Here is a 72,089-nt window from a genome sequence, read left to right on the forward strand (position 1 = left end):
AAAAAGAATATCTTGAGTGAAAGAGTCCTTACACAAAAGAGTACATACCGTATGACTATGTTTATAGAAAGTTCTACAACAGGCTTTACTAATCTATGGTGGGAATAAATGGGGATAGTAGTTGCCTCTGGGGCAATGAACATGAATATTAACTGGGAAAGAACGCAAGGTTTCTGGTGCCACAGTAACGGTGTATATTTCCATAAGGTTTGAGTTGCACAGGTGGAAATATTTGTAGAATGTTAGCAATTTATGCATTTCATGTTAAGTAAATTTTCACCAAAATACAAAGAACCACCAAAAACTTGAAGCAATGATATACACACTGAATTAATTAGAATTACATATACTGGGGTCTGTAAATTAAGAAATACTTAAAAATCTGAAAGATTAGTGGATGGACATCTGAATAGGTAAGTGATAAAACAAGTTTGGTAATTTTTTTTTTTTTAAGATTTTATTGGGGAAGGGGAACAGGACTTTATATTGGGGAACAGTGTGCACCTCCAGGCCTTTTCCAAGTCAAGTTGTTGTCCTTTCAATCTTAGTTGTGGAGGGCACAGCTCAGCTCCAGGTCCAGTTGCCGTTTTCTAGTTGCAGGGGGCACAGCCCACCATCCCTTGCGGGAGTCGAATCGGCAACCTTGTGGTTAAGAGGACGTGCTCCAACCAACTGAGCCATCTGGGAGCTCAGCAGCGGCTCAGCTCAAGGTGCCGTGTTCAATTTTAGTTGCAGGAGGCGGAGCCCACCATCCCTTGCAGGACTCAAGGAATTGAACTGTCAATCTTGTTGTTGAGAGCCCACTGGCCCATGTGGGAATCGAACCGGCAGCCTTCGGAGTTAGGAGCATGGAGCTCCAACTGCCTGAGCCACCGGGCCGGCCCAAGTTTGGTAAAATTTTAATAGTAGAATTTATTTGTGGACATACAGGTGTTCACTGTAAAATTCTTCCAACTTTGTTGTATTTAAAATTAACATAATAAAATGTTGAGCAGGGGGAGTAAATGAGATAATCTCATGCCTTATTTAGAAACCTAAGAAAGATTCCCATCTCATTTGGAATAAAACTCAAACTCCGAATGCATGGCCTAGAAGGCCCTGTCCAATCAGGGCCCCACCTATCTCTCTGTTCTCATCAAATATCATGCCAGCACTCCATCATTCTACTCCAATGATCTTAACCTTCTGTCTGTTCTTCAAGTGTACACCAAGCTTATTTGTCCTCCTCTCCCAGATCTGCTTATCTCCCAGGTCTGCTCATTGCTGCTCTTTCTTCATTCAGCTGGAACCTCAGCAAGACCTTCCCTTACCAACCAGTCAATGCTAACTAACATACCAAACGTTCCTGCATTCACACTATCACATCCCCCTGATTTATCTTCTGCATACCAATTACCCTCACTAAATATTATTCATTTAGAACTACCTAAGGAGTCCTTCCCAATGTATGTTTCCAGATAGGTAGCTGATATCCCCAGGGAAATACTAGCTAACTGCCTACAAAACTAATCACATAGGGAATACAACCAGTATAAAAGAAAAAACCTCAAAATGAGAAGAATCTACCATATGAAGAAAAATTTAAAGCAAACATAATAAATTTTCTCAACAACATACAGGATAATATTAATAATATGAATGAGGAAAATGAGGTTGTAGAAGTTGAAAAAATATTATAATTGAACTAAGACACAATAAATCAGATTAATAGGATGGATATTACTAATGAATAAATCAATAAGCTGGGAGATACATTAAAGGAACCTTCTCCAATAAAGTATCAGAAAAGGGTAAAGGGAATGAAAACATAAAATAAAAACTAAGAGATATGAAGAACAGAAGTAGAAATGCCAACATCTTAAAGATAGGTTTACAAAAAGAAAGAAAATAGCAATTGCAGGTGAGAAATTATTTCCCTATGAAGAAATTTTTCAGACTTTATGAGACGTTTTTAAAGATCTGAATAAATGAAGCTATTGGTTGTTGGTTGAGACATGCTAGTATTGGATGAGACAACTCAGTTTTATAAAGTTGTCAATTCTCATCAAATTAATCTGTAATTTCAAAGTTATGCCAATGAAAAAGCCAACCAGATTTTATTAGAAACTCCATGAAGTAATTCTAAAATTGATATGGAAGAATAAATGCACTCGAATAAATAAAGCAACTTTGAAAAAAAGAGCAAAGGGGAGGATCTTCTTGCCAGATTTTAAAATGTATTATCATGGAAGAAAATATACTATTGTGCAGAAATAGAAAGTTTAACAATGTGTCAGAATAGACAACTGAATAATAGATCATTATATATATGGGAATTTAAGATATGATGAAGAAAACACCACAAATCAATGGAGACAAGAACTATTACAGTGGCTATCAGTGGAAAAGAGCATCATTGTATGGATAGAAGATGTAACACTATATGTAACATGGGATTACAAATGGATTTAAGGTCCAAAAATGAATGATAAAATAATATGCATTAGAGAAGCTGATGTAGGAGAGTATCTTTATGAACAAGAGAAAGAACTTCTTAAATAAATAGTACAAACCATAAGGTAAAATTTGTATAATCTGATTAAATCAAAAATAAAGATGTCTTTCCAACAAATGACAATGTCAATAAAGAAGCAAATGAGAGGCAGATTCAGAGAAATATGACATTTACAAGACTCTAACATCTAGAATAGACAAGTATTCTTTTAAAAACAAGTAGACAGGGCCGGCCCGGTGGCTCATGCGGTTAGAGCTCCGTGCTCCTAACTCCGAAGGCTGCCGGTTCGATTCCCACATGGGCCAGTGGGCTCTCAACCACAAGGTTGCCAGTTCAATTCCTCGAGTCCCGCAAGGGATGGTGGGCTCTGCCCCCTGCAACTAAGATTGAACACGGCACCTTGAGCTGAGCTGCTGCTGAGCTCCCGGATGGCTCAGTTGGTTGGAGCACGTCCTCTCAACCACAAGGTTGCCGGTTCGACTCCCGCAAGGGATGGTGGGCTGTGCCCCCTGCAACTAGCAACGGCAACTGGACCTGGAGCTGAGCTGCGCCCTCCACAACTAAGACTGAAAGAACAACAACTTGAAGCCGAACAGAACCCTCCACAACTAAGATTGAAAGGACAACAATTTGACCATTGTTCCCCAATAAAGTCCTGTTCCCCTTCCCCAATAAAATCTTTAAAAAAAAAAAAAAAAAAAAAAAACAAGTAGACAAATCTTAACTTTGAACAGGCAATTCACAGAAGAAACCAAATTCATTAGTAGATCAATTAAAATTAAAACAATGTTTGTCACTTTATATGCATTATATTGTCAAAAATTAGCATAATGCCAATTAGGATAATGCCAAGATTTGGCAGAGATGTAGTGATATAGGAACCCCGTGCACTGCTGGCAGGAGTGCAAATCAGTACAGTCTTTCTAGATAGAAATATGACAATCACACAGTCCATAGGGAACACATTCAAGGATGCTCATCACAGCATTGTTTGTCATTAAAGGTAATTAAAGACAATCTCACAGTCTTCCTCCAGGGGAACTGATAAGTATAATACAATGTGACAGACACACAGTAAAGAGTATAGCACAATATTTAGAAAGACCATGTTATTTACAATTCTGTGGATAGATCCTACATCAAGAAGCCAAGTTTAAAAAACAAAAAAAGAATGAGATGAAGTCTACAAGACAGTAGTATTTCTATATTTTTTCTTTAAAAATTCACATAAAACAACCACACATACTTAGTAAAACAAACAAATAAATGGTTCAAGTCCACATGTAACATTTGCAGGGCCTGGAATGGAATGCAGATCTGTATATATCTAAAGATTTTAAAGTTCTAAATCAGGCCAATAAGTTGTTAAAAATAAAATGTTTTATCCTTTTACTTTGACAAATATACCTTCTTAATGATAAATTTTAAAAACATGTAAATATACACGTATGGCAAAAAGTTGACAAAATACCAATGATAAAACAAAACTTCGTTATTATTGCATGTGGCTGGGTGTTTGGTTATGGGATAACAATGTCTGGTTAAGTAATTATTGAATCATAGACTACCCCTTGTCTGCCATGTGCAATTGTTACAAATAACACGCTGATACACAAACCCTTCTTGAACCACAACTTGAACACAAAAAGAAGAAATAAACACAAAGAGAAGTCAAGAAAAATATTTATCACTTAAAATGATACTTCATTTTGCCAAAATCATTTATGGCAAGGATTTGAAATTAATTTATCTTTTCTCATACCTAAGTGTTTGCACTGCTCAAATCCTCCCTGCACTGCAAACATTGTCTGCTCTGATGCTGTCAACAATACAATGCACAAACCTGTGGTGCATTTGTATACAAAGGATACAGGCAAAAGACACTGAGAATTTCTACCTTGGGAGCTGAATGGTGTTAGTGAGAAGGATGAACGTTGATGGTTACAAGTTGTGCTGTGCCAGTCCTGTGAACCAGATTCTGAGTGACAGAGGCTCCCAGGTGTTTTTTAATAAATTTCTTTTTGTGATATTCAGGTCCTTCTGAAGTGGGGTTTAGGTCAAAGGTCGTGGGTCAAAGAATAGCATCAATTGGACGTGAAATAAATGTGTTAACAGAGTTCCCATTGGAGAGAGCTGAACAGAATTAGGAAATAGCATTAGAATACATAGATGAAAGATAAATAGATAGATGAAAGATAGATAGATAGATAGATAGATAGATAGATAGATAGATAGATAGATAGAACAAGAGAGGGACATAATAGAGCAATAATGATGGTATGATATGAACCAAAAAGTATTATTAACTTAATCATCTCTACTTGTGGTCCACAAAAAAGGAGGAAAAACAAGTAAAGAATGAACCATGTATGTTTGGATATAGGGTGGTTTTTTGATAGTATTTTTCTGACAAAATTCCAAGAGATCTGTATATCACATCCTTCATATTTGTTCATGCAACATGATCTAAATCTTGTCATTTTTGTAGAAATATTTGTGTGCTTCATTAGTTTTCCTGAGTATATTTTTTTCACCCTTTGATATTTAAATCACTCTCTTTTGAAACACCGATTACTCTATTATGTGGGTAGATCTTTGTTGTCTTCTGTTGTCTGACTGGTTTAATTGTTCCCTACGTTCTTTTTGCAATAAAGGGTTGAACAGTTCTTCAATATTGTGCTCAACACTGCATGCAATCCTACTTTTTTGCAAGATTTGCAATTTCACTTTGCAATTGATTTGCATTTTATTTGCCAGTCAGTAAGGGGCAGAAAAAGAAGGCACACCATAGGCATCAAAATCTACCAGTGTTAAAGAGAAGGGAAGCATACTTGTAAGTGGAGATTAATTTTGTAAGTAGAAGTTCATTAGTAAACATTTTCATGCTACAAAGACTTTTGTTTCCCTATGCAAATTTGCAACTACTTTGGGGACTGTCTTAATGAAAAGTTGGAGAGCAAACAAGCACTCCCAACATGCTTAGCTCATCTCCTTAAATTGACCAGATGGCAGAATGTTGAAATGTGACTCTACTTGAGCAATAAAAGTATTTTAATACACACATATTTTATTATCAAATAATTGCAACTCTTCCAATATTGGTAGATCTAACAGGGAGAGACACTATGACGTTTTAAGTAAGACTGCTATAAGAAACACTAAGGGAAGAATTTCCAAGGATAACATACTCTAGAAAAGCAGTCACAAGTGAGAACAAGGCTGTCAGGGAAAGGGGTCGTATTGACTACGTTAAAAGGGAAAACTGTCACTTAACCTGCTCCACTGTGTGCTCATACACCCGGAAGACAGATTGGTAGCAGCATATTCACATGAAAATAAGACGAATATGTATTAACTCTGCAAAACTTTGCATAATCAGGCAAACACAAAAAATTCTAATTAGCACAGTTCTAGATACTTTAAAAATCTTTGAACTCATACAAGTTTTACGAAGGGTCAGCATAACTCTGCCTTCTCTTGGCCTTGTTCAACTCCATCCACTGTCCCATTTCACTTTACTCAGGGATTTGGAAATTTACTACAACCAAAGTCTCAATTATTAGCAGCTGACTATTTAAACAATTGGTTTTCTTGCGTTCCTTTTACCCTTCTTCTCTTTCTCCATATATTGGGCAAGTCTTTTCTGAAGTTCAGGAGGACACAAAGAAGCAGAAACATTAATCACTTAACTTTAGGAATTCTAGTAAAAGTTTTATGGGAAGAAAAGTGTATGCTATTGTATTAGTTTGGGTTCTCCAGAGAAATAGAATCAATAGGAGATTAGATAGATAGATAGATAGATAGATAGATAGATAGATAGATAGATGGATGGATGGATGGATGGATGGATGGATGGATGGATGGATGGATGATAGATAGATAGATAGATAGATAGATAGATAGATAGATAGATAGATAGATATAGTGATATAGTAATTGGATAAAGAAGATGTGGTACATACATACAAAGGAATATCACTCAGCCATAACAAAAGATGAAATACTGTCATTTGCAGCACCATGGATGGATCTTGAGATTATCGTGCTAAGTGAAGTCAGACAGAAAAAGTTGAGAACCATATGATTTCACTCATTTTTGGGATATAAAACTGAAAGCAACAAATGAACAAGACAAACAAACAAGCAAAAACTCATAGATACAGACAATGGTTTAGTGGTTACCAGAGGGTAAGGGAAGAGGGGGTGGTAGAAAAGGGAAAAGGGGATTAGATATATGGCGATACAAGAAGAACTGACCCTGAGTGGTGAACACACAATGCAATATATAGATAATGTATTATAGAATTGTACACTTAAAACTTATATAATTTTACTAACCAATGTCACCCCAATAACTTTAATAAAAATTTCAAAAAATGGGCAGAGGACATGAATAGACACTTTTGCAAGTAAGACATACAGATGAGCAACAGAGATATGAACAGGCTTAACATCACTAGTTATTAGGGAAATGCGAATCAAAATCACAACGAGATACTACCTCATATCTGTTAGAATGGTTATTATCAACAGACAAGAAATAATAAGTGTTGGAGAGGATGTAGAGAAAAGGAAACCCTGGTACACGGTTGTTGGCAATGTAAATTGGTGTAGTCACTATGGAAAACAGTATGGAGGTTTTTATCTTTGTTTTTGTTTTTTTAACTAAGAAAGGAACTAACATATAATCCAGCAATCCCTTTTCTGGGTATTTACCCAAAAATATGAAAATACATATTTGTAAAAATATATGTACCCCTATGTTCATTGCAGCATTATTTATAATAGCGAAGATATGGAAACAACCTGTGTCTATCGATGGATGATCGGATAATGAAGAAATGATATACATACAGAGGGTGCCAAAAAAATGTATACAGGGGCGGTCAGATGGCTCAGTTGGTTAGAGCGCAAGCTCTCAACAACAAGGTTGCTGGTTCATTTCCCGCATGGGATGGTGGGCTGTGCCCCATGCAACTGAAGATTGAAAACAACAACTGGACTTAGAGCTGAGCTGCGCCCTCCACAACTAGATTGAAGGACAACAACTTGGCGCTGATGGGCCCTAGAGAAACACACTGTTCCCCAATATTCCCCAATAAAAAAATTTTTAAAAGAAATGTATATACACTTTTAGAAAGGAAAAAACTGTATTAAAATTGTAGTACTCGATATATACTGATAACAAAAGATGAATACAAGTCAAGTTTGACTTCTGCAATTACAAGACGTGCTCACAGTGGTTACCATCAGAGTAATTTTAATACAATTTTTTCCTTTCTTAAAATGTGTACACATTTTTTTGGCACCCTCTGTATGTATATAATGAAATACCACTCAACCATAAAAAAGATGAAATATTGCCATTTGTGAAAACATAGATGAACCCGGAGCATATCGTGCTAAGTGAAATAAGTCAGATGAAAAAGAACAAAAACCATCTGATTTCATTCATATGCATAATATATGTAATAAAAAGTAACAAACACACTAACAAAGCAAACAAAAACAAACTCATATACACAGACAACAGAATGATGGTTACCAGAGGGAAAAGAGGATGGGGGAAGGAGAGGTGAGTAAAGAGGGTCAAATATATGGTAATGAAAGGGAACTAGACTTCTTGTAGGGAGCACGCAATTGGGTACCCGGATGTTGAATTATAATCTTGTACACCTGAAAATTATATAATGTTATTAACCAATGTTACCCCCAATAAATTTAATTTTTTAAAAAATGATGTGGCTTACCACTGAAGATATATTTTGTTAAATAATAATTTTCGTCACTTAGAAACTTCACATAGGTAAAATCAGGGTTATTTAATTAAGCAAAAGTGCTTGGTTTCTTCCAGATAGACCAGGCATTCAATAAATATTTCTCATTCCCTTCTCCAAAACATTAAGGAAGAACGCCTTGACATCAAATTAAAAGAAAATAAATTCAGTTCTGCTGTTACTGCTTCACAGTTTTAGAGATACAGATGTTAACTAGGAACATACTCATATTACTCTTTTGGTTTCAAGGAGCAGAAACCCAATTCAAATTGCTGAACAAACAAAAGAATTGATTGCATCCCACTACAGTGAGGTTTAGGGATGCAATATGGTTTCAAGCACAAATTGACGCAGGGCTGGAAGATGTCATCAGGAAGCTCTGCTCACCTCTTAACTATACTAACAGGCAGCTTCTTCCTAAAATGTAATCAAGTCCATCTTTGGGCTGTATTTGCCCACAGTAGTGCCAGGTTTACCTTCTACTAGTTTAACTGTCCCAGAAGAGAGAATCGCTTTCCTTATGGTTCCACAAATGCCCCCAGTGACTCGTTAGCCAGACCTGAGTCCACACTTATCCTGGAGCCAGAGAGTAGAACTAGCCCACACTTGGTGATGGCTGCGAGTGAGCTAACACTGGCAATGGGGCATCTCCCAAAAGGAAGGGATGGTATATATCTAGGAAGCCAAAACAGCAAATATCCACTATAACATGGGAATTACATTTGATATGTTAAAAAAAAAACACACCATTTTCTGATGCACCAGAATAACCCAGTGAAGACAGAACCTCCCTGGGACTCAGATATCTTGACTTCTTGTTCAGGCTATAGCTTCTAATTAGCTATGTAACCTACCTTTCTAAGTAATTTACCCTCTCCGGATATCGATTTCACATATTTCATATATGTTAAATGAGAGAATTTGACTAGAAACTATTTAACTTTTCCTTCAGGCCTCAATACAATGATTCCATAATAAAGGCTATAAAGCAATACGATCTATACTTGAGTTTCCAAAATGACAATGATTCTGTAAATGGAGTTTTTAAAATCTCCTTAACACTGAAAATTTTGCTTCACATTCCTTTCTTCTTTCCTTTTTTTTTTTTATTTCATTCATTCTTTGACGGCAGCCCAGAGGTGGCCAGGGTCCACATGTGGGTCCCAGAGGACAAGAAAGCAGCCTAGCAGAGGTTCAAGTCCATATAAGAAGGGTCAAGGCCCACACAAGGAGGGTGTCTAAATGCAACGGCAGCCTAGTGAGGTCAAGAGATTAAGGATATTTAGAGAGACTGAAAAAATGAGTAAATATGATAAGGACAATGGTAGCAATATTTCTCAATGTCAGAGAAGAAAGGTACAAATACAAAAAGGAGAAAAGCTAAAATACATCTATCTCGTTGTGCTGAACTGGAATGGGAGGCATGTATGTGAACTCAGATTTTTCCATATATACGCGTATAGATAGACATAGAAATATAGACACAAATGTGTCTGTACATATATGTTTTTTCTAATGCTGTCCACTGAAAGGGTGTGGGAACAACAATGTCTCAGTAGCAATAAGCGAATTGATTATACAGGTCTTTGGCTTTTAAAAATCACTCTCCACTAACTGGAACCAAGGTACTTGGAAAAAGTGGCTAATTCAAGAATTTGAACAAAGAAAGAACAAAATAACCCTAGCACATGTCCAACAAATGATAGGGACATATCAAACAGACTCAAGAAACCAGTTTGAAAGGGCTCTTACTGGCCAAATCTTGAACAATTTGAGCATCAAGATAAGTAATAATAGTAATCAATTATAACCTATTTATTAAAATTAGAATTCAAGGGACCATGGGTATAAATATATGAGTAAATAAATGGGAAAAAAGAAAATTCTTCCTTAGACTAAAGTGTCAACTAAAATACAGAATGAATGACGAAATTAGAAAATCACAATCTGGAAATCATCACAGCAGTATTTAATTTGCACAACTATTATCAATAGATGCTAAAACTGATGGGTGAAGGTGAGATAAGGAACAAAATTTTACCTGGTGTCAAGGTGTCTCCCCACAAATATTTATTAATTAGGATCAAAAGGCAACTTTGCAATAGGAAAACCAGGCAGACACATCTTAATAAAAGAGATCAATATTAACTCCACCAGTAATGGGACACATACCATAGTGTGTCCCTGATAGGATACAAGGGAAACAACACAGAATTACTTCTTTGATATTCTGCAAAAATGCAAAACCTGGCTCATCATGAGAATACAGTGGACAAATCCCGATCGAGACACATGCTACAAAATTATGTGCAAAAATATCAAGGTCTTGAAAGTGAAAGAAATATTGTGGAACTGTTCTAGATTGAAGTAGGCTGAAGAGGTTTGATGACTAAGTACGATATATGGTCCTGAATAGATCCTTTTGCTATGAAAGGCAACATACAATAACAGGAAACTTAAATGGAGAGTCTGGACAAAAGATATACAGGAGTTCCTTGGAATATTCTTGCAACTCTTCTGTAAATTTAAAATTATTTCAAAAAAAAAAATAGGTAGATTGATATTTCTTCAGACTATTTTACCTTGTTCATGCATGCAATCTTTCTGCACATGATTGGTATCAATTATATATTTGTCTACTTATCATTGAGTATTTTAGAGCTAAAAAGATTAAAAAAATAAGAGTGACACTTCATGTGAATTTTTCTTTTATAAAAATAATATATGGTTTTATAGAAAATACAGATAAGCATAAAGAAGAAAGTAAGAATCACCAACCTCCTCTCTCTTTCCCTCCCTCTCCCTCTCTCCTTCTCCTCTCTCTCTACCTTCTCTGTCTCTCTCTCTCTCTGTCTCTGTCTCTCTCTCTCCACTCCATGCACACACACCATAATATTAAATTGAGAGTTGCTATTAAAGGTCCACCATACAAAAGATAACAGATATAAAACTGAATTATGAGACAGGTCACCAAGATGCAAATTTCAAAGGAAATATTCAAGAATTACATATATAGCACTTGGCTCCCCTTTCTGGATCAGAAAGCATAGAGTTAGAGAGAAATCTGTGAGGAAGATTTTTTCAGAAAATACTCCTCACACAGAGGCCGAAATGAGCCCAGATGCAAGGTCAGGTGCTCAGAGCCCTGACCTGTATCACTCACTCTAGCTTCAAGCATTATGAAGGCCCACAAGTCATTATGCCCTGTAATTATAGCTCCAATACCAAATCCCTGGATTTAGTGCCTGCTTTAATTGGAGAGCATGTCTGGGCGAGACTGAAAAATGGTAACAGCCTCACAGTGACAGTTACTCAGACACTCTATTTCCTGAGTTCAACCTCTGTAATGTTGCATCCCCATGGAGGTAAATCACTGTCTGGTGTGGAATTTTGTTTTTGTTTGTTGTGTTTTATTTGTTTTGGTTTGGGTTTTTGTAGTGGTGGTGCAATGTGGGGAAGAGAGAAGCCTGGTCAACCAGACTTTTCTTTCCTTAATTTAACGGGGTTGACAGGCCATTGGCAAAACTCAGAGCTGGGTTCCATGCTAATGTGCTAGGTAGATGTGTTGTGATAGCTTGTACTTTACAAAACTCAGCCATCACTCTGGCTATCTGTGTCTGTTTGTGCACTATTTTTTCCATTTGGAAAAAAATGAGAATAGATGTAGTCTCCTGCAAGAAGCAAAGAAAGAAACGAAGAAAGAAGCAAAGAAGAATCTTTATTGAAGCTTCTCCAGGAAGGTTCCGATCCCAGTTCACATCCTGGTGTAAATTCTTGGCGTATATTTGCAATATATTTAACTATGCTACTGCCTAAAACGAGGGCTCATTACCTGCCTTGCTCTTCTTTGACTATTGATTTTTTTTTTCTAGTTTGAAACTATAGTTCAAAGTTCTTCTCTTCAAAGAGAATATCTGTCAACACACAACCTCAGAATTATAAGAGCTAGACTATTAGATGGACAGGGTCAAAAGCCCGTCAGAGATCAGATCCAGATCATCCTTATTGAATTCCTAAGTCACCCCACTGACCCTGAGGAATCTTGCCTTATTACCACTCTCCTGAAAAGTATGTCTTTTCATCATATCAAAAGTCTTGCTACACCATAAGATTCTGGCCTCAAGTTTACAGCCCTCAAGATGAAACTTTTATCGCACACCAGCCTGTTGAGCACATGCCTTGGAACACCACCGTATTCTAAACTCTGTGAAGAAACTTTTCACATTAGCCACTTTCTACTTCCTTGTGAACCCCCACTAAAGAGACCCTGGCATGCCTCCTTATATACTGGACATGGTGCAACTTTGCATGTTACATATGTATCTTCCCCTAACCCCACAGTTTTTAGACGTCCTCTTATATCTATGCCCAAAGTACAATAAAAAAAATAGAAACTTATTTTCCATTAAATGATCCAGAACCAAACATATCTTTATTGATTGATCATTGTGGTACTGCACTAACATGTGCATTTTATTACACACACTCACACACACACACACACACACAAACACACACACACAAACGTATATCTTGGAGAATGAAATAATTTTGATATGGGCAGAGTTTTGGCACTTAAAGTTCAAGGAAACTAACATTTGAAAAATGCCTACTATGTGCCAACTTTACAAATGGCATGCTCACTCTTCAGTGCTCACTGACAGCACGATGTGACAGCACTGTCACCGAGGCCTGTGGTGCAGTCGAGAAAGAACATGCTGTTGAGTCTAACAGGTCTGGCTTAGCCCCTCGCTTGTGATTTCAGGTGTATTATTTAATGGCTTTGTACACATTTCCTCCTTTATTAAATGAGAAAATCATTCTTAATTTATAAGGTTGTTTTGAAGAACGAAAATAACGAATGTGAAATGCCTGGCACATGGTCAGTAAGACGTAGCTATTATTATTGTCTTCATTTTTCACAGAAGAAAACTGAGACTTGAAAGAATGTACACCAAGGTTACAAGATTCCCTCATTTAAAATACAGTTATTCAATGTTCAGTCACCTTTTGATTGAGACCCTTGTGCTTGATTTGCTTCTTCAAGGAAGGTGTTCCAAGCAAGGTGTTCCAAGCAAGGTGTTTCAAGGGCAGGACAGGCCAACGGCCAGGAAAAATACTGTCTGGATTAGGAGGCAGTTGTCTTTGATACCTCCCATTTCTCAGCACTTTTTTCCATTCTCCTCTGTCTTGTAGCCAAAACACTCTTCGCAGATGCAAATCTTATAGCTCAATCATCACTACAATACTTTGCTCATAGCTACTTGTCAATTCTTTTCCCTGGAGTCTCTCCAGCCTTCTACATTTCCTGTTTTAAATCTGTCACTGGATGTAGATAAGGATAAACATTGTCCATTGAACAAAATACCACTCTAGTAAAAGAATGAATCTATACCTAACAGTAGGGTAGGTCAGGGGAGATCAAGCCTCTAAGTCACTACAGTGCATTTCAGATCGTCTTTGAACAAAAACAGCATTTACCGAAAGTCTTATGATAAAGCCTTTTCTGTTCTTTCATAAATTGATTCTTTCTTCTTGTTAGGTGTTTCCTCTTTTTTTTTTCCCCTCAGCCATCTCAGTTTTGAGAAATGTAATAGATGTTTACTGAAAAAGCCTGGACCATATTCAGAACTTGTGCAAGCTTCAAAATACATAGTTTATCCAAGATGTGGAGATTTCACTATTGCTTAATTTCCACACCCTTTTTAAATTCTTTAGAGACCTGCAAATCTGAAACCAATCAGAGATGGTTACTTTGTTTTGTTCAGTCCCAAAAGCCAAAAAATAAATTCTTTATTTTTCTTGGGAAATGCACCTCTTCTATACTCTAGGCCAGATCGACACGTAACCAACACCCCACACACACGTTTTATGGGCATCTATGCCCTGCCCACCTGCTTTACCAGCCATGACCCTGCTTCTTCCTCCAGCTCCAGGAAATCTGTGCATAAACTATGACATCTGCCTCCCCAAAACACTGTTTGGAAAAGATAACAGAAGCTTGATTTTACTTAGTGAGAAATTAACATAAAAAAATCCATAGATTTTTCAGATAGATCCCAATTTGGGGACAAATGTAGCAATAAAAACACAAAGAAGGCAGGAAGCTTTTCTAGGATGAAGAATAAAGAAAAGGGAAAAGAAACAGAAAATGAATATGGAACAAGGAAGAGAAAAATAGAACACAGATAAGAAACAAGGAAATAAGTGTACAGCCCAGCACTGGCTTGGCGTTTGGGGAGTGGTTGGCTGGGTATACTGTGTTTCTGGTCAAGCGGAGCATTTACAGGCACGTGAAAGTTATCTAAGTTTTGGTGTGCTGACTTGGCACGCTGGGCAGGAACAGCTCCATCTTGGGCCTAGAAATTTATTTCAACAATGAGGTCATAGGGTGGTATGCTCTAATCTGATAGGACTGATGTCCTTATAAGAAAAGAGAGAAACCCCAGGGATGTGTGGCACACAGAAAATGCCATAGGAAGCCACCGGAATTCAGACATCCACAAGCCAGGAAGAGCGCTCTCCCCAGAAACCAACCCTGAAAACCCTTTGATCTTGGACTGCCAGCCTCCAGAACTGTCAGAAAATAAATTTCTGTTGTTGAAGCCACCCAGTCAGTGGCTATTTTGTTACAGCTGCCCTAACAGACTAAGACACTCTCTACCAGTAACCAAAGCTAGCTTAGTATATGGAGCGTCAGATCAATTACAATTATATGATCCAAAGAGAAATCAGAGTACAAAACAGTGATTGCTGTTAGCCTTCCATTTAAGGTGTGGTACTATTCCTAGAGTTTATACCATAAGTATAGAAGGCAACTGGTGAGGAAAACTGAGCTCAGGTATTTAACTTGTATCTGTTGAACTTCCACAATGAGCTAAATGTGAGGAACACAGGGTATAATTGGATATGATGTACCTGTAAACAGAGAAATGTGATGCCAGATGAGAGGGGCTATTAATGAAGGCAGAGATGATGGAACATGGAATTAGAACCAGGTGAATCTGTCTTTAATTCCAGCTCTTCTATTTACTCTAACATTATGAACTGGGGTAATTACCTAGCGTCTCTCTCCAAGCCTGGATTTTCTAAAATGAGTCCAATACATACACCCCATAGAACCATTGTGAGAACAAATGAGCGGTTTTTGTGTGAAACACATTTAAAGTATATGACACATAGTAGACAATAAATTATGTATATTATCATTATTGTAATTATGTACAAGGTTTATTGAGGGAATAATAAAAAGACTTTCACCTCAAAATGGCAATTTCAAAGAAGGCTTCACAGAGTATACAATGCTTGTATTAAATCTGAATCTTGAAAAAAAAAATGAGTAGGGGTTTACCTGGCTGATGGAGGGAATGTATTTGAAACGCAGTTTAAGTACAGGGAATGGCACAGGTAAAAGAAGACATTTAAAAACTACATTGCAAGTTCAAGGAAAGGTATTTAAATTCAATATGGTTGACGAGGTTGAGGGGATAGTGAATTAGGATATGGCACAAGCTGTGTATGATGAAGACACAAAGTAGCAGTGGCTTAAATTTGACAGTTCATTCCACTCGCACATAAAAGTCTGAGCAGGCATGGCACCTCTGCTCTGCCGGATCGTCAAGGTGTCTGGGTCCTTTGATCTTTGTCTTCATCCACGTCCAGTCAGTGGAAGAAAGACTGAGGGAAGAGGAGGGAACCTCCATTCCTTTCAAGAACAGAAGCCCCAAACTGCACTCTACTTGCATCCTCTTAACCAGAAGTTAGTCACGTGGACACACCGAGCTGCAATTGAGCCGAGAAAATAGGGAGTATAGAGATGCCATTTTCCTATGCCAACATCTTACTTGCAGATTTTTATACTTTTGTTCTGAAACTGCTCAAAGTTCACTGTAAGAACTGTGTCTGACCAATAGTATTTCTAAGGAGGTTGGCTACCTTCAATATACTACAAAGTGTCTGCCACTAATTACTGGTTCCCTCAAAGCTGACTGGCACTGGACTCTGATCTGTGTACTCAGCAGTCCCCTCTCCATGTGCTCTACAAGCTCATGCTTACTGTCAGGAGAGGAGGATTGTATCTCATTTGAACTTGAATGAGAAATGAAATTTCCAGATTGGGTGTCTGAGCAGAAATGGATTCCCCATTGAAGAGAAACGCAATACCATAGCATTGCCTAAGTGACCCTTTCAACTGTTCTCCCTAGGTCAGGAGTTTATTCTGCAACAGTCCTGAATCTGCTTAATGGGAGCTACAATTATCATTTTAAACCTATGTAGTACATTAAAATAGATAATTTACATGTGTCATAATCTAATTTATAAAACTACCTGACTAAACTAGGAGAGGCTGATAAGAAAAAAAAAATCAGAATTTTCAAAGCCAAAAAAGGATTTTGCCCATCAAAAGATGAGTTAGATTTCATCATATAAAATCAAGAATCCAAAGGGGATCAAATATATAGTGATGGAAGGAGAACTGACTCTGGGTAGTGAACACACAATGTGACTTATAGATGATGTAATACAGAATTTTACACCTGAAATCTATGTCACTTTACTAACAATTGTCACCCCAATAAACTTTAATTTTAAAAAATATCAAGAATCCAAAAGGTATAAAGCTAAATATAGAAATAACTAAATTCATTATTTCTCAACAAAGGACCACCAAACTCTCTTTAATTTGGGACAGAAATTCAATTAATAAATGAAAGAATTGTTCTAATTTAATTATAATACATAATATCTCCTCATGATATTGAAGTAGGTGATTGAGCCCAAAGGTAATAAGTTCATTAATTTCAGAAATATTTAATAGAGTATATTCAAGATCCTGGGCTCTGTGGTAGGTGCTACGAGAAGTAAAAGAAAATTAATGCATATGACTATTTTTCGTTTCTGTGTACCAAGAAAATTTTTTTTTCTTTATTATAGAACTTAACATAATGTAGGCCTATCTGCCTAACTCAGCGGTTCTCAATCTGATTGCCCTGTGGAATCACCTTGAAAGCTCTAATATATATATATATATATATATATATATATATATATATACATACACACACACACACACACACCAATACCCAGGTCACAATGAGAACAGACTCCCTGAAAGTAGAGGCATCAACCTAAGTGATTCTTCCAGGCAGAATCACTGGAAACACTGCCCTAACTGGACTATGAACTGAGGAAAAAGACAATGTTCTTGCTCATCCCTAGATTCATTGTAATGCCTGACACATAGATACTCAAATATTCAGTAAATGGATGGATGGACAGACAGACAGATGCACAGAGGGATGAAAAGCTTGTGTTTCCTGCCCTCAAGGCCCTTATCATTATAAGGTAAGAAAGACACAACTTGTACTCAGATAGTAGATACAAGCCAGTAGAGGTTGCATGACTGCCACTATATTTCACAACAGAGATTCTGATCTGAAAGAAAACCGAGTTAAATGCATATAATGGAGTACTTTCAGTTATAAAGCCAAACAGAAAAGGCATCAATTACCCTGCGGATTAACACCTAATTTTGAAAAAGAAGAAAGGAGTCATCACGCAGATTGTATCACTTAAAAGGAATAAAAATGAAAATGCTATTAACAATAAGGGAGTACAAAGACTAAATCTTGGAAGTGAATTTCAGGTCTCCCTTAAGCCCTGTCACAATGTCACCTTCTCTAGGGCATACTAAGTGTTTGGTTTGTTTTGGTTTGGTTTGGTTTTATGGTGAATTTCCTCCCTGTTATAATTATTTCCAGGTCACCTGCCTATTATACTTTCTTCTACTCTACAAGCAGTGCTTTCATTGATCTAGATAATCCAGTTTTTTTATATTTATCCTCCCAGGGCACTCAGCCAGCATCATTCTGACCTAACCACCACACCCCAGTAAGTGGCACTTAGCATCTAAGCTGAGCCCAGATCCTTTGATACCAAACACTACTCACAAAGGACTGTGCAAATTAAATGACTCATCTTAAACAATTGGAGCATTTATAATTAATATACTTCCCAATATAAATTAAATGAATAAATCAACAATGGAAACAAATGACATTTGGACAAAAGTCTTCTCTTCAGGTCAGCTTATTATTTATGTTTAATGAGGAAAGAAAATTCTTACCATTTTCTTGAGGAGGAAGTTATTAGAACAATTTGAAACACTTTCTAGCATAAAATTGCATAACTTGTCTATTCAAAAACATCTTCAATATAATGGAGAACAAAAAGCGATATTCAACCAAATGCATGCAGCAAATGAAAGGCAGACACAGAACTGGAAAAACCGGTTTAAAGTTAAAATTAAAGTATTATTATCTCCCAAGAGGCAATGATGATGTCTCCCATGTTTTTCAACTCTTGAAAAGTGGTATATCTAGTTTCTAGAGTCCTCTCTTTCTTGGAAATGAGACCAATCTGGGACATGTTCTAACTCCATTCTGACTCCTGACTGGCAAGAACCAAGAGGGAGGGCCAGAAACCACACAGGACATCCCCTTTGGTGTAACCATCAATGGCAGCAGGGCTAAAAACTGACCTTCATTATACCTTTGTCATCACGTATGTCAACACTTGCCCCAGGCACTCGCAGAACTTTGGTCAAAAACAAAGTAACACTCCTCATCTATTTAACCTTTCTTCCCTTCCAGAAGGCTAATCTTTGCTGGTCCTCCTTGTTCTCACTGATTCCTTGTCTTTGTTGACATTTTTTGTCCTTGTTTCTCAAATATTTGTTTAATTTTCTGTCTATTTGCCTCTGTCATGGCTTCCAAAAATGGTTTTCCAGCCCATTTTCTCTTCCTGTTTAGATTCAGATCAAGTCTCCAACTGCCTCCTGTTCATCTTCACTTGAATACCCAAGCATCTAAAATAAAACTTGGTATCATCTTACAAAATCTGCTCTTTTTCCATCTTAGATTCATGAACTTACCATTCGTCAAGTGTTCCATACTAATGAGGTGCCAAGCATTCTTGATTCCACCTTAAAACGCTACTGCAGTACTAACCTCTGCTCTCTGCCGCTTCTTTCCATCCCCTCACTCAGGCTCTCATTAGTTCTAATCTAGGCTAATGCAATAGTCTCCTAATTGATCTTCCTGCTATTTGTCTTTTCCCCACTTCCGTGACCATACTCCTGGGTTTATCTCCTTAAAGAACAACAAATCTAATTTTATCCCAGTCATGCTTATAGAGTTTTGCTGACTCTCTCTTATCTACAGGACTAAGTCCAAACTTAATCAGAAGGGCCGTAACAAGGCCCATTCCAATATGACCCCAACTTACTTCTCTAGATTCATTCACTGATATGGCTCATTAGACATTCAAATAAATATCTTTTTATCTCCCAAACTGACTATACCCTTCCTGTTTTTTGCATGTGTTGTATCCTCTGTGTGAAATATCTGATGTTCTCCACTGTACCTCCACCCCAACCTGGAAAACTAATTTTTTCATTTAAAAAAAAAAATAGGTTAAATGTCACCTGGCTAGAAAGGCTTCCCTGATTTTCTCAGGGTCTACACCACCCACATTTGAGTAGGCCAGGCACATAATCCCAAGTCCAGGAGGCATCCTTCTAAAATAAGCTCCTTGCAACAGACAGGAACTGTACCTAACTGACTCCCCATTGTATCTCCAGCATCTAACATTTTGCCCAGCATAGAGTCATTGCTGCGCTTATATGTATTTTAATAAATGAATCTCTTGCCCTCAGGCTTTAAGCACAGAGACAGAAAACAATGTTGAGACAGGATATTGGGGAGAGGGGAAATATTAGGCAAAGAGTCAAAAATCCAAGTCAGTCATTAAAGCAAAAAATCTAGGCAGCAGGGAAAACTTTTGAAGTCTATCAAAGAGATCTTCTAGAAGACCACATAAGAGAGAAGATTCAAAGGTTCAGAGGGGGACAAAAAGGGAGTAGTTATAGGTGCTAATCCAGTGTAAACAAGCAGGCAGGTAGATCGTCCCGCTCTGAGATCACATGGTTCATTACAGGTAATACCTTGTGTTGCAGTTTATCTGTTCACATACCTGAAACACCCACCAGACTGTGTTCTTTGAAGGCAGCCACTCTACCTTATTCATCTTTATATCTGAGCAACTGGTACCACGCCCACACTTACCCATGGTTTCACTATAAACTTCTTGTTGCATCCTGAAACCTTAGGTATAATAAGTGATTGTGCGCAGGGTCTGAGTTTCACTGTTAGAACTGCTAATTAAGGCAGACTTGGAGATAGAGAATCCAACAGTATCACTGTGTTGGTTGAGATCACGAAAGTTCCAATCATATATGACGCCTGAGAAGCTTGCTTTTCTCAGCTTTATTTTTCGGGCAATGACCCTGAACTTTGTGACCAGGACTATTTCTACCTCAGTCCTAGTAAATTTTTCACCTTTAAAAGAGCTGATTAACAGCTCAAGCTAAATAAAGTACATAATAAAGAATTCTTGCCATGATTTAGTCATTGTCTTCTCTGAGAGGCTGTCTTTGACAGTTATAATCTCTATTGGCACTTATAACCTCTAAGAATATGGTCTTGCCAGGTTAGATTCAGAATGTAGTCAGTCCCATTTTTAAAAGACCAATACAAAATTATTGCCCTATTAGTTTTTCTGTATTCCGCTTAGATCCAATTCAAATATGAACTTCTTGGATAAATATTTCACATGAGAACCCTTAAGGAGTGGCCACAAATTCTGTACCTGTCCCATAAAGTAGTGGAACCCATCCCCTGAATCTGGGCAGGTTTGTGACTCCTTTGACCAATAGGTTACAGAGTAGGCAGTACCATGTGGTTTCTAAGGTAAGAGCATAAAAAACCATGCAGCTTCTGCCTTGCTCACTCTTGGAACCTCCTGAGCCACCACAGAAGTCTGACTACCCTGAGACCTCTATGCTGGAAGGGGCACAGGAAGACTCTCTGTGGACAATCCCAGCTGAGCTTGTTCTTCAGCCATCTCAGCCTAGGGGAGATGTGTAAGTGAAGCAGCTGTCTTGGAAGTAGATCTCCAGCCCCAGTCACTCAGGTCATTCCTAGCTATTTGAGTTTTCTTGACTGAAATTCCAGAGCCATCTCTGCTGTGCTCCTTCTTACAACACCCCATTTCAAAGCCCAGACTGTTACAGCAACTACTTGGTATTCATGAGAAAAAAAGAGTACAAGTCTAGATCCATTGAGAGAGTGGAGAAATGGAATTCAATATCCTTGGGATTTGTAAGGAACTTGTAAGGATCCAGGAGATGGGGAGAGGGGACGGAGGGGGAGGAGGTAGGTAGGGGAAATTATTAATTACTCACCTTTTTTTTAATCTTTACACTATTTCACTCATTGCACTAAACTCACATTACCTTTGCAATTTTTGAAGAGAAATTAAAGGGAAAAAGTTATCGTTCTTATATTTTTAAGGCCTAGACCATGCCAACTTTCTTTTTTCCTTTCCTCTTCCCCCAACTCTCCCACAGTGATCTCTGCTGATCTATTCCTAGAATTCTACATGCCACAGTACAGAGTAAGAATTTGAAATGATAAATAAAGAAGGTGTGAGGTCATTGGTAGAGGAGCGGAGCCATATTATGTGATTGAGGTATGACTCATTATACATAAGTTCAGTCACTGAGAACTCCTCTAACACATACTTTGGGTCCACAGCTAATAATTAGAAATTCAGAAGGCCTTGAGTAGTTATTTTAATTATCCACCATTCTTGGTCAGTTGTTTGTAAAATTCTAACATTTACAGTTTGCTAATAACTTGTATTAGATTGGTGCAAAAGCAGTTGTGGTTTAAAAGGTTAAAAATAATTGCAAAAACCACAATTACTTTTGCACCAACCTAATAGATGGACAAATACCCAGTTAACAGCAATCTCATGAAGACTATCAGAAGTTGAAAGAAACCAATCTCAACTTTATAACCCAAGTCTAATCCCCCCTGCAAAAACACTAAGAAAACTATTCTGTGGTAGCGCTGGATTCAAGTCACCATATTCCTACCATGTAACAGTCAGAAAGAGTTCATTTAAAATCAATTCTCTGTAAACACAAAGTCACATTTGGGCAGTTGTCTTCCAAGGTTTCATTGGTTTATATCTAACAACTCTAAACAGCATGTCAATCATTTTTATTAGAATAGGGTATATTTCATAAGTAATTTTCCCCAGAAGGTTCACTAGGAAGCTCTCAAACTCAGACAGTTCACAAATGGATTTCTAAAAATATATATGGGTAATTCCGCTTTGAAATTTTTCGAGGCTAAAATTGCCAAAACCATGGTCTGCAGTGTAGACCTTTGGAACCTTGTTTATTGATTTGCCCTATCCTGGAGCACATCCAGAATTGTTTTCTGAGAAAAATCTTTATATTGTCCACCGTGCTCCCCAGGCCTCCTGTATACAGAGATGGGCCAAGGCCTACTCACGACAAAGTCTAGGTTAAGCACCTTAATATTCATAAGGGGACGTTCACTTTTTTTTTTTTTTTGCTCAGTTCACTTTTGAAACATATTGCTTTTGAAGCATATGAGTTCTAAAAATACATGTACTTCAATCGGTAACACCAAATAATTACTCCAAGTCAGATAATAAAATACCTGTCACTGGCCAGCTTTTATCAAAATTCAAAGTGCAAGATATAATATCCATGAAGAACTAATTAAAGAGTATAGAGTCCACCCAGCTCAATACATAGTTTAGATTTTTATCCCTAGATCAATCCAGACATTAAGAAAGCTTATTTTACCGTTTTGTGTTTTTTGCACTCCAGAGAATTGCATTTGCTACCTTGTGGTTTGGTCTTGTACCCTCAACTTACATTGAAGGATTCTATAGGAAATAGCTACATAAAACTAGTTATTTTGATTTTAAGGATTTTGTTGATAATACTGTCCACTCCATGATTCTGTGTCCTACTACTTAAGTATCCCAAGTCCTATTCCTAAGCATCAAAAATACTGAATTTGAAAAGAAATTTTCCCCAAATTTCATAACCATAAAAATATTAGCTTCTGTAGTTTTATCTACATTTGTTATTTTTAATTATTTAATTAATGATTTATTACTTATTTTATTATTTTGTTATTACTATTAGTTTTATCTGCATCATTATTTTTATTATATGGACAACATGACTCTTTATTGATAATATTGTCTTTTTGGCTTTGGCTAATCAGAAGTTTGGAACTAAACACAAATATATAGTTCTCTTATAACAGTTGTGGTAGACCTTATGGCATACATATTATTAACTTTTACTTCAGTTATAAGTCACCATTTTAAATTTATTTTTCCTGTAAATAAATTTCTTTAATTTGGGGGATACACTGTGTATGATCCAAAATGATATCTCAAATCTTTTTTTAAAGGCAGTAGGTTATAATTTAATAAATGCTCATAACCCTGTGATAAGGAAGCTTTGTAGGTTCATGTACAGTGGATAGAATTTTGTAAGAGGCAGAATAGAGGATGTTGGTAAAGACGGCTGCTGAGTCGATCATAACAACAATCTCTGAAGGTATCACATATTTCTAAATGAATGGAAAAGTACCAAAAGCCATGATCTGATTTATATGAAAACAACAATATATAATCTCTTAATATTAAAAGGGAGCTAATTTATAGTGTTAGGAAAATGTGTCTCTTGAAACATTTCTTCTGAAAAGTAATTGCAAAAAAAACAAACAAACAACAACAACAACAAAAAAGAAACCTGGGATTGTCTGGTTCAGAATTGTTGTTTCATTAGCAGAACTGTGACAAAGAAAGGTTAATCCTGAATGAAGCTCTAGGCTGTAAAAAGTAGAAACAGAGATGTGTCATTGAATTGCAAATTTTATTGACACTAATATTCTGCAAAAATGTACTTCAATTATTTGCCTCAATTTAAAATGATCCTGTTGTCTAGTGCCAGTCACTCATTAAGAGCGGTGGAAACAAACTGTTATATTAATTCAGTTTAAAATATAAGGTTTCAGTCAGTTTCCAGTCAGAAAACACATCAGGTATTTCAAACCTGGAGATTTAATATACGAAATTGGTTACGCTGTTGTTGCAGGACAAAGAGGAAACAGACAATGCTGACATGTAGGGACATTAGAAACGAAAGAAAGCAGCTGTGGATAGTTTCAGTCAATTAAGGATAAATGTATGGTATTTTTGTGAGAAAAGCACAGTAATATTTTCCAAGTTGTTACCACAGTTGCCCTCGATTTTTTAAAGTCTCTTTGTCCTGTCTTCTTTTATCATTCTGTCAATATCTTCTTGTTAGCAAATTGAAATTTTTTATTTAAAAAAGATGAAACTTCTCACTTGTGTAAACAAATTTATATCATTTGATACTAGAAATATTAATAGGAGAATAAAATTTGTTTGCTGACCACTGGTATTACTAGAGAAGACAAAAAAAAAGAAATCTCACTAAATTTATTCATAAAGAGGACTGATGAACCTTTGGTCGTTTATGTTTAAAAACCTGATACTTTTTTCTATGTGGTTACAAGAGTTATTAAAAAAGGCCATTTCTCTAATTTTTGTTAAAACCTCACGAAACCTCTACATATTACATTAAATAGATTATTCCTTATGAACATGCAAGGATATTTCCTAGTTTTGACTAAAAATGAAAAAAATGTCCTCGTTCCTACAAATGCATATCTCCCAATTGAACAAGGGGCAGAGCCACCTCTTTGAGGGCAGGAAATGGGAGGACTCTTCAAGTCACTGGATCCAGGATCATTGCAGTACCCTTAAAACAGTCCCAACTATGGGTAGGAGAAAGAGGTGCCACAATGCAATATACAGATAACGTCTTATAGAAATCTTTGACCTTTTAATGTAAAATTTTCTGTGAGCCAAGATTCTGCAGGTCAAATGGAATTTGTACTGAATCTGTTCATTACCCTGCCAGGTCATGACCTCTGATCAAGCAGGTCAACATCATCTTATAGACGAAGAAAAGCTTCCCTATGATTTATTATTAGATAGGAAGCTAACTTGTCACCAAATTAATCTAACCTTTTAGCTAAGATTTAGGCTGCCATTTAGCTTCAGCAGAAATGCAGAAAAAAACTGTAACCATGACAGTTGCTCTACACCTACATAGTGTGATATACAGTGGTACCTCGGTTTTCTAATGTAATCCATTCCAGAAGACCATTCCAGTTCTGAAAGGTTCGAAAACCGTGGCTCGGTTTCCCACAGAAAGTACTGCAAAATGGATTAATCCATTCCAGACATTTAAAATCAACCCCTAAAACAGCAATTTAGCATGAATTTTACTATCTAATGATACCATAGATCAAAAGAAATGATACCCAATGAAAGCAATAAACACAATATACTGTACTGTAAAAGAAATAATAAATAAACACAATGTAAAAACAATACTGTAGATGATAAAAATGAAAATGTAATTTCTCCTTACCTGCAATGTTGATAGTCATGGTTTGGATAGGGGGTCCCCTTCAATAATCACAATAGGTGACTGTTGTTCAGGTGTTCTGTAGCCCTCTTCCAGAATCACTGTAGGTGACTCCTCTCCTGCCATTCTTTTCCTTGACTTTTTTACACCACTGACACCTGGTTGAGACTTACTGGATCTTTTCCTCACTAAAAATTTTTTAATTGACATTTGCTTTTCGGATGTTTTAAAATTTGTCTAAAGTGAGACATAGCATTATCATTGAAAGTGTTAGTGGCGTGACTTACAGCAGCTTTAGCAGGCTGATATTTTTCAACAAAAATTTGCACTTCAACCCATTTTGCACACATTTCTTTGATCAGTGCAGTAGAAACACTTTGTCTTCCCTTCTCCGAAGACAACTCCTCAGTGGCCACCTGTTGTTGCTCCATCAGAAGGTATTGAAGTTCTTCTGTGGTGAGTTCAGTCTGGTGGTCCTCCACTGACTCCTCCACATCATCACTACTCACTTCCAAGCCCATGGACGTTCCCAGAGACACAATATCCTCAGCAGTAGGAGCATCCTCTTCAACATCCTCAAATACACGTTCAGGGACAGCGTCTGGCCACAATTTCTTCCATGCTGACTTCATTGTTCTGTGAGACACATCCCTCCATGCTTTGTCTATGAGATGTAAGCAATGTAGAATATTGAAATGACTCTTCCAGAACTCTCCGAGGGTTAGCTCTGTGCCCGAGGTCACCTCAAAGCACCTTTGGAACAGTGCTTTGGTGTAAAACTTCTTAAAATTAGATATGACCTGCTGGTCCATGGGCTAGATGAGAGGAGTCGTATTGGGAGGCAAAAACTTTACGTTGATAAAACTGAACTCTTCCATCAACTTGTCCTCCAAGCCTGGGAGATGCGCTGGAGCATTATCCATAACAAGCAGGCACTTCATTGGAAGATTTTTGTCTTGGAGGTATTTTTTTACACTTGGCCTGAACACTTCATGAAACCACTCAATTAAAAATTGCCTGGTTACCCAAGCTTTGCTGTTTGCCCTCCACATTGCTTTTTATGACATTGTTTTTCTCAAACACGTTGGGATTCTCAGAATGGTGGATGAGCAAAGGCTTCAACTTAAAATCCCCACTTGCATTTCCACAAAACAAAAGGGTTAGCCATTCTTTCATGGGCTTGTGTCCTGGCAATGATTTCTCCTCCTTCGTTATGTAGGTCTTCTTTGGCATTTTCTTCCAAAAGAGGCCTGTCTTATCACAGCTGAAAACTTGTTGGGGAAGGAAACCCTCTGCCTCTACATAATCTTTAAATTCCAAAACAAATTGCTCGGCATCTTCTTTGTTGGCACTGGCAGCTTCACCATGTCTCACCACATTGTGTACGCCACTTCTCTCTTAAAGTTTTCAAACTTCCCTCTACTTACTTTGAAAATATCACTCTCAGCACTTGTTCCAGGGGTGTTTTTGATGAGATCAGCACACAAATGTAAAGTTTTTTCACAAATTATGCTCTCAGAAATGCTGTCACCGGACAAATGTTTTTCATTTATCCATCTGAAAAGCAATTTTTCCACTTCTTCAATTGTCTGTGTTCTTTGTCTGGTGTTTTCACACCTCTTGCAACACTGGCTCCTTTAATGGCTTCTTTCTTTTTTAAGATGGTGCAAATTGTAGATTTGGCAATACCAAACTGCGTTGCCAGATCACATACATGGACACCACTTTCATGTTCAGAAATAATTTCCTTCTTCACCTCTATTGTTGTTCTGTTAATGATTCTCTTTTCTTTGCAGCTTTTATCCATTTCTCACAGCAAGGGGTGATTGGCAGAGGGCTCCTGAAATGGCTTGAACACAGATTGATTGCACACAGTCACAAAAACAAATTGGTTGTAAGACTGCTCCTGAGATGAGATGAGCACAGATTGATTGCACACAGACACCAAATAAGCCCAAATATCACCTCCATGTTGCACTGGGGCTCAGGACTCAACAACCGACAGCTAGGCCTCAGGATCTTGCACTCAGCGGAAGCCACGTGACATGTTCGCGTTCGGAGGCGTGTTCGAAAACCGAAGCATTTACTTCTGGGTTTACAGCATTCATAAACCGAAATGTTCGTCAATGGAGACATTCGAAAACCGAGAAACTACTGCATATTCTTCTGCTGTAACTTGATTGCTTAAGTCACTGCTTCAATTTGGATTCTAGAGATTAAATTACCACATGTATCAATTTTCCTGTCTGAGATATGGAGATAACAGTCTTTGCCTTAATTATCCAACAGGGTTATTATGAGAATCAAATGAGATAACCTATGTTTAAGTGATTTGAAAGGCTTAAATAGAATGCAACTGTGCTGTGTTGTTATCCCACCACCCCAGAGTGATTAATCCACAACTAGGCACATATAGCTGGTGAAGATTAATGATTTTAGCCAGTGTGATGTTATATAATGGGGTCTTTCCCAGATGCTTAATTGTTTTTTATCTCCCAGTTTTAAATTCTTACTAAACCTTGGAATCAAGAAACATACAGAGTATTGTAATATTGGGTATCCTCTTCATGGAAAATTTTAAATATTTCTTTAAGTACGTAAGAGATGATATTACGCAAGTACATTAGAAATTAGGCAACACCACTGTGTCACTTTGAGAGGCAAAAACTAAAACAAGTGGATACTATATGGTTTGAACAAGGTTACACAATTAATGCAACTAAAAGCTGCTAGGGTACACAGCATAGAAGTGAAATTTTACAATATAGTTTTTGTCGTAACTCATTAAGAAAATAGCATTGCCTGGAGTCTAAGGTGCCTCTACCCTGTGTAGAAGTCTCCTCTATATCATTTATTGATATTGTTGTGGGGTTTCACTGAGTTATTTTTAAACAAATTCTCCCCTCATTTAAAAAGTGTTGTATGTTCCTTGTAGAATATTCAAAAATGCAGAAACTAAAAAGAAGAAAATAAAAATTACTATTAATTTCAATAACCAGAGATGTACACTGTACATATGGTATATTTTCTTCCATACACATGCACATGTGTGTATGTATAATTATATATACATATATCATATATATCATATACATAGAAATACTTTTTGCAAAAGTGGAATCATAAAGTAGACTCCACTTATTTTTAGGCATTGTATCATTAAATATCCTTCAAAAGTATAATTTCAGTGGCTTATTATTTTTTCATCATTGTCTGCAACCTTGTGAAAAATAGTTGATAGGGGTTCTCTGATCATCTTTCATTCTAATGGTAGAATTATTTTTATCTTGTTTGTGAATTTATCTTATCAAGTGATCTATGAATTTGAAGCTTGGAAGATATAGGCTGAAGAGGTGAGTTTGAGAATCATCAGCAAATAAATGGGAGTTAAAACTGTGACACCTACCTATTATGACTCTTTAGCCAAGCCACTTAGTCACTTTATGCCTGTTTCTTAATCTATAAAGTGGGGATTACCTTGTCTACTTCACACAGTTTTTTCGAAGGTTAATTAATAAAATTATTATACTTTCACTTAGCACGTGATATGCATGAGTTCTTTAAAAACCAAATTAATTGCTAAGATCAATTTGGAAGGCCACATAGAACAGTAATTATTAACCTTTGAGAGACATTAATGCCGTTGAGAATCTGCTGTAAATTATAGACCTTCTCACTAGAAAATTACACATAACCGAACAGCCAAATTATGCACACAATTTCAGGAGGTCTGTGAATCCCTAAAAAACCTGCTCTTCAAAATTCTTGATGCAGAATAAGAGGGAAACTAAGAGAATCAAACAAAGGGAAATGAACCTTTAAGGAATGAGCAGAGTAAGAGAAGATCAAGAAGAGATTACCAGAAAATTAGAAATAAGGAGGTTGTGATAAGTGAACTCAACTTGGCAAATAGGTCCAATAAAATAGTTAAAGTGGTCACTGGCAACTTTCACAAATTGCATCAGCCTGATAGTGGTAGAGGAAACAAGAGTTTAGTAAGTTGAAGAGTGAGGAGCAGGTAAAAACGTCAAGACAACTCATGGACAAAAAAGAAAAAAAAAAAAGGAAAAAGATGGAATTTAAGACTAGGGAATTTCAGGTCAAAAAAGAGCTGATTTTTTTGTTTGTTGTGTCTGTTTTACTTTTTGGTCATGAAAATTTATTTTTTTTATTGTTTGGGAGGGGGTTTTATGTTTGTCTGTTTTTTAATGATGAGCAAGACTTTGGGGTTGTGGACTTAGGATCAGAGCCAAAAGCTGAAGGTGGAAAATCCAGAAAGAGGGGGAATGATTGATGAAGCCAGATTGCAGCGATAGAGATAGGGAGGGAGGAATGAAACCAAGAGCTCCAGGAGAGGGTTCAACTTTGAGCAGGAAGAGTAGATCATCCTCTGAGTGTGAGACATGGAGGTAGGGAAATGCTTACATATAGTAAGTGTGAGGTAGGGCTTACAACTGACAGGGGACCGAGGATAATGATGGTGATTTGGAATAAAAGCCTAAGGGGATGACAACAAAATCTAATCAAACAAGCAAAACTCTATTGTGTGGTGATAGCTATGAGAACCCATTCACCTTTAAAATCTTGATAATCATTACTAGAACATACCAAGGAAGTATTTTGGCAATTAGTCTTCCTGTTCCACAGGCAACAGAATTTAAATGGAATCATTATAATTACATCTTTACCAATAATATATTAATTTTACAAAATTGCCAAAGCTATAGTAAGTAGACATTATGGGTACATGTGTAATATCCACATGATGAATAGATGATAGATGATAGATAGATAGATAATGTGATTCTAAGTACCAAAATTTTATTTTATGTTTTGATGTGCTTAAGGTACAATGTTTATTTTAACTGTTATGATTTCAAACATTGATTTGTTTTATTCTTCTCGTCCTTGCATAACCATAAGGAAAGTCAGCTTATTTGAGCAACTTCTTCAAGAATCTGCCCACTAGATGAAATAGAATGAATTTCATTTCCCATTGCTATTACTACCAAATTTAATGGTACCAGAAACAAAATTAAACCTGAAGCATGCTCACATACTAAATTACAAAAATTTCCATAGTAACATTCTTGATTTCTCCAGACCCAATCTGCATCACTTTATAATGAATCATTATCTCAGGCAGATGTTCTTGTTAGGAGATAGATTTTTCACACTAGATTTAATGCTTAAAACAGAAGTTACCCTCAACCCCCATTCCTTCTAAATACAAAAAGCCCTTGTTATAGCTTCATCTGAGTTGTTTTTCTTTCTTCTTTTGGATAATGTGGGAAATGTGTTGCATATTTTCACTTAGTGATTACAGTTATATGTGTACAGGGGGAGAAGAAATGAAAGGACATGCTAATTTGAACTATTTAAAAACTTAAAACTTCAAAAATCAGAAATTAAATCTGAAGGTGTTCAGGTTTCTCATGACTTATGAGCATTTAAACGGCAGTTTCAAAAATATGTCAGATTGTCTTAGAAAAAAATAACACTGAAAAGGAAAACAATGTATTAGTCACATTTAACAAACACATGAACAGAGATGAAACAAGGAGTATGTAAACTGGAAGTTGTGCCTTTAATGTACTTGTCCATTGTGCCACCAAGCGGTACTCTCGGTTTTACAAATATTCCTAAACGCAGTAATTCAGTTATTCTAAAAGTTAGACGCTAGGTGGCAGTAGATTTCCTTTTAAAGGGGCCTTGATAACTTTGATAAAGCGTTGGAAATTGTTTACTCTCATTCAAGGGCAATTATTCATTCTTTTTAAAAAACTGGAATAGCTACAACCTAATTAAAAAGTAAAAAATATATACATATATTCTACAAGGTTTTTTTACAACATTCTTTGCAACATAGGTTGGTCACGTATTTTTAAATGACCTATTTCTCACACGTTAAACTATCATCTAGTTCTCAAATGGAAGCAAAATATCAACTACTTATTTCCTTTATAAGTATGCCCAGCCTAGGCAGCAGAATCTCACCAATTTTTTCTCTGTTTCTATCAAGGTCCCATGATTGGCACACACCCACACAAATCTAGCTCTATTGACTCTATATAGTTACTAATTAACAAAACTTTGCTAAGTCAAAACTTAGAGGCAGAAAAAACAATAAAAAATTTATACAACTATTTAGCTTACATTAATTTATACACTGTCTTGGGAAAAAAAGAATAGAAAAAGAAAAGAAATATGGGGGCAGGGAAAGTCTGTGGTTATCATTCCATTTCCCTTTTATCCTGCTTCTAAGACTAGGGATTCTTCCTAATTTCTCCTGCCACACAGAAGGAAACACTATGCTACACTGAAATACAAATCCAAGATGCTTGGTTTAGGAGGTTTCTCTAGGTGCAAACACTAAGTGTCACATAATGCATAAGCATCCAACAGAGCCACGGTGTTCTGTAGAAATTTGTCTCCTCATTCATTTCAATAAAATCCAGATCTTCCCAAATTGTCAAATGATTGCCTCTCAGAAAGAATAGCAGGGGCATGAAGCCCCATCATTAGTTGACAGATTCATTTCTCCTCCTTTAGGGATCTCATTTCTGATACCTCCCATTACTAGGTTAGGTTAAGATGAGGAGAAAGGAAATGCCCTTTCCCCTTTAACATCCTGGCCCATTTTTGGACACAGACACTTTCTTTAGTACCAACAAGTAAAACTTGAACAGGGCTAGCATATCTAAACACGGCTTGACTAAATAAAAAAGAATATAGGAAACTTGATGAAAACAGAGAAGTACACTAGGCTTATCAGGGTGAATACGTGAAAAGGTTGAACTAATCCTTTGGTTTTTGAGTAGTCACCAGGAGAAAATTAAGCCATGCTCTTTCTCCATCCTTATTCTAATCCCCTATAAGAAAAGACTAGACCTTGTTAATCTCAAATCCTGATAGAATCCTAATGGATTCTTTTGGAGATGGTATTGCGGAGTAGAGGATGGCAAGGAACTGACCTTTCTGTGTTTTGAAACTAACAAGACGTAGAAATGATCCTCACTCTTAATAACCCCCTCCCCCAAAAAAAGTCAGGCCTTTTTTGGAAGGTGTATCAGGCTAAATATCCCTAAAAGGCGGCAGCCACATTGGATGTGGGGAGTGGGGAGTAGGAAGTAAATGGCTGAGCAGGTGGGTGAATCTGCCAAGAGCGAGAGGGAGGATCCAGCTGAATGTCCCCACAGGCCCCCACACAGATGGAGACCAAGACCCCACACAAACCCAGCCCCCCAGATGTGGCAGAGACTCATATACAGAACACACCTTGCGAGCCTGGGTCCTGTACTGGGCCTTAGAAGACTTGGTAAAGGTCTCTGTCACCGAGTTTAACACAAGAGAGTACGTCACAAAGCCTCCCACTCAGCGCACTGCAAAACCATCCTGAGAAATTAAAAGTGATAGTGACAACATCGTAGACTGAAACTGCAGCCTTCCACAGGTTTCCTAGACTGAATAAGATCCAGGTTTCTAATGCAATACAAAGTGTGTCCTGAACTTCTGCTCCACACTAGGGAATGGAGCAATTAAACAGATAGAAAGTAGGGAAATGTGGCATATTTAAATACGAAGTGTAAGCAAAGCAAAGTCATCCTTTACATAGATGATATGGGTTGCAAACGATGATGTGCACTCTTTAAAGCCTGGCTGGAACAGGTTCCAGCATCCAGTGATGGGCATGTCCTAGAGCCCACAACCTACATGCACAGGCCAGCGTCTCCTGATGTATTTAGACTAAGAGATTAAGACCCCGGGTAGGAGGGGAATCCCTTCCTCCAACTAATGTCAGTCCAGTTCCAGTCTGAAAACCTCCTCTTCCCAGTGTGACTGACATGGGGATTAACACAATCTGACAGGAGATCACCTCCACCCACAGGGGTGTGGCTTCCAGCCTCACAAAGCCTCAAATAGACTGATCAACCACCACTATTCACACAGAAGACATACAAAAACAATATACAATTGTGTTTTGTTATATTACAAAATCACATTGATGCTGTGTGACACAGCTTAATGACGACACAATGTTTTCCTTTTCAGATGAACACTTCCTGTTCTAATCTTTAGTTCATTTTACAGTGATACTGGGGAACAGCTGCAGAAAGAGGAAACAAAGTTTCCCTTCCCCACCCGAGCACTATTAAAAACACTTTATTTTCAGGTTTGTGAATTTCTGGATGTGTGTTCTCAATACAATTTCACAAAGTGGCTCTTTTTCAGATCTTGGAATTAATGCTTCTTGTAACATACAAACATATGTAAGTATCCTGGAAATAAAGCAGATGCTAGATGACTAACTAAACCTTGAAAGCTTTATTGCAAAGCACTTTGAGCTCCTCAGACATGCCAGAGCCTTCCCAGAAAGTGGCCCTCCCACACTGGTAGAATTTGGTTAATGTTTCCTTTGGGTGATTTGAACACTTCATTATAAAGACTGTCCTGCTCTACTAGGGTAAAGATTTTTGTACACTTGGGGAATGGTTTATTATTTCTGTGAATTCTGGCTCATTAACTTAACAATTTTGTTCCCTATACAAAAATGTCAAATGTCATCTATCTGCTTAATCAGCATTTCAGGAACTAAAAAGCCATTGCCTGTGTAAGAAAGACTGGCCTGATGAAATATCTCAGAGGCACTCCTTAGTACTAATTAAAATAGTAGACATTGTCACATGGTGCAATTATTCTCCAGAAAACAGCTGACGTGTACACTCTATGCTTGGCAAAAATCCTGACCAATTTCGCAAGAATGTTTATTCCAGACTGAAATCATCTTTTTAAAACAGGAAAAGAAAAATACAGAAAGAGGGGGTGGGGAGGGGGAAATACAGAGGAGAGTGAGTGAGAAGGATAGAAGGAGGAAGAAAGGGAGGGAGGAAGACTTCTTAATATGTCAAGAGAGGATTTTAGATTTTAAAGGTGCCTTTCTGCATTATAATCAGACACCTACCAATCCTATAATAAAATTTTGTTAATTACAGAAAGAACATTGTAGTACAAATAAACTTTTTTAATAGTTTAGAAAATCTAGAATGTAGTTCAAAGAGTTATCAATATATTGTTTATTTTAAATTCAAAATATAACGTTTTGCCATTTACATTTAAACAAAACATTTTTAAAGCTTTAACAATGTCAATAAAAAATTATATGAAATTACTACATCGAACAAATGGTCTGGGAGGTCAAATATTTCATTTTTACCTGAGAGATTCACTAATTCAAAATATTCTTTTCTAACCTCAAATTCACATTGAAGAATCATAGCATTAGATTTTTTATTTTCAGATTTTAATATTTCTCCAATTAACATAAATGGCTTTAGGGAGAATTAATCAAGATGAAACTATATTCAAAAAGATCATGGAAGGGAAAATATAGAGTGACCATTACGAGTAAAGACAAGTATTATAGAAGTGCAGAGTCATAATCTACTCTAATTTCGTACATGTCTAGAACACATCTGCAAATTATCTGCTCTACCTTCAGAATAGACTGTACACATACACAACCACTAGTGCTCACACACCCTGAGAGAGTTAGGCATTGTCAAGCTTGGAGGAAGACAGTGCTGACATGTTGGTTCCTTATCTGGGAAGAAGGAATCATAAAGTGCTCTTTGTATCAGATTTAATTTGCTCCTGATTTCTAAATCTTACTCAAAGACGAGGAGGAGGATTTTTTTTTTCCCTTCTCCTTTGATTCAGTCTGGAATTTTGACTTAAATTTTTTTTTAATTCTTGACATTAGTCTAAAGGAGGAGATTTATTTAGAGATTGAAATTTATTAGCTGCTAATATTTTGGTTTAATGAAAAGATTGGCATTTGGGGTTCCAAAGGGAAATAGAGTTTGTAGCTTGCTTCAAACTTATTGTGTTCTCCAAAACATTATTATTAAAATATATTCTCCTTTTTGTTTATCTGTATTCAGTTTTTCTAAATGTTGGGTTCTAGAGAAATATATCTGAATAGCACTTGCTACTTCCATGAGTTTTTTGACAACAATAAATTTATACAGTGAGCAGCCCAGATAATGGCTTTACAATTCAAGTTGGAAAATCATATATAGTTTTAAATTTTCATATAAAGATTGCTATAAATGCTCATTCAACAAGCCATGTGCAAGAAATGCAAAGAGAATGATAGTTGGATAAATTTGTGGGCTTTCTGAATTTCCTACTTTATGGATTTCTCTTTCAGAGAGCTTTTCAATTAACATGGAAGAGGTAGGTCAAGCCATAAAAAAGGATGAAGTAGGTTATGGAATAAGCTTTTCTTTTTTTAAAATTGAAGTATAATTCATATTTAACATTACATTAGTTTCAGGTGTACAACATGATTATTCGATATTTGTACATTCTGTGAATCACCACAGTAAGTCTAGTTAATATCCATTACCATACACAGTTACAAATTTTTTCTTGTGATGAGAACTTTTAAGATCTACTCTATTAGCAACTTTCAAATATGCAATAAGCTTTTCTTCTGTGAGTTTCTAATTAACAGGATCATAATTATTTACACTAACTTTTAGGACTAAGCAAGATAAAATATGATCAACATCATGGCCTTTTCCCTTTGCCACATTTTCATTTTACATAGAAACTTTGCCCATTCAGATTTTTTAAAAAAAGGAGAAAAAAAATATTTCCATTACAGTAGTCATGTATCACTTAATAATGGGGATACATTCTGAGAAATGTGTCATTAGGCAAACACCACAGAGTTCCACAAACTTAGATGGTACAGCCTACTATACATCGGGGCTACGTGATATAACATATTGTAGGCCTGTACAGCATGTTACTGAATACTGTAGGTAATTGTAACACAATAGTGTACCTGAACATAGAAAAGATACGGTAAAAAATATGGTACAAAAGATAAAGTGTGTGTGTGTGTGTGTGTGTGATGGCTGTGGAGGGAGGCACCCTGGGAAGGAGATTAGACATCAGGAGGAGGGAGGGAGGAAGGGAGAGAGGGAAGGAAGAGAAGGGGAGAGAAAGGGAGAACAGAGATCAAAAGTGACCCAGGGAGATAAACCCTGAGATGAGAAGTAATGAAAGGGAGGGGGGAGTGAAGGGGGATAAAACAGGATTGGGATGGGTGAGAGCAGACTCCCCGGCTTCCCTCCTCCCTAGCCGGTTCTCTCAACAACTCTGGCCCTATTGTGGGTGTGGGGGGCCCACGGTGGGAAGATAGCATGCTGAGCCTTCTCTACTATTTAAACCACCCCGAGCTAGCAGTAAATTTAACATCTTAATCAAGTCTAGACTTTTCTGTGAATATCACAAGCAAATTTTTTGCTTATAATCCATTATAGTCTTATGAGACCACCATTGTTATGTGGTTCCTCTTGACCTAAACATTGTTATGTGACACATGACTATAAACCCTCTTTATCCACAATTTTGCATTCCATGGTTTCAGTTACCCACAGTCAGCGAAGTCCAAAAATATCAAATGGAAAATTCCAGAAATAAACAATTCATAAGTTTTCATTGCTCACTGTTCTGAGTAGTTGAAATCTCACACTGTCCTGTTCCACCCCATCTGGACGTGAGTCAGCTCTTTGTCCAGCATCTCCACACTGTAGATGCTCCCCACCCATTAGCCACTTAGTAGTCAATTCAGTTATCAGCTCAACCGTCCTGATATCACAGTGCTTGTATTCAATAACCTTTATATTACTTAATAATGACCCCAAAGCCATTTACATAACTTTTATTACAGTATATTGCTATTATTGTTCTATTTCATTATTAGTTATTGTTATTAAACTCTTACTATACCTAATTTATAAATTAAACTTTATCATAGGTATGTATGTACCGGAAAAAACATAGTATATATGGGGTTTGGTACTATCTGCGGTTTCAGGCATCCACTGGGGGTCTTGGAATATATCTCCCATGAATAAGGAGGCTCTACTGTATATTAGTTACAGTTTGAATCAGTCAATTTTAACTATACCTTTATTAATCTTTTAGCTCTATTATGGTCAAAAAGAAAAAAAGGTTTAAGGAGATGTACTTCTGTTAGGATGCCTTTTAATAATAACTCTGTCTTCTAACCATCTTTTTTTACCCTGAGTGAATGTATTTCATCAAATTTTCTTGTAAATTTTCATCTATTTTTCTTCTCCACACAAAAAAAGGTTAACCCACTTATAGTTTTTAAGAAGGCCTTGATGAGAATAGAAAAGATCAAATTACAGATGCCAAATTAATATTACAGATTTATTCCTTCAATCTAACATGTACTGAACTTCTATTATATGCCAGGTGCTCTGTCAGGTGCTGAGGATACAAGTTGAATAAAATGCGTGGGCCCTGACCTCAAGGAGGTGACAACCTACTGGAAAAGATATTAACAAACAACCAGAATACAATGTGATCTTTGTTATTGTGGAGGTACAGCAGTTGGAACTCTTTGGTTGCAAGTGACAGAGAACATGATTCACACTGGCTTAAGCAATAAGAAAATGAATTGGTTCACATAACTGGAATTGAAAAAGGGAGAATGGTCCATAGAGTTGACATACTTGTATAGCACATCTCAATCCAGGGCCATAAGTGATGTCACCAGAATTGGTTTGTGCTCTCTCTTAGCTCCCCCTTCCTCTGCACTGGATTTGTCCACAAGCTCCAGCAATGGTCCCTGGAAACTCCCAGATTATTTCTTATTATATATTATTTGGAAAGATTGCCCTTTTATTACCCGATATTAACAAAAGGGGAAGATTTATAAACTTAATAACACATACTTATTTTGTCTCTCTCTCTCTATCCCTATTAGTCCTGCACTTTTGCTTTCTGGGGTTGTATTTCTAAGTAAACATCACATACATAAGCCTTTGTCTCGGGTTCTGCTTTGGAGGAACCCAGGCTAACACTGGGGTGTTATCCCAGCACATACTGACTCCCTAATTGCCTCTCTGACACATTACATCAGACTTCCAACAACCATGCTTTCTTCTACTACGTACGAGCACAGTCATGGAACCCTGGTCACAGTGGATAAAACTAGGGACAGAGCCTGACAGACAAGCTAGGCCACTACGAACTTTCCCCAGACATTTGGAAATGGATTGAGAGAAACTTGTTCCCTCACTGTGGTAAATTGTACCTGATGAAGCTTCATGGGTCCCCCTTCCCATGTTGTGCTAGAGCACACTCACAAGAGCTGATGGTAGGACACTCAGATTTTGTCCACCAGCCTTTTGCGAGCTGGAAATATGCAATGGTGAGAGGACTTACATTATAAAAATCAACAACTGTTACAAATCCGGCCCTTTTTCCCCCCAAAGAGTCAATTGAACAGCATGCTACTGCCTCCTTACCTCTGTTTTCTAAAACCTGAGAAATGCATGAGGATCTAGTTAGAGAACAAAGTATGGCCCAGGCATTACAGGTCAACCAACACCAAATAATTCCAAAATAAAGAGTCTTGGCAATGTGTTGGGGAATACAACATTCAGCTGAGGCCTCTCCTGAAATGAAAATCTCTCCTGAAATGGGAACCTCTTCTGACATAAGGACCTCTCCTAAAATAGAGACTTCTCCTGAAATGGAGACCTCTTTTGGAAAGATGGCCCCTAAAATGAAGATCTCTGAGCCCACTTATCAACTCCACTTGATCTGCTCACCCATTAGCAAGCTTAAAACTAAACTGGACCTGCCAGAGACAATCCTTGGTCTGGAATAGTTCCTACCAGGAGCAAGGACAAGTGGCAACACAGGTCCACAAATTAACCAGAGACAAGAGAGTCATACGACTGTGCTGCCCACATTCTGAAGCCATGATATCATCACTGGTTAACAAAGCACAGTGTATGTCAATCATTGCTCCGTATCACCAGCAAAAGAAACCAATCCTCCTCTGAGGAAAAGGAACATGCCACAGGAGGAGAAAGAATGGAATTGTTTCCTCCAATATTGCTTTCTTCTAGAGAGAAAAGCAGAAGCGTCTGCTCCTCAAAAAACAATGTGAGCAGCTGAGAAGCAGCTATATTTTCGGCCATGAAGTCTGAGGAGCATAGGAAGACACTGCCAAAGAGAATAATAAAACAAAGAATGCAAGACGGAGAGTACTGATGCTCTAGGTTCCTGGTGACTTTAGTTCCTTTTGGAGGCTCAACAGATAAAGCACTTTATACATGTGGATAATGTTACTATGTGAGTATTGGCCACTATTTATTTATTAATGCCAGCATGTTATTTCAAAGATTTCATTTGTAATTTATTAAATATTTAGGCTGTTTCCAGTTCTCCATTCTAGCAAAGATAGATGATTGATAGATGATAGACAATAGATAGATAGATAGGTAGATAGATGATAGATAGATAGAGAGATAGATAGACTAGATTAGATTAGATAGAGTTAAAGAAAACTTATTCTGACACTTGTTAACAGTAAGGAAGAATATATTCAAGTCTATTACAATTGGGTTATTGCAATAGGAGAGAGATCAGGCTCAATTTCAAATACAACAAGGACAAATGGGGATTTATAGCCAAGGAGCAGGGTGAGAAAGTCAATGGATGGAAAATTACCAAGAGAAAAGCATTGTCAGGATCTGGATCCAAGATGGCAGAGTAGATAAACACTGTGCCTATGTCCTCCCATGAACACATTAAAATTACAACTAAGTTATAGAACAATCAACCTGGAGAACCATCTGAAGCTAGCTGAACAGAAGTCCTACAACTGAAAATATAAAGAAGAAGCCACAATGAGACTGGTAATTGGGGCGGAGACGTGGACCGGGCCCCACACATGCGTATGGCAGTTGAAAATCAGAAGGGATATCTCAGTGGCCTTGGTTTCCCCCAGAGGAGTGAGGAACCCCAGTCCCCCACACCAGGCTCCCCAGCCCTGAATACTGGTGTTGAGAAGAGGAGCCTCCACAACATCTGGCTGTGAAAACCAATGGGGATTCCAACCATTTGGAAGGGCCGGAAGGCTGCAGGAAACCCAGACATCCTCTTAAATGGCCGGCTCACTGACTCAATTGCTCACAGGCACTCACCTTGGGCTCTAGCAGAGGGACAGTGACTCAAGGGGCATCAGAGGCATATGGGGAGCAGACTGAGGTGTGTGGCTTTGAGACCAGGGGTGGAGGACAGTCGCCATTTTCCCGGTGAGGGGGTCCATCTTCATGCAGCTGGCAGGCAGGTGCCATCTTTCCCTATGTTGAAACCCCCCCCACCCCCCACCCCCGGCCAAATCTGAATCTGATTGGCCTGTTGAGCTCCACTGCTCCACCCTGCTGACTCACTGGGAACCCACTCCACTCAACTTGAGCACTTTCTCCATGAGGAGCCAGCCCCGCCAGCATCACATTCTTTCTTAGAAAACTGGGAGTTCAACAGGCCCCAGGCAAGTGGCGACTGGCCTTGGTGTGCTATAAGACTTTTGCTGAGTTGCTCCAGGCTTAGCACGGGCACCAAACCAGAATTTACATTAACTTGGTGACCATAATTCTTCCTACTCTGTTTCACCCAACTAGCATACTGCACAAGGCGTTTTCAGTGTCTGAACCTTAAGGGAGCCAACAGGTGGCAACAGGCCTTGGGGTGTCCAAGCTTTTCTGCAGAGCTACCCCAGACCTGCTACAGGTGGTAGGGGTCCTCAGTTTGCAGCATGGCCTCTCCCACATGCCTGCAGATCCAGCACAGGCAGTGAACAACTATGGATCACTTTGTAGCTGCTACCAGGTAGTCCCCAGCCAGTCATAGACAGCGGCTGACCTGGGCCTGCACCAGAGCCCCTCAGGAGGCCCCAGAACCAACATAATTGGAGGTTGGTTTCAGACCACAGCAGAGCACTGCCCAATTAGCCCCACAAACAGCTCACACAAAGGTTGGTTTCAATAGGCACCAGAGCCCATTAGTATGAATCCAATTTAATGGGGTAAGCCTCCTGTACAATAGCCCATAAACTGTGGATGTGGACAAACTCCACAGCCATTCAGCCTGTGGGTCAGTCCCATCCACTGATATACCAAGACCAATCAAGGCTCAACTATAACAGGAGGGCACACACAGTTCACACAAGTGACACTCCTGGCGCACCCAGAGCAGGTGACCAGGGAGACTGTGCCATTGGGCCCCACAGGACACCTACTATATAAGACTGGGAGATATAGCAGAACTACCTAATACATAGAAACAAACACAGAGAGTCAGCCAAAATGAGGAAACAAAGAAATGCATCCCAAATGAAAGAACAGGAGAAAAGTCCAGAAAAAGAATTAAATGAAATGAAGGCAAGCAACGCACCAGAGACAGAGTTCAAAACAATGGTTATAAGGATGCTCAAGGAAGTTAGTGAGAACTTCAGCAAAGAGATTGCAAGCATAAAAAAGAACATAGAAACCATAATAAAGAACAATTCAGAAGGAAGAATACAATAACTGAAATGAAGAATGCACTAGAAGGAATCACAAACAGACCAGATGAAGCAGAGGATTGAATCAGTAATTTGGAAGACAAGGTAGCAGAAAACAGCCAATCAGAACAGCAAAAAGAAAAAATAATTTTTAAAACTGAGGAGAGTTTAAGAGACCTATGGGACAACATCAAGCGTATCAACATTCACGTCTTGGGGTATCAAAAGAAGAAGAGAGAAAACAAGGGACTGAAAGCCTATTTGAAAAAACAATGACTGAAAACTTTTCAAACCTGGTGAAGGAAAGGGACATACAAGCCCAGGAAGCACAGAGAGTTCCAAACAAGATGAACCCAAACAGGCCCACAGCAAGACACATTATAATTAAAATAGCAAATTTAAAGACAAAGAGAGAATCCTAAGAGCAGCAAGAGAAAGGCAACTAATAACTTATAAGGGAGCCCCCATAAGACTGTCAGCTGATTTTCCAACAGAAACTTTGCAGGCCAGAAGGGATTGGCACAAAATAATCAAAGTTATGAAAAGCAAGGATCTACTGTTCTACATAGTAAGGCTATCATTTAAAACTGAAGAACAGATAAAGAACTTCCCAGACAAGAAAACGCTAAAGGAGTTCATCACCACCAAACCAGTATTACAAGGAATCTCAGAAGGATCTCTTTAAGATGGAAAAACAAATCAAAATTATGAAAAGTAAAATGGAAATAGCTACATATCTATCAACAATTACTTTCAATGTAAATGGATTAAATCCTCCATTCAAAATACATAGAAAGGACAGTCTTCACCTAGCATTGCCATGGTTTCCTGCTTCAACAGTTCTTGGACAGAACCGGTCTCATCCCCCATCCTGACAGCCACTCGGACCTAGCCCTCCGCCACCTCTTCACAGCACCCTCAGAGGCTGCCATCAACCACCAGATCAACCTGAAGCTCTATGCCTCCTACGTCAACCTGTCTATGTCTTACTACTTTAGCCACAGTGATGTGGCTTTGAAGAATTTTGCCAAATATTTTCTTCACCAATCTCATGAGGACGGGGTACATGCTGAGGAACTGAGGAAGATGCAGAACCGGGAAGGTAACTGAATCTTCCTTCAGGATATCAAGACACCAGATTGTGATGACTGGCCACTGACAAAAATGACATCCATTTGTGTGACTTCATTGAGACTCATTACCTGAATGAGCAGGTGAAATCTATCAAAGAATTGGGTGACCACATTACCAAATTACACAAGATGGGAGCTCCTAAATCTGGCATGGCAGTGTATCTCTTTGACAAGCATACCCTGGGAGACAGTGATGAGAGTTAAGCCTTTGGTTGACTTCCAGTAGCCGTAGGGGTGACTTCCTGGTCACCAGAGCAATACATGCATGTTGGGGTTATGTTTATCTTTCTATAAGTTTTACCAATTCATCTACTTAATGTTTTTTCATTTGTACCGTTTCTTCAAATAAAGTAATTTGGTACCATCCTCCCTCCCGCAAAAAAAGACATAGGAGGACTGAATGGATAAGAAAACAAATGCTTACATACGCTGCCTACAAGACTCACTTCAGATTGAAAGACATACACAGGCCGAAAGTAAAGGGATGGGAAAAGATATTTCATGAAAATGGAAACAAATGAAAACAAGCTGGGGTAGTAATACTTAAACCAGACAAAATAGACTTTAAAACAAAGGCTATAACAAGAGACAAAGAAGGACCCAGTAATCCTACTTCTGGGTATTTATCCAAAGAAAGCCAAACACTACTTCGAGGTAACATGCGCATACCTATGTTCATTACATCATTGTTTACAATGGCCAAGATGTGGAGGCAGCCTGGGTGTCCATCGATGAAAGAATGGATAAAAAAGAGGTGGTACATATATACAATGAATTATTGCTCGGCCATGGAAGTGACCTATCTGCAGTGACATGGATGGACCTGGAGGGTGTGGTGCTGAGTGGAGTGTCAGACAGCGAAAGATAGATGCAATGTGATTTGGGCAATATTATATATGGAATCTAAAGAACAAAATTAACATATATTTGATCCTCTTTACCCTCATCTATCACCCCCCTCCCACCTTACCTTCTGGTAACCACTAAACTATTATCTGTGTCTATGAGTTTTTGTTTCTCATTTGCTTGTCTTGTTCTTTTGTTACTTTTGGTTTATATACCACATATCAGTGGAATCATATGGTTCTCTGCTTTTTCTGTCTGACTTATTTCACTTAGCATTATTGGTGGTGAACACACAATGTGATTTATAGAGGATGTAATACAGAATTGTATACCTGAAATGTATGTAACTTTACTAACAATTGTCACCCCAATAAACTTTCATGAAAAAAATAACAAACAGCAACAAAGTCACAGATGCAGAAAACAGTTTGATGGTTGCCAGATGGAAAGGGGTTTGGGGGTGAATAAAAAGGGGGAAGGGATTAAGAAGTACAAATTTGTTGTTACACAGTAATCATGGAGATGTTGGTATAACACAAGGAATATAGTCAATAATACTGTAATAATCACATATGGTGTCAGATGGATACTAGATTTGTTAGAATGATAGATGAGAGGGAGTTGGGGGGTCGAGTGAAAAAGGTGAAGAGATTAAGAAGTACAAATTGGTAGTTACAAAATAGTCACAGGGATGTAAAGTAAAGCATAGGGAATACAGTCAATGATAAGACAATAACCATGTATAGTGCCAAGTGAGTACTAGAATAGTCAGGGGGATCACTTCTTATATAAATGTCTAACCACTATACTGTACATCTGAAAGTAATATAAAATAATATTGAATGCAACTGTAATTCAAAAAATTAAAAAGGAGGAAAAAGGTAAAGGGGAATAAGAGGTTCAAAACTCCAGGTATAAAATGAATAAGTCATGGGGATGTAATATACAACACAGGGAATATAGTCAGTTATCACTATGCTATACTGTGATAGCATAGGACAGTGGCATAGGACAGTCGACTTATCATGACGATCATCACTTCTTTAGGTATATAAATGTGAAATAACTATTGTGTACCCCTGAAACTGATATAATATTATATGTTAACCATATTTTTAATAAAAATCTTTTTTAAATTACTAAGAGAAGACATCAAGGGCATGGGGATTCTTGCTCATCTGACCTAACAGGAATCTTGCTGAAGGTAAACCAAGGAATTAGACATCAAAGGTGGGGGATGAGAAATTTAATCAAATATCAAGGTTGATCAGATATCAAAGGTGTGGGATTCTTGCTAAAGTAGGCTAAGGAGGCTCAGGGAGAACAGGACAGACAGATAAGAGCAAGGTCAAGGCCTAGTTGAGAAGAGGCTCAGAGGAGCTTGACTAAAGTTTGGTCAAAGAGAGGGTCTTTGTCAAGAGAGAGAAAGAGAATTATTTGATTAAAACAAATGCCCAATAATGGACTTCAGTCAAAATGCGTGAAATTTTTTATGGTTATTGTTATACAGTATCAATGGCTCTTTGAAAGAGTTGAACCTACTTACAATACAAGTACATGATTGTAGAAATTTCTCCAATTTTTTAACAACATTTTCTTTTGAATAATTCATAACATATGTAATATTTAAAATTCTGTCATCCTGAAAAAGAAAAATATCTAAGCACAATAATCTAATTTTGTGTTTTATGAACAAAATTGAATTGTTTACTCATTAAACTAGCAGTGTTTTTGGAGTTTTTTGGAGGTGTAGCCATCATCTCTATAACAAAGATCACACATTGTTATCTTCTGAAATACACACTGGCATTTATTTCAAATGAGATCATTTCTACTTTCTAACCACTTGTTCCATTAAAACCTAGACTAATGATGCAGAAGAATTGGCTTCCTCGTATTAATAGTTTGCATGACTTTTTTTTTTTTTATCTGACTCAATCAGAAACCAGGTAACTTCTCAGCCACAGTCAATTGTTCATGGGAGTTTTCTGCCCAGCCACTGAACCATTCACTAGGTTTTGACCCAGTTATTTTTTTCATTCAGTTCCCTTCCCAGGTGCCTTATTTATAATCAAGTTGAACCAGCACAGAGGATGTAGGTTTAATAAGGCTGTCAGTATCTTTGCAGACACAATGTCTTCAAATCTTCTCTGTTAGAAAATGCAAACAGTTGGGAACAGTGATGACCATGTACTCTACAGAGACAAACTTAGCATGTCACTGGAGGGTTTCACAGTGAAGTTCTGTGGTGTGGGAAAATATATATACTGCTCTTTTGCTGAAATACCTCTGCATTATCTTCCTGAAACTGAGAACTACCAACGGGACACGGGACAGATCGTTCATGCCATCCTGTGTACTCACAATAGCTAATGACATTAAGCTAACACTGAGCTCTATTTGTGTGCTTAAATACAATTAGTTTAATTTCATTCAAAATTAATTCAATTATCTCTAAATTATGAAATGAGTATCACTAGTACCCTATTGTACAGATGATGAAATTGAGGAACCAAGAGGTCAAGAATTTCGCCCAAGTCACATAACAAGTAAGGGACGGAACCAAGATGAAAACCCAGACTTGTCAGATTCCAGAGACCAGGCTCTTGAATGTCTATCACAAGGATAAGAAATTAAACAATAAAGCCAAATTTTCCTCAGTGACACATTAGAATATGTGTTCATTGATTTATTTAAACCCTTGAAAACATGTTCATATATTCATCCCAATTGGACTAGATACTTCCATTAGTTTAGAATACAAAGTCTAAAATTTTTTATTTATACTCACCTCTAAAAACTTAAATTCTTTAAGCCTCAGAGGTATTTGGGATTTGTTTTAAAAGTCAGTCATGCATTTTGTAATTCTTAGACATCGGGCAAATCCACTGTCAGTTTTTTCTTCCTAGATTGAATCACCTCATTTGCTACATGTCCTTACCCAACCACGTCAACATCCCTTTTCCATGTAATTCCTGGACTTTCCCCAACATCTTTACATATTTTTCTTAAGATGTGTCGACTAGAAACACAAAGAATATTGCAAGTTTCTGCTTTAAAGGGTTTTGTTGAAGTGCAGGGGAACTTGATGTATTTTGTTTTGACTGTGCCTCTGGTGATGAATCTTGTTGACCTTTTTTGCAATGGAGACACATATTGACTCTTCTAGAAAATCTCTGTCTTCAGGGTCATAATGAAATGTCTAGAATTGTGGTGGTGTGGAAAGAACCCTAGCCTATAGGTGGGCAATTCACGTCCAATTCCCAGTTTTGACAATTTACAGAAGTGTGATTATGGGGAAACCATTTAAATCTCAACTTCCTCACTCACTAAATGGAAAAATTGATAAGCAACTTTATCTTGTGCTGAACAGCAAAGATAATGGAGCCAAACCTCCTTGTTAAAAACCTACCTTGATTCTCTATGAGTTTTACCTTGGGCAACTTATTTCACCCTTTTGTGCCTTAGTTTCCTTGTCTATAAATGAAAATTTTTAACACTAATCCATACATTCAAGCATCAAATGTTTGTTACAAGCATCAGAAGAATTAATAAATGTAAAGCACTTCAAACCTAAAACATTGTCTGGGACATCTGTGTTAGTTATTGTTACATCACAAAGGTATTGTGAGGATTCCGTGTGAAAACAGGAATGTGTAGTGCCCAAACTGTCAGACAGGCCCTAGGTACTATTCATGCACTCACCTACACTGAGCACTTAAACTGCAAGGCAACATGTGAGGCCCAGGCATGAAGAGCAGTGAAAAGATCAAGAACTCACCTGCCCTCACTAACCACATTCTCATAAGAAAACAAAACATTAATGAACCAGTAAATAAACATACTACACTATAATAGCAAGCATGTAATGGACACGTGCTGTGTGCTGGCCATCTTCTAGGTAGGCCAGGGAAATGCACAGCTTAAGGACAAGTCATGCTCTCGCAAAGAATAGGCTCTTCCCACTGCACCATATCTTAAACCTACCCTGTTTCCCCGAAAATTAGACCTGGTCTTATATTGAGGTTTGCTTCAAAAGACACATTAGGGCTTATGTTCAGGGGATGTCATCCTGAAAAATCATGCTAGAGCTTATTTTCCAGTTAGATCTTATTTTCAGGGAAACATGGTATCACAGTTAAAAAAAATAAAATATAAAATAAAATAAAATAAAATAAAATAAAATAAAATAAAATAAAATAAAATAAAATAAAATAAAATAAAATAAAATAAAATAAAACACCCAAAAGCCATTTGGAGTTCTGAAGAGACACACAAAGTCACAGGACTTGGGTTTGTCTGACCCCAAAGTCCCAGGCTCTTTCCAGGACCCTTTACTATCTGCTAGCAAACAGATTGTTTCCATAAAGAGTGATAAGTACCATGATGAGACCTGCACGTGCATTGGCAGTTTAACTTTTCCAAACATGTTTTATTTTTCTTGTCATAGGCCCCCAGGCTTACATAGAGACCTCTCCTCAGACAAAGGATGGCCTGGCCTCAGCATGTCTGCAGCTGGCACAGGCAAAAGCAGCTTTTCATACTGGAGCTGACTTTGAAAATACATGCTTAAGATAAGCATTTCATTAAATTGAAAAGCGAAATAATTAACAATTGTTGAAACTGGTTTTCCATACCGAAATTTTTAGTAACTTTAGGCAAGTTAAAAACAACCAAAGTTGTCTTTCTAATAAAAACCATCTCTTGAGTTAATTAAGTGAAAAGCAAATAACAACTAATTTAATAAGTATGTGATCCAACTCCCTCCATAAATTTACACATGGGCAATCTCAGGGGAAAAAAAGTGATTTAATTGACTTGTGATAATTACTTTCTCTTTCAAGAGGAATTACAAATATTTTGTAGCAGGAGGTCTTTCCTTAAATGTAGTGCCTGGTCAGTACCGGGCCAAACAAACATTCTTTTAAAAAAGAAAACTGTATAAACAGCAATGTCTTAATAACCAACCATTGGTTCAATCATTTAAAATTTTTCAATCAGATGGCCCCAGAAGGGAATTCCCCTGATAGAAACCCCTTTGATTCACAGCTCAGGAATAGAAATTCAGTTTCTAAGCTGAGCAATCCTTAGAAAAGAAAGAGGGAAACAAAAATGTGAAAAACTTATTTTGCATAGACTCAATTAGAAAGCAATGTAAAGTCCAGTCAGAGAATAATTTTACTTAGGGAAAAGAAATCTTTACTTAGGGAAAAGAAAATGAGAGAATGGATTGTATAGCTGGGAATAATAATGGCAGTTAAGGTGTTATAAAGTATCATTTCTCAGGGGGGTCTTGTTAAAAATGCAGACTCTGATTCCATAGGTCTGCGGTGGAGTCTAAGATGCAGCACTTCTCACAAGCTGTTGGTCCCAGAAGTGCACCGTGACTAGTAACAAGTAAAGAGTACACAGCTGCTTATTGTAATAGCCATCTCTACTATTAAGTTTAAATAAAATTTCATGAATTAATCTGAAGAATTCAGGCATTTTTTACAAATAAAAGGACTAGAAATTAATCATTCATTCAATCAATATTATTGAGCTTACCATGTACTCAGCTTTATGGTAGGTACTAGGCATTCAACAATAACTAAATCTAAAAGTGACTTTGACAAATAAATCTGCTTTTGACTGTTCCCCACAGAGAGTAAAAGACACATGGATTAAAAGACTTTTCTTCAAAACCGAATTAAATAACCATGCATAATTCACAAATCAAAATGAATCAATCCTGTTCTTTGTGTTAACTTTCTCTTAACATACTATTTTTAGGAATCCTTCCAGTTAGATTGTATACATGTTTAGAATAATTGGCAATTTAATCCAAAGAACTAGCATTGCTCTATTTTGTATAAATTAATGATAAAATTTTAAAGGTTTTTGCAGGCATGGCATTGTTTACTAGCAACTACATTATTGCGAGATTTAGTGGATCTGATCAATTAAAATTAAAGCAAACATATATAGTAATGAGGCAAGAAAATTTTGACTTAATTTTGGCGAAGTATAGCCAAAATTAAGTAAAACCATAGTGCTCTAGGTTAAAGTCATGGCTTTTGCCTCAAGTTTCTATGTATTAGAATAAACAATAGGACAGGAGCATCAATCTCTGTCCCTGCTGCTAATTAAATGGCAAAATAGAATCAGCACGTAGGTTTTCAAATTCCACCACGTTGGACATACTTGGAGAACAGATGACCTACCCAAGCTTTTTGTTGTTGTTGTTCTCTCATAAGCATCCCTAACTGGATGACACTAAGCTAGAGAATAAATACAGGAATGTCTGAGGAGTGTGATGGCAAACAGCATGCAAACCAAGCACAGTCCTTGTTTGCCAGCAGGTGGCAGTATTCATGCAGCGTGTGCGACTGTAGGAATTGACGCATGTTTTCAGAGGGGAAGGGTCTGGAGTCGCCGGTTTGGAAGGGGAAGGGGTGGTGACAAGGAGAAGGTGGCGGCAGTCTGTTTAGATTGAAAATACATCAGGACTGTATTATAACATCAGTTTGTACTGAGAAGTGAAACAAACCTGGCGTCATGGGTGTTCTTTTAACAAAAATCTTGGCTAGTGGGGAGAAACAGAAGTTATCGTAATTTTCAAATGACAGGAAGGACACAGGAGGAGCATAGATTCTAATTGAGAGACATGGCTAAAGTGTAGTTCTGGAACTGCCTCTGTGAACAATTTGCTTCATACGTCATATTTGTGGAGGATTGGGCATGGTACCAAGTACAGAGTAAGAAAACTCAGCAAATATTCATTTCCTTTTCAGGATCCATTCCCACTACTGTGGGAAAGTTACCCCAGGGCTACTGTTAACTTCACCAATGCCTAGTTCTATATTTGCTTATACTTTTGCCATCAGAAAATCATTAAAAATATAATAGCCATGAATATCTGGTAAATAGCACACAAAATTGGCAGGCAGATAATCAGGAATAAGTGTTGTTTCCTGAACAAGATTTCAGACTAACAATAAAATCTACAGCACAATCACAATTAGTGTGATTTTTCTAGTTGCCACAGCCCCAAATCAATGTTCAGTTTTTAAAGCCTTCCCTCCTTATCATTAATTGGTCTCTTTATCTATGCTTTTTATACAGAAAGATAGTCACCAAATGTATGTTAGTTTTAAAACATGAATAGAATAACAGAAAAAAGAAATTTTCATAACTTAAAAAAGAGTAACCTGTACTTATCCTGTTGAGATACACTCATACACTTGAGAATATATAGATGAAAACCCCCATTATTCTTCTTTTCCTACAAAATTCTGCCTCATCATCATGTGTAATATTTTCATGACTAGAAACAGACACCAAAACTTTAAAGAGTAAAATTTACTCAGGGTAATGTCTTCCCCTTTTTTGTACCTTGTGAATTCTTCACCTAGAGTGAACTACAAATGAACAAACAGTGAATCATGCATGGTTTAGAATGACTCAAAATTCTGAAGAACAGATGTGTTAATTGTTATATATTATTTCCCAGAAAAAAAAAAAAAAAAAAAAAACGTGTAAGTTTGTGACCCAAACTGCTTTTTAAAAATCCACAAAATTCTACTTATACTAAGGTTTCAAAAGGGAAATTTAGAGCTGGAAGGGGTACAAAAAATACAATATAATCCAACATTTTCACGTGACAAATGAGAAAATTTGAAGAATTCAATCAAGAATATTTCTATTTTTAAATTTTAGGAATGTTATTATGCAATATTCATGGCTATATCCATACATATAATTAATACATATGTAGGAGAAACTTAAAGTATTTGCTTTTGAAGTCTTTATTCTTTTTAGGGGGAAAAAAGGCTATAGTGCTAGTTATGTAAACTATGAATTGCATGCAGCAATATGTCTTGTTCCTTGAAATGGCCATTTCATGAGATTCTATCTGGCTCAGCCTGGTATACACTTCACTATATCAAGCTTAAGAAGAGACAATACCAACATCTATGTACCTGTGTAGTTTGAAAGAAGAGAAAATGCTAAGTGGCACAAATATTTTGAAGATCAAGAAGAAAAATAAAAACGGAATAATACATTTTTGTGACAACGTGAAATGCAAGCAAAACACTTCTATGTCACTTACTAGAAATTAGAAGTAGAAAAGTCCTTCTGTGTTTTGTGGGTAACCGCAAGAAAATTAAAGAGAGTTTTTCAGGACTTTAGGAAGCAGGTTTGATTTGCCTAATATGCTTCTTCCCAACTTTCCATTAACATACCGGTGAGTACAGCTATAGCTGGTTTTGTTTTTAAACTTGAAGTAGTTCTGTAAACTCAGAAGACCTTATGCCAACTTTGGGGTGGAATTTTCACTAAAGATGCTGTCAAAGGAGATGCATAGACTATACAGCAGATTTTCCCGCCTTCTGAATCCAAACCAGACAAACAGTCCCTAAGGAGACAGGGACATACTTCAACTCACCTTCTATTTCACACTTCAACTAACTGCATTCACCTCTCTTCACAATGTAGTAGCAGAACATGTGCACGTTCCCCAAATCCATAGAAACAAAGTTGTCCAATGCCTTTCACCGCAGTTTAGAGCACAAATGACGGAGTAGGTCCCAAAGTAGGATATAAAAAGACATATATTTAAGACAAAAATGGACTTGCACATTTCAATGTATACTTTCTATAAGAATGTAATTAACTTTTCAAATTATCAATGTGCTTTTCTCTTTCTCTTTTGAGGCACATGAATTTCCTCTTCGTCTTCTCTACGTGTCTGTTTTCCTGGGTTATAAAAGAAATGCAAAAAGAAAGACTAAGGTAATATCAACTATTTCACCCATACACAGAATTTTGTAGCAAGACATTAAATAGCCCTGTAAGTCAGTTTAGATCATAAGGTTTTACATCGGAAGAAGGGACGTCCTTCTGAGCCCTGGGGAAAAGGAGGAGAGAGAAAGGCAAGAGAAACAAGATTATGTTATACATACTGTTGTAATATGGCTGCTAAATTGAATGGAAAAGCCAAAAATATTGAAATTGGCCTATTTCTAAAAATAAAAATAAATATTAAATTATCTCTGCGAGCCCCAGTTACATGAACAAAGCCTGTGTTGAAGGGTGAGGGATTGGAGTTGAAGAAATGGAAGTTCTGCTTGCCCAAGCTCTTCTGTTCACATCCCACAAGTATTAATAGGAAGTGTAGTGAGTTTAAAGTTAGTCACAAACTCAAAAGCATCAGAAACACAACCTCTTTTATTTTTCTGCAAATATATCACTTTAATGTCGGTCGATCTAGGGCTCCCTTCTCCCCTTTAACTAGGTGTTTATGTAGCACCAATGTGCCAGGCAGAGCATCTGCTCTTCATGTCGACCATCAACATAGGCACCAGCTAAGACATCCATCATCCAGTCTGGTCCTCAGGTTTCGGACATCATCAGTCCAAGCAAGAGGTCACTGAGAGGTCACACCACCCTAAGGCACTCTGCGTACTTTCTGTTATCCCTGTCGTCCTGCGCTCTCTAGTCGGTCTTTCCTTCTCTAGGCAGATACCATTTCCCAGAGCTACATATAAGGCAGGATTCTTCGGCTCCATACAGAACTCCAGTGATGATGTCTCCTCTGATTGTCTACACTCTTTCCAACTTGAGAAATATTTTTCTACTCTCTGAGTGGAGTAGGAAACAATATCTTACCACCAGTGCTGAAACATTTTCTCTGTACCTCACTATTTCCCTAAAGACCCTTCCTAAGCTTTTCAAAGACAAATTACATGACTATGAAAAATAAGCTGTTATTTATTTCTACCCTGCCACATGCCTTACCTGAGTCAATGGGCACAGATGGGCCTAGATGTTTGAATAATGAACCAGTAAAGGGGAATGAAAGGAAATATGAGTCAGATGGAAGAATTGCCTCTAAAATTTTTATCCCCCTAATACTAACATTTTCAGTTTTGGCAACCTTACATTCTCTTTTTACCCTATAGTTATTGGAGAAAGATTTTTAATGTCCATATTGGTCTTGTCTTTCTTTACCTTTTAAAATTAATTTCTAGGATGGTTACATTTTAAAGAATGTGTTTTTTAAAAGCTATGTTTTGAGGAATAAAGCGAGGTTGTTTTTGTAGCTAGTATACTGCCTATTTTTAAAAGAACTACAATCCATCTCATTTCAGAAGATTATGCACTATTAATTCACTATTAATTATATTATTAAAAATCTCTGAAACCTTATTATTCTTTCCCTGCTTGAATGACTATGTTGTTACGTTTTTGCAAATAATATAAACCCAATTCAATCTAACATAATTCATTGAAAGCACTAGTAAGCTGATAGAACTGGGATTTCAAAAATATAAACTTCTTCAGCAAAGGCTGGATATAGGGATTCAAATGATGAAATGGGTACTGTCTTCCATCGTCTCTTAACATTGCTTACCTGTCTGCCTTTCTCAGGCAGGCTGTGTCTCTGCAGCAACAAGATAGCTTTTTGGAAATCCAGGCTTACATGGTCCTTGCATGTTGTAACCACAGGAATAGGGAGACCCTCTTTCTCCCAGGAAAGGATGTGGGCAGAAAAAAATAAGTGACCACTATGTCTTTCAAAGCCTGAGATAAGGATATTAAATTTTCCCGCATCGATGGTATTTCTGTATTTTTCTCCTTTGCTCCTAATAAATTTTGACTATAGATGTCGATGCCGCTTTAGTCAGTACATAAAGGTTTATGATTGTTACAACTTGATCATGCAGTGTAGTGTGTGTGATAAAAAATTACCTTCTTTTCAATCTTTTAATGTTTGGACCCTTAATAGCTACATTATCTGAAATCATTAGCTCCATTTCTTTTTTTCAGTTTGCCTTATAAATCTTTGTCCATTATTTTTGTTTTGTTTTGTTTTTATTTTTTTAAGATTTTTATTAAAAATATAATTAGCATACAATGTTCTATTAGTTTTAGGTGCACACAATAGTTATTCAAAATTTCTGTACCTAAATAAGATCACCATAATAAGTCCAGCAACCATCTGACACCATACTATGCTATCGTAATATTGTTTACTATATTCCCCTATGATGTGTATTATAGCCCCATGATTTATTTGTTTTATACCTGGAAATTTGGAGCATTTATTACCCTCACATTTCCCCCCTTTTTAATTTTTCAGTTACAATAGACATTCAGTATTATTTCATATTAACTTCAGGTGTACAGAATACGGTTAGACATTTATAAAATTTAAGAAGTGATCCCCCTGATTAGTCCAGTACTCACCTGGCACTATACATAGTCATTACCGTATTATTGGCTATATTCCCTAGGCTTTACTTTACATCCCAATGACTATTTTGTAACTACCAATTTGTACTTCTCAATCCCTTCACTTTTTTCAGCCTGTCCCCTAATACCCTCTTATCTATCACCCTGATAAATTTAGTACCCATCTGACACCACACATAGTTACTACAATATTATCAACTATATTCCTTATGCTATACCCTACATCCCCATGACTACTTCGTAATGACCAAATTCCTTTTGCTGTTCTGATTGGGTGTTTTCTGTTACCTTGTCTTCCAAATAACTAATTCAGTCCTCTCTTTCATCTAGTCTGCTGGTGATTCCTTCTAGTGCATTCTACATTTCGGTTGTTGTATTCTTCACCTCTGACTGCTCCCCTTTTATGGTTTCTGTGTCCTTTTTTATGCTGATATCTCTTTGTTAGAGGTCTCACTAAGTTCCTTGAGCATCTTTATAACCATGGCTTTGAACTCTGAATGTGGTAGGTTACTTGCCTCCATTTCATTAAGTTCTTTTTCTGGAGTTTTCTCCTGGTCTTTCATTTGGGCAGCATTTCTTTGTTTCCTCATTTTGGCTGCCTCTCTGCGTTGTTTCTATGTGTTAGGCAGATCTGCTTTATCTCCCAGTCTTGGCCAGGTGGCCTTATGCAGTAGGTGTCCTGTGGGACCCAGTGACATAATCTCCCTGGTCACCTGCTCTGGGTGCTCCAGGAGTGTCCCTTGTGTGAGTTGGGTGTGCTTTCCTATTATAGTTGATCTTTGATTGGTCTTGGTATGTCATTGGGTGGGACTGACCCTCAGGCTGACTGGCTGTGGGGTTTGTCCACATCCTCAACTTATGGGCTGTTGTGCAGGGGGCTTATTCCACTGACTGGGATTCACCCCAATGGGCTCTGGTGCCTGTTGAGAGCACCCTTTGTTTGTGCTGCTTGTGGGGCTAAGCAGTGCTCTGCTGTGGTCTGAAGCCAACTTCCAATTATATTGGTTCTGGGCCTCTTAGGAGGGAGTCCAGTGCAGGCCAGGTCAGCCATTGCCTGTGACCAGCTGGGAACTACCTGGTAGGAGCTGCAAAGTGATCTTGTGCTTTACCTGGAGGCACATAGGAGAGGCCATGCTGCAAATCAAGGACAGCTGTCACCAGTACCAGGTCTGAGTAGCTGCAAAAAGTCAGGACACTCCACAGCCTGCTGCCTCCTGTTGACTAATTTGTTGTTCAGTCACTGATATAGCCTCCTGCAGTATGCAAGTTGCGTCTCAGTGAGTCAGCCATCTTGGATCTCAGGTGTTTCTTTCCTTTGTCCATTTTTTTATATTTAAAATTTGTGTTATGTTGTAGAAGTGACCTCTTGAAAGCAGTATAGAGATACTGTTTTTTAACCTCCTTATTTGGTAAAACTTTGTTTTAATTGGGGACTACAACCCACTTAAATTCATTATCACTAATGATATATTTCATCTTATTTTACTATCTTGGGTTATGCTTTTTTTTAAAGCTTTTATGCCACTTCCTCTGTTTTCTGTCATTTGCTGTTTGGGTTGATTTTATCTTTTGCAAGTTTGGAAGATTTCAATCCTGTTGTAAGTTCTATTGATTCTAAGTGTTTAAAAATCTTTCTTTTCCATTCTTTACTAACTTTCACATAAGATTTTTAAAAATCAGCTATCTTTTTACATTTGCACATTACATCTCAATTAACATTTTTCTTCCTGGTTTGTAGTCTTTATTTATTTTACCTGGACATTTAGAGCCACATTACTGTGATTTAGTTTTATATGTAATTTTTACATTATCCTCTTTTATAATTTATTTGTGAGATTTGCATTCATTTTGTATAACCAAACATACAATTACATACACCTAGTGTAATGGTCAATTTTATGTGTCAACTTGACTGCATCACAGGGTGCCCACACATTTTGGTTAAACATTATTATGGGTGAGACTGTGAGAGTGTTTCTGGATGAAATTAACATTTGATTCAGTAGACTTGAGTAAAGCGGATTTCTCTCCCCAATGTGGGTGAGCCTTATCCTATCCACTGAAGGTTTGAATAGAAGAAAAGTGTTGAGTAAGGGCGAATTTTCTCTCTACCTGACTGTCTTCAAGCTGAAACATCCATCTTTGGTCTTAGGACTTGGACTCGAACTGGAATTTACACAATCAGATCTCCTGTTTCTCAGGTCTTTAGACTCGGAAAAGAACTATACCAGTGGCTTTCCTGGGTCTCCATCTTGAGGGCTAAAGATCATGGGACTTCTCAGCCTTCATAATCACATGAACCTATATATATATATATATATATATATATATATATATATATATATATATCTCCTATTCTCTATGTTTCTCTGGAGAACCCTGAGTAATACACCTAGTTTTGTGTTTGAATTCTTTCAATGCACATTATAAGTTCCTTTATAGCATAACTTACACATTTTTAAAAATTTTGATTAACTTCACAGTTATCTGAAAATGTCTTTGAGTATTTTTTTTAACAAAAAAAGCATGTGGATAGTGTGCTTTCTGAATATATATATATATATATATATATATATATATATATATATATATATACAGGACTTGTATTCATCTTTTGTTATCAGCGTATATTGAGTATTACAATTTTAATACAGTTTTTTCCTTTCTTAAAATGTGTATACATTTTTTGGCATATATATATATACATATACATATATTTTATATATGTACATATATGCATATATACGTATATATATACATATATGTGTGTGTGTGTGTGTGTATAAAGTGCCCTCATGTTGTCTCTGCAGCTAAACAAAAACTTGAGAATTCTTGGGGCACAATTTTATCTCTTTAAAATTCTGTAGAAATGATTCCATTGTAAACTGATTTGCTACTGTGAAAGAAAATTCTCAAGTCAGCTGACTTTTATTTCATAGGTAACATGTTTTATTTCAAAAAATTATTTAAAAATTTTTCTATTTCTTTTCCTTTATCCTTAAAATGGAAAATTGTTCCCCAGATATGCCTCTCTCTCTGCTAATTTTCTTTGTAACATGTTAAGTCTTTTAAACCAATATAATGCTTTAGGTTTTGTTTTGTTTTTCTGTTCAGAAAAGCGTCTGTTGGTTAGTTGCTTGGTTGTTTTTGTTTTTGTTTTTAATCTTTAATTTTTGCTTCTGATATCCTCTTCTGAAAACCTATAAATTTTCATATGGATCACTGTCCCTATGTTTTATACCTACCATCTACTCTTCCATAGTTTTATTCCACCCTTATATTGTGGAAAACCTTTTTCAAGTAATTCTGCTACATCATTGATTAAGTATTCTGTTAAATCAAGTCTGCCTTTCTCACTGCATTGTTGATTTTAATTCTATTGGATTTTTTATTTTATTTTTTCTTGGCAATTTCCTAATCTTAGGCAGCTGATTTTATCTCCAGCATGTTTCTGCAGCACATTTCACACCGCTAGCTATTTAGGCTAATTTGTATTCTCTTCTTAATTTTTTTGTTGCGATTTCATAAAGACTATCTTTCCTGGCATTTTAGAGACTATACCAAACATTTTCTAAAACATTCCCCTGGTTCTAGTAGTAAATTATTTTTGATACATTCAATCCCTCTGAAACTTCAGGGGGAAAAATATTGGCTTGTTCTTGCCTTCATTTTCTTCTTAAGAGTCCACATTAATTTCCCCCCCCCCCTCTAATTCCATTGAATAAGGAGGATTTTTTTCAGTCCTTATAAATTCCAACAGTCAGTCTTACTTTTCTGTGATTCTATCTCAGTCTGTTTGTGGGGGAGGGGTTAGTGGAATTCCCTGTTCTGCAATTTCTGGAAGGCAATTTGATATGCAAATGTACTGATTTATTCTTCTTATCTTTTAGGCTTGAGTTGTAGTCTTCGCCCAGCCAGACTGCCAATTTCTTTGACCCTCTCCTTCCACAGAATATACAAAATTCACAGCCCAATGCTCTCCCGATATCTACCGCAATTCATTTTCTTTCAGGACTACATTTCGGTGTATACAATGAGCCATACTGTTCTTGCTCTCCCTTTGCCTAACACAATCACCAAAAGTCCATATATCCTGTCTCCTTGTTTCTAAATGGTTATGTAAAGGGTGCAGTTTCAAAATGGTTATATAAAGACAAATGGAACAGGAAAGAGGCTGGAATCAGAGTAGGAACAATCCTCTGAATGCCTAATAATTAATGCCTGGGGTATAGTGGGACAGTCCTCCCCACTGTTTATCCATTGTACAGAACTTAATTTTTTTTTTTTTTTTTTGAGAGGGGAGCAGAGAGTAGGTTTCTCCATGTACTTTCAAAGTACTAAGTTTATTCCATTCCAAAAAGAAAGAGAATAAAAAGCAAACAATACACTGGCCATGAATTGTGAGCATGGCTATCCGTTGTGATTATTCTTTGAGTAACCTAAAAACAGCTGTCAGGCTTAATTTTCATTGCTATGAGTTTTCATCCTTTTCTGTGTCTTCATAAATATTTTTGTGAGGAATTCAGAGAGTTAGTGAAAGCGTACCTGCTAGCCAGATGCCATTAAAATTTAGGACTCTAGTTCAATACTGAAAGTAATAATGAAAAATTAACTTATTTTATTTCTTTTTGTTCTTATCGTTGTTGTTGTTGAGCAATAATAATAGCTACCACTAATTGAAGATTTATTCTCCTGCAGGCACTGGGGTGGGCACTTTACATAAACTTTTTCTAATTCTCATGATAATTACTACTAAAAGATAATTACTACTAATCTTACTTTTCATGTAGAACTTGGTGCTCAATGAGTTTAAGAAACTTGCCCAGATCATACTGCTAATAAGTTGTAACACAGAGGTTCATAATCAGATGGCTTTGATTCTAAGCTTCATTCTCTCTTACATGATAATGCATCACCAACAATGGAGCCTGTGGTTATATGAACACAACCACCACACTACAATTGAACTTTTTCTTGCATGTAAATTTTAGTATAACAAGCATTGCTATGGTAAGCCTGCACAAATTGCCAACAACTCTCACTAGTAATACGGATGGGGGGAAACAAGAAAGCAATTGGTAGTACAACTAATTCAAATAAATCAACACAAAGTTTTTGACCCAGCACTGATGGCTACATAGAGATATGTTTGATCTAAGTCTGTGATGCCAGTTCTGATGGAAGAGATAGTATTTTTTTAATGCATCACGTCATCAAATGAGTTATTTCCTGTATTCAACTTCCTTCCTTCAGCAGGATTTAAGCTTGTTGACAAAAAGATGCTGTTTGAGGGAGTACGGTTTACTGTTCACATCCTTTCCTTTCCATTGAAGCCCAGATTTAGAGTTATTGGGATCGAATGATTGAGTCATCTCTATAACATTATAAAGGAGATTATTCTGTAAAGTAATGGATTTTAAAAGAGCAGCCCATTCCCTTTAACTCTTTACCCTTCATCATTACTCATTTTTAAAAATTAAACTCTAAACCACCTCTACAGTAATGCTTTAAGAGTTTGAATTCCAACCTCAAATATATCATTAGTGCTTTATAAAAGGGAGGCTGGTAATCAACATTCCATTTAAAATGACTACAAACATATGTTGCTCTGAATCACAGTTGCTTGCAGTGTGGCAGGTCTTTAGAAATAGAAGGGATCTTAACTGGTTAAAGCCTCTAATTTCACCCATGACAAAACTATAACCCAAAGGGATCAAGCAGATATATCAGGAATAATATAGGGATGTTTCTACAGACCCTGAAGACATCAAAAGGTAATAAGGGAACAACTCTATACACATAAATTTGAAAACTTAGGTGAAACAGATCAATTCCTTGAAAAAGGCAAATTACCACAACTCACCCAGTATGAAAGAGATAATTTGAATAGCCCTATAACCATTAATGAAATTGAATTCATAATTTTAAAAATTTCAAAAAAGAACTCTCTAAGCTCAGAGGATTTCTCTAGAGAATTCTACAAAAACTTTTTTTTTTTTTTTTTTTTTTTAGGAAATAGAAGAGAAAGGAATTCTTTTTAATCAATTTTATGACGCTTGTAATTCCCTGATACGAAAACCAGGCAAAAACTGTACCAAACAACAACAACAACAACTATAGATGAATATCTTTCATGAATTTTTAGCAAATACATTCCGCAATGCCCAAAAAGACTTATATACCTTTACCAAGCAGAATTTATTTCTGAGATCCAAGTTTGCTTTAATATTTAAAAATCAATCAGTTCAATCCACCATATAAAAGGCTAAAGAAAGATCACATGATCATGTCAATTGATGCAGCAAAACACATTTGACAAAATTCGACAACCATTCATGATAAAACACAAACAATTAAACCTCTCAGAGAAACAGGAATAGAGAAAAACTTCCTCAACCTGAGAAAGAGTATCTATAGGAAACCTACAACTACCATTATACTTAATGGTGACAGATTAAACGCTTTTCTCCTAAAATCAGGAACAAGGCAAGGATCCCACTCTCACCATTTTTATTCAACATAGTGCTACAAGTTCTAACTGGTGTAATCAAGCTATGACACAAATAAAAAGCATACAGTCCTAAAAAGAAGAAATAACACTGTCCCTATTTGCAGGTGACAAGACTAGTTATGTAGAAAGAAATCTACAAAAGGACTTCTACAACTAATAAGTGAGTTCAGCAAGGTCATAGTATATAAGCTATACTTTTTAAAAATCCATTGCATTTTTATATACTAGCAATGAACGCATGGATACTAAAATTAAAAACATAAAACCATTTATAATCACTCAAAAAATAAAATACATGTAAATCTAATAAAACATATGGGGGATGTGTATGCTTAAAACTACAAAATTCTGATGAAAGAAGTCAAAGAAGAGCTAACACATAGACCCACTGTGTTCATGTGTTGAAAGACTCAACATAATAAACATGTCAAGTCTCTTAAAATTAATACACAAGTTTAATTCCATTATTATCAAAATCCCAGCAAAACTTTTAGTAGATAATAGACAAAATTATCTTAAAATGTAATGGAAAAACAAAGGAACTCAAATAGCAAAAATAAAATGATAATTATTCTAAAAATATATAGAAAAGCACAGGAATAAGAACAGTTAAAACAATTTTGAAAAAGAAGGATTAAGTGGGAGGAACCAGTCTACCCAATTTCAAGACACTTTATAGCTGTAGTAATCAAGATTACAACTTATTGGCAGTGGGATAGACACACAGATCAAAGGAACAGAATAGAGAACCCAAAAATAAACATAGAAATATGCCCAGCTGATTTTTGACAAAGGTGCACAAGCATATGCCATACAGAAAAGATAGTCTTTTCAATAAATGGTGCTGGGACAATTAGACATCCATAGACCAAAGCAAAACAAAACAAAAACCTTGTCTCCTAAGTTAATAATTAACTCAAAATGGATCATGAACTTAAATGTAAAATGTAAATAAAACTTTAAAAAAAAAACGTAGGAGAAAATCTTTGGGATCTAAGACGAGGCAATGTCTTAGACTTGACATCAAAAGCATGATCTATGAAAGGAAAAAAAATGTGAAACATTTGCTCTGCAAAAGACTTCGTTAAGAGGATAAAATATCAAGCCACTGCCTTGGCAAATATATTTGCAAACCACACAGGCAACAAAGGACAAGTATCTAGAATATATAAAGAACTCTCAAAACTCAAAGTAAATGAATAAACAGTCCAATTAGAAAATGGACTAAAGACATGAAAAGAAATGTAACTGAAGAGGATAAACAGATGGCAAGTAAGCACATAAAAATATGTTCAATTTTGTTATCCCTTGAAAATGTACAAACTAAAACCACAATAAAATACCACAACACACTTATGAGAATGGCTAAAGGAAAAGATAGTGACACCAAATGCTGGTACAGGTGTGGAGAAACTGTATCAAAAGCTGGAATGTGAAATGTACAGCCTCTCTGGAAAGCAGGTAGCAATTTCCTTAAAAATTAAACATACAATTGCCATGTGACCTAGTAATTGCATTCCTGGTCATTTGTCCCAGGGAAATGAAAATTTATGTTCACACAAATACCTACACAACAATTTTTATAGAAGCTTTATTTGCAACAACCACAAAGTAGGAACAATCCGGATGTCTTTTAATGGGTAAACAAACTGGAACATCCATGCGATGGGATACTACTCAGCAATTTAAAGGAATGAACTATCGATACACACAACTGCCTGTATGAATTTCCAGGAAATTAGGCTTGGTGAAAACAAAATTCCAACTGGTTACATGCTGTAGGATTCGATTTATGTAACATCCTTAATGTAACAAAATTATAGAAATGGAGAACAGATTAGTTGCTGCCAGGGGCTGAGAAGAGATGGAGGAAGGAGAAAAGTGGATGTGGCTATTAAAGAGAAACATGGGGGATCTTTTTGGTAATGGAAATGTTTTGTACCTTGACTGTATTGATGTCAATATCCAGCCTGTAATATTGTACTACAGTTTTGCAAGATGTTACCATTAGGAGAAACTGGGTAAAAATGTATACCCAGTAGCTCTGTGTATTCTTTTTCACAAGTGCACATGAATCTACAGTTATCTCAAAATAAAAGGTATAATTATTAAGAAGGATAATAAGATAATATTATGAACAACTTTATTACTATAAATTGAACAACTTAGATGAAATGTTAAATCTTTTGCAAGACACCAACTACCGAAGAGAAATAGATAACTTGAAGAGTCCTACGTCTATTAAAGAAATTGAATTGTAGTTCAAAAACATCTTAAAAAGAAAACTCCAGGTCCAAAAGGCTTCACTGGTAAAGTCTGTTAAGCATTTATGAAAAAAATAATATCAATTCTAGACAAATACACACAAAAATAGAAAAGAGGAGGGAAAACATTTCAACTCATTCTAAAATGCTAACATTATCCTGAAGCCAAAGACATTACAAGAAAAGAAAACTACAGATCCATACCCCTCATGAACAAGGATGCAAAAATTCTGTACAAAATTATATCAAATTGAATCCAACAATATATGAAAAGGATGGCATATAAAAACAAGTGAGATCTATCCCAAGAACGCAAGGTTCAGTTAGCATTCAAAAATTAATCAATGTATTTCAATATATTAATAAACTAAAAAGTAAAAACCATATAACCATCTCAATTGATGCAGGGAAAGCATTTGATAAAATCCAACACCATTCACGACATAAAAATATTCCCAACAATTTAGGAATAGAAGGAAACATCCCTAATCTGATATAGGGCATTTATAACACCTACAGCAAACATCATGTTTATAATGAAAGATTAAACGCTTTTCCCTTAAAATCAGGAAGAAGGCAATGATGTGTGCTCTCACTACTTCTATTCAACATTTATCAGTATAATCAGGCAAGGAAAGTAAATAAAAAATACTCAGTATTTTAAAAAAGAAGTAAAAGTATTTTATTCATAGAGGACATGATCATCTATGTAGAAAATCCAATGAAACCTACTAGAACTAAAAAGTGAGTCTATCAAAGTGGCAGAATAGAAGATCAAAAAACAAATATTATTGAAACTCTATATGCTAATTAAAATTAAAATTAAACATTAAATATTATTAAATATCATTAAAAATATAAATACTAGGGATAAATCTAACCAAAAGAATGTGAAAGTCCTAAACACTGAAAACTACAAAACATTGCAGAGAGAGATTAAAGATTGTCTAAATAAATGGAGACATATACCTTATTTATGGGACAGAAGACTCATTATTATCAAGATGCCAATATTCCCCAAACTGACCTGCAGTTTTAATGCAATTCAAACCAATTGTAGAAATTGACAAGCTTATTGTAAAATTCACGTGGAAATGCAAAGGACCTAGAACAGCCAAAACAACTTTGAAAAAGTAGAAGAAACTTAGAGAGCTAACACTACATAATTTTAAGATGTATTATAAAGCTACAGTAATAAAAAAAATGTGGTATTATCATAGAGCTAGAAGAAGATCAATGGCACAAAATAGAAAGTCCAGAAATAGACCCATACATTTAGAAACAGCTGCTTTTGACAAGTGCAAAGTTAATTCAGTAGAAGAGAAAAAAGATCTTTTCAACAAATGATGCGGCAATAATTGGATATCCATATTTTTTTTAAATAAAAGGACTTCAATCCATATCTTGTACCACTATATGCAAAACTTAATTCAAAATTTATCATAGGTCTAAATTTAAGATTTCAAATTATAAAATTTCTGAAAGAAATCATAGGAGAAAAGCTTTGTGAGTTTAAATTACACAAAAAGATTTTGGATACAATACTGAAAATACAATGCAGAAAAAAAAACTTGATAAAGTAGACTTCATAAAAATTAGAAACTTCTTCTCTTCAAGAGAGGATGAAAAGACAAGCATTACAGACTAGAAGAATAATGGCAAATCATATATCTGATGAAAGACTTTTATCCAGAATATAAAACAAACTCAAATTCAATAATATGAAATCAAACAACCTACTAAAAATGGATAAAATATTTGAACATCATCAAATGCAAAGAAGCGTATGAAAAGATGCTCATATCATTAGACATTAGGGTAATGGAAAGTAAATCAGTGAGACTACATTACACAAACTAATTATAATGATTAAAATTTAAAAACTGTACCAAATGTTGCAAGAATATGATGGAACTAGAACTCTCATAGCTGCTGGGGGAATATAAAATAATAGACCTTCTTGGGTAGAAAAGTTTGCCATTTCTTAAAAAATTATATAGCTGCTAACCACATGCTCCAACTATTGCACTCCTGGACATTTATCCATGAGAAAAGAAAGCATATGCCTATACAAAGAGTTATACACAAATGTTTTAGCAACTTTATTTGTACAGCCCCAAATTGGAAACAACCCAGATGTCCATCAATAGATAGAATGAATAGATTAGTTGTAGTAAATCCATACAACAGAATCCTACTCAACCATAACAGGAATGAAGTGTTGATACACACAACATGAATGAATCTCAGAATAATCATGTTGAATAAAAGAAGCCTGATAAAAAAGAGTACATACTTAATGATTCCATTGATATAACACTCTAGGAAATACGATCTACAGTGACAGAAAGCAGATTAGTGGTTGTTTGAGGATGGGCAGAGTGGAACTGAAGGGCAGCAGAAGGTCATGCAGCAACTTTTTGGGAGGAAAGAATGTGTGCATGACTCAATTCTGGTTAATGAGAATCAGAAAAGTTTGCTAAAAGCTTCTGGGAACGTTCTTCTTTGATCTTAAAAAGAGAGCCATAAGAAGATACCTCTCCCTCTCCTCCATTCTCTCTCTTTCAAGGTCTCATTGTGAAAAAGAAAAGAAAGCATGTTGTCCAGTGTATAGCTGGAAGCCATCTTTTGACAAGGAAGAAAGCCAGCATGAGGAAATTGCTAACACAGAGATAGAAAAACAGAAACAAATGCCTTTGAGAGGAACAGAGCCAAAGTCCTCATTGCATTGAATCTCAAGTCTTCTTTATCTAAAGATTTTCAACTGCGTCAGCTAATATTATTCCATAATTATTAAATCATTTTGAGTCAGAATTCCATACCTTGCAGTGAGAAATACCTTAACCAAGATAAGCATATTCGTATTTAAGAACCATATTAACAATTTATAATGTGCAATCAGAATGGAATTCTATTCCTGGTTTTAATTAAATTCCATATTTTAAAAAAACAGTCTATTTATGTCTACAGTGTGTAATGTTATTGGTGCTACTATATAGGAGATATCAGATGTTTATGCCTTCCCATCATCCATTTTCCTTCTTTGGAGAACAGCACTCCAATTTTCTGAGTGAACTACCTCTCTGACACTCCTTAGTTCATGTCTTTCAGATGAGATAGATTCTCTTTGTCACAAGGAGTGGACACGTGATTCAGGGCATGAGAAGATGGGCAACTGAGCCCTGAAGTTCCCTTCCCAACTCCCTCTCAACCCTATCTCCAAACAAGAAAAAGTTGGAGCAGGTAAGTGGGGGCATCTGGATGGGGCATTGGAGGTCACAGCCTCCAGGATCTTCAAAAGTAAAGACACACTTTCACTCTCCTTTGTTTTGAGCATGCATAAAGCAAAAGTCTGAATTTCATGGTTCCTAGTGTAAGCTAGTCATGGGGGAATCTATGAATCCCTTTAGGAAATAACTACACTTGCTTGTTTATGTGTTTGTTTGTTTGTTTTGAGAGTTGACCTAATCCAGTTGATGACAGATAATATGGAGGAGATAATATGCACCCATGAGATGAGCTGCTCCTAGCTCCTGAAGCTGGGAAAGAGTCATGCCCTTGCACCCAGGGAGAAGAGAGAATTCCCTCCAAAGCTTCACCTGGATGTCGACAGATTGCCAGTTGGTTCACCACTAGCCCACAAAGAGCAGAAACCTTCTCCTTTGTAGATTTGCCGCTGCATAAAAGATCTAACCACTTGACCTGTAATTATTGGTCAGTGTATACAGAGCCTGAAGTCTGAGCAGGAAATGGAAAATAACAACTTTCCCTTGTAGAACTAGCAAGCCAGAGAGGAAAACAAAGATAAACATTTCAAACCGTTTTTTTTATTGAAGCAGAACTGTTGGAAGAATCTGATGAAACCTTTTCAAAAAATGTAATAAAATTACTCAAAAAGATATAATTAAAGTTTAAGCAACTAACAGTTAAATATATGATACATGCTATTATATAATTAGAGAAAAAATCAATTAAGATGTATGCACTAACTCCATTTTTTTCCTCACAATGTATTCATCATGATTGAAACAACTAAAATGAAATAGCTGATGGAAATAATTAATTGAAGTGTTGCACAATATGTTTTTTAAATTAATGCATTGCTGAGGTGGCATGAAAGTTAAGAATTTGTACCATCTCCAAACTGAAAGCAAGAACAAACAGCTGAGAAATTGCCTGTCTAGATCTTGTCACTGTGTAAAAAGAAAAAATTCTCTTCTGAGAATTCATAACCATTCACACTGTATTTGCAGGTCAAAAACACTGGAGAAGGGAATTGAATTTAAAGTGTTCCCAAGTTAATAATGTACCCAGAGTATAAGCCACAAGAAACATAAATATTTTTTGGAGTACTCAGTTTCAACCTGCTTCAAAGAATTTCCAAAGATACAGTTTCAAGAAATATAAACAATTTATTATTTAAAGTCAGTTGCAGTATTAAATAGCAAATAAGACGGAGCTAAAGAGAGAATTGGTGAACCAGAAGGTAAATCTAAAAAGAGAATTAGTCAATTGGAAGATAAATTTAAATAAATTATCCAGAATGCAATCCAAAGAGATAAAGAGATGCTGAGACATAAAAGTTATAACAACTTTTATAATAGTAATTATAATGTTATTATTAGTAATAACTAGTACATACCTAATTAAAATTCCAGAAGAAGAGACTAGAGAAAATGGAGGAAAAGCAATATCAGAAAAGATAATAGACTAGATTTTTTCCCAAACTGTTGAAAAATATTAAATCCTGAGATCCAGGAAGCCCTATTAAAAAAAAAACAAAAAAAACAATAAACTCCGTGTAGGGTGTATAAAAGTAGACCAAATCTACATTTATCACAAGAAAATCAGAATAAAAAAAAAAGAAATCAGAAAAGTAGCAAATAAGCTGATCCAGGCTGATGTCTTAAAAGCAACATTGAAAATTAAAGAGAATAGAATGAAATCTTTAATGAGTAAAGAGAAAATAATGCCTAATCTAGAATTACATAATCAATGAAACAATGTATTAAGAAAAGCAATAAAATATACATACCTATAACAAAATGACACTAAAAAAATCCTAACATATAAGATTTGCTACTTGAACATAACCAGATTGCACTGTGAGAAAAAGGTGACTCATATCGACAGTATTGTTAACTCAGATATAATTGCACCTGTATTCTAAAGGTTGAAGGACTGGTGTTGCTATTTTCTGAAGTGACTTTTAAGCAGAGACTGGAAGGAAGTGAGAGAGTCAGCCATGTGGATATCCCCAGGGTATTCCTAGAATGGAAAACAGCATGTGCATCAGCTCCGGGGGGTGTGGGGGAATATGCTTAGTGTGTTCAAGGAGCACCAAGCAGCCCTTTCCTGAAACGGAGAGAGGAACCAGCAGAGTGGTAGGAGAGGCAATCACAGAGTCAACAGACATCCAAACTATGAAAGTCCATTTTAGATCATTGTAAGGACTTCAGTACTTGTGCTTATAATCGAGGAAGCCATTGGAAGATTTTGAACTGAGAAGTGATTTGATCTGAGCAAGTGGACGAAATGCCTTAGATGTAATTTAGGTTCAAATCACCAAAAATTATCTTTCCACGGACTAATGTAACCAGGTAGTAAGGAGGTTTTTGGCTGATCCAGTTTGATAAGAGAATAGAATTTAAGAGAGAATAGATATTATATATGCCCTTTAGGGGAGACTCTCTTTCCTGTTCATGATTTCCATCTAACAGGCTTTAAAAAGGAACGGAGTTGCCGAGTATTTAAGGTCACACTCTGTGATAAGGCCGGCAATGTGTTCTTTATAGCACTTCCATCATATACTGATGTTTCCAGGCGTTATACCTTTCTATTTCCAACAGCTTCTTTGCCCCTGTAAGGATGAAGGGGCTACAGAATGAGCCTCCATGTCCCACATCACTGACCACACTTAAATTCTTTTTTTAAAGAAATTTTAGATTTGCCTTCTGTTCTGGATACTCTGCATTTGCTCAGCCAGGTCCACTTTCCACTTCTCTCCATCCTGCTTTGTGCCGCTCGCTTCCATCTGGGTCCTCCTAACAGGAAACTTTAGAGATGTGAATGGTGGGGCGCAGAGGCTGGGTAATGTATTCTATTGGCTCCTTCCCTGCCGTGTGGTGAGCTGTCTGCAGCTAGTTTCTCTAGGGAAGTGCCCAGCTCTTTTCTAAAACTCTTCTACGGCTACGAGTTCTTCTTGGTGCAGGCACCATTCTCCCTTCTTGCCCCTTTAGGCCTGGGAGTGGTATAGACTCCCTGCTCGTGTCATCCCGGGTTTGCTATCCCTTATTGGTGTCTCTTAACTCTGCCTCAACTCCTGTAAAGAATCCCTTCACTAAAATCTCATTAATGACTTTTGAAGGTACCATCTGTTGTCCCTCCACAGTCAGATTGATACACGGAGTAAGTTCAACCAGTATTTATCAACTTTGCTTTTCTTTTTATGTGCTTTACTTTTTGATTTTATGACATTATACTTTGAAATTTTCACATTTTTTCATATTCAAAATTAAACACCAACTCAATGACCATTTCCTCAGTCTAATACAATTCAATACTATGAGTTAAATGCAATGGCCCAGGTACCACAAAAGCAATTAAGAGGAGGATCTTAGGCAACTCTGGGGTTCACAAAAGACTCTACTGAGAAGGTGAGTAGGGATTAGCCACCTGCAGCCTAGGGCAGCCACTTTCTACTCAAGAATTGTGGGTCTCACTGCACTACAGCTAGCTACTTACACTGTCTTTCTCCAAACTTTCTTCAGGGTTTCCCTGTTTCAGCAGATCTAATGACATCTGCCTGCCACTGTGCAGGCACACACAGACACGCTCAGAAAAGTTTAGCTCTCAGAGCTCTCACCTCTTCGCTCTTTCTCCTCACTTCTCACACAAAAAGACTTATCCCCCATCCCTTCATCTAGACTGTGATCTCTGCACGTCCTGCTTCTCTTTTCTTCTGGCACCTTGCTCTTTTGTTAACCCTCTTTTTCTTACTAACTCAACTAATTCATTAAACTATCTCAAATAAATGAGGAATCACACCAACTTCCCTTTCCTCCCCTCTCACTCCAAACTCTTCATGAGATTCTTTTGCATTTACTGCTTTCCTTTTTCCATTTCCCACTCAGTTGTCAGCCCCCTGTAATCAGATTCTTGGTTCTCACCATTATATTGAAACTACTCCATAAAGTAACCTAGGACCACAGCAACTGCTATCCATGCCATTTTGAGAATGAATAAAGTTTCCTTGTCTTCCAAACAGAGTGAGTAGGATGAGCAAAGTGTTTCTTCCCTTAGCAGCACAGTCATCTCCTGTAGCCATGCTTGGAATTTAATAATTCCCAAAGTCACTGTCTCTTCTCATTGTCACCTTTAGAAACTATCTGCAATATTTGACACTATTGAGCATTGTTGCACCCTTGAAACTCTTATCTTCTCTGATTTTCCAAGCCTTCCTCCTGCCTTTGATGGCCTTTAAGCATCTCTCCCTGTGACCCCAACACACACACACACACACACACACACACACACACACACACCAGAAATAAAGTTATTCATCAAATTTCTGTCCTTCGCCCTATCTCTTCCAACCCTCTGGTCACTAATGTTTCAGAAACATTCTCATGACAACTATATCTTTGCCCTTATCTCTCAATTTAGATCTCCAACCTTATGTCTCTGAGCATCAGGCTTGAATTTCCAATTGAACATTAGCCATTTCCATGTGGCCATCTCATTGATCTTATTGTACTTAACATGTTGAAAGCTGAATGCATCGTATTCCCACAGACTCTTTCTTAGTTATGATATCACCATTCTAAGCACTCAGACTAGAAAACTCAGAGCCAGTTATCTCTCATTCTTCCTCTCACTCAAACTGCACATACAAACTATAAACATGTCCTGTTGACTCTTTTCACCTGAGTAGTTCATTTATTTAGGATACATTTTGCTATAAAATCCTTTGTTTATCGCAGTATATTGTTGCTAAATTCCAGGA

Source organism: Rhinolophus sinicus, chromosome 1 (genome assembly GCF_057876585.1).
Source record: "Rhinolophus sinicus isolate RSI-liver-muscle chromosome 1, RSI-T2T, whole genome shotgun sequence".
Classification (NCBI taxonomy): domain Eukaryota; kingdom Metazoa; phylum Chordata; class Mammalia; order Chiroptera; family Rhinolophidae; genus Rhinolophus; species Rhinolophus sinicus.